A 72089-nucleotide genomic window follows, 5' to 3' on the forward strand; every position below is an offset into this window, starting at 1 on the left:
TACTGATTTAATGACCTAAGAATCTTCTTCGGCTCAATTTTTCCCTTTCTTTTTTTGGGGTGTTGAAGAACTCGACCAACCTTTTGTATCTATATCCGAATGAAATTGCAAATTGGATTGATTCATTAAATTTGAAAGTAAAAGGTAGTATATGAAAAAATAAATTTTTTGTGTATACCAGAACCAGATTTTAAAAACCGATATTATTTTTAATGATCGATAAACTCCATTTTTTTATGAAAGGATAAAGGAGAAACGCTATTTTTATGATAAAAAAATGCATTCACCTCAGTTATTTCGCAAGAAGAAAAAGAATAAAACAAGGGGTCTTTTTCCTTTGAATTTCAAGTATTAAGTTTCACCAGTAAAATGCGGAGACTCACTTTCCATTTTGAATTTCACAAAAAGGACTTTTTATCTCAGAGAGGTATAGGGAAAACTCTGGTAAAACGGCAACGGTTGCTGGCTTATTTGTAAAAAAAAAAAGAATACGTTATAAAGAATTAATTGGTCGGTTGGATATTCGGGAGCCAAAGACTAGTTAAGTTAATTTGAAGCTTTAGTTTGAATTATTTGATTTATTAGATCTTGGATTTTTATGAACTTTGTTTCGTTTTCAGCAATTCATGGAATAATGAATCGGGGAAAAAATATGATTGTATCAGCTACAAGAAAAGACCTCATGATAGTCAATATGGGTCCTCACCACCCATCGATGCATGGCGTTCTTCGACTCATCATTACTCTAGATGGTGAAGACGTTATTGACTGTGAACCTATATTGGGTTATTTACACAGAGGGATGTAAAAAATAGCGGAAAACGAACAATTATACAATATCTGCCTTATGTAACGCGTTGGGATTATTTAGGTACTATGTTTACCGAGGCAATAACGGTAAATGGACCAGAACAGTTAGGAAATATTCAAGTTCCTAAAGGAGCCCGTTATATCAGAGTAATTATGTTGGAACTGAGTCGTATAGCCTCTCATTTATTATGGCTTGGCCCTTTTATGGCGGATACAGGTGCGCAGACTCCTTTCTTCTATATTTTCAGAGAGAGAGAATTGATATATGATCTATTCGAAGCTGCCACAGGTATGCGAATGATGCATAATTATTTTCGTATCGGAGGAGTAGCTGCTGATCTACCTCATGGCTGGATAGATAAATGTTTAGATTTCTGCGATTATTTTTTAACCGGGGTTGCTGAATGTCAAAAGCTTATTACGCGAAATCCTATTTTTTTAGAACGCGTTAAGGGGGTAGGCGTTGTTGGTGGAGAGGAGGCAATAAATTGGGGTTTATCAGGGCCAATGCTACGAGCTTCCGGAATACAATGGGATCTTCGGAAAGTCGATCATTATGAGTGTTACGACGAGTTTGACTGGGAAGTACAATGGAAAAAAGAAGGGGATTCATTAGCCCGTTACTTAGTCTGAATCGGTGAAATGACAGAATCCATAAAAATTGATCAACAAGCTTTGGAAGGAATTCCGGGAGGGCCCTATGAAAATTTAGAAGCCCGACGCTTTGATAAAGCAGGGGATTCTAACTGGAATGATTTTGACTATAGATTTATTAGTAAAAAAACATCTCCCACTTTTGAATTGTCCAAACAAGAACTTTATGTGAGAGTAGAAGCCCCAAAGGGGGAATTGGGGATTTTTCTGATAGGGGATCATAGTGCTTTTCCTCGGAGATGGAAAATTCGTCCTCCGGGTTTTATCAATTTGCAAATTCTTCCTCAGTTAGTTAAAAGAATGAAATTGGCGGATATTATGACGATACTAGGTAGTATAGATATCATTATGGGAGAAGTTGATCGTTAATATGATAATTGATACGACAGAATTACAGGTTATCAATTTTTTTTCCAGATTGGAATCCTTAAAGGGGGTTTATGGTCTTATATGGTTGTTTGTCCCTATTTTTACTCCTGTATTGGGAATCACGATAGGAATACTAGTTATTGTGTGGTTAGAAAAAAAATATCCGCGGGGGTACAACAACGTATTGGACCCGAATACGCGGGTCCTTTGGGAATTCTTCAAGCTCTAGCAGACGGGACAAAATTACTTTTTAAAGAGGATCTTCTCCCATCTAGATGGGATATTCTTTTATTCAGTCTCGGATCCTCTATATCAGTCATATCCATTTTACTAAGTTATTCAGTATAGGTGTTTTTTTATTGATTTCTATTTCAAGTATTGCTCATATTGGACTTCTCATATCAGGATATGGGTCAAATAATAAATATTATTTTTTGGGTGGTATACGAGTTGATGCTCAATCGATTAGTTATGAAATACAATTAAACTCCATGTGTGTTATCAATATCTTTACGTGCGATTCGTTGGGGCATGAACTTTTACCTAATTTTTTCTAGGAAAGAAGTTGAATGGAGTGAATAGAGATCCTCGTTTTTTTATTCGTCATTCGGGGTGATGACCTAAACCAGATAGTTATATGAGTGAAACAAAACAACTTCTAAATTAGCAGTGAAAAGGTTGAGACTCATTCCCTATGTACAAGAGTTAAGAAAAAAAAAGAGAAATTACCCCAAGGTTGGTTGATTAGTCATCACGGTTTGAAGCGAGTAGAAAAGATCAACTGGCTAGAGTTTTGTTTTAACTATTCTATTATATTGTATGTATTACCATACCGGGGATCAAGAAAAAAATGAGTGAACGGTTAGGAACACAAAGGATTAGTAACGGAGGTAATGTAGGTTACCGAAAAAGGTATTTATGCATAAACGGAATCATAATGGGGCTTTAAGATAGTAGAAACGATGAAGTAGTACTTCCCCACGATCCCGATCCCGAGTATGGTTCTATCCACATGTGAAATAAATAATTATCAGGAACGAAGTAATCCCTTTTTTTTAGCCCACTTTTACTTTTCTTAGAAAGAAGAATAGGAACGAAATAAATAGGTTGAAATACCTACTTAGACAACGAGTATTTTATTCAAGGATTAAGTTATTACTGAATAAAGGAAAACTTAAATTATAAAGGATAAGATCAATTCGGAAGCACCCTTTTTTCTATTATAGCAGACGGAATTGCATTGGTTTAATATGTGACTCCTCGGTACATCTTGATTCTATCCAACACATATCGAGATAATACCGAACCCGTCCTTAGATTTAGTTAAGGCCATCGAGGATCCGTATGAGGCTGAAGTCTCATATACGGTTCTGCAATAGCGATGGAAGCAGTGATGTTATCACCTACTATAATTATCTAACAGTTCAAGTACAATTGATATAGTTGAGACGCAGTCAAAATATGGTTTTTGGGGGTGGAATCTGTGGCGTCAACCTATAGGTTCTGCAGTTTTTGTAATTTCTTCCCTAGCAGAATGTGAGAGGTTACCCTTTGATTTACCAGAAGCCGAAGAAGAATTAGTAGCAGGTTATCAAACCGAATATTCAGGTATAAAATTTGGTTTATTTTATGTTGCTTTCTATCTAAATCTACTAGTTTCTTCATTATTTGTAACAGTTCTTTATTTAGGGGTTGGAATCTTTCTCTTCAATACATATTTCTTCCTCATTTCGAAATTTCTGAAGTGGGTGGAGTTTTTGGAATGACAATTGGTATTTTTATTACATTAGCTAAAGCTTATTTGTTCCTGTTCATTCCTATTACAACAAGATGGACTTTGCCTAGGATGAGAATGGATCAACTATTAAATCTTGGGTGGAAGTTTCTTTTACCTATTTCTCTAGGGAATCTATTATTGACAACTTCTTTCCAACTCTTTTCACTCTAAGGGCATACGATATTCTATTCTCGATTTAGAACTTCTCTCAAACAAGAGAAAGAAACTTAAAATTATTCATAAATATTCACGATATGCTCCCTACGGTAACTGGGTTCATTAATTTGGTCAACAAACAGTAAGAGCTGCAAGATATATTGGTCAAAGTTTCATGATTACCTTATCCCACACGAATCGTTTACCCGTAACTATTAAATATCCTTATGAAAAATTGATCACATCAGAGCGTTTCTGCGGTCGAATCCACTTTGAATTTGATAAATGCATTGCTTGTGAAGTATGTGTTCGTGTATGCCCTATAGATCTTCCCGTAGTTGATTGGAAATTGGAAACAGATATTCAAAAAAAGCGATTGCTTAACTATAATATTGATTTTGGAATCTGTATTTTTTGAGGGAACTGCGTCGAGTATTGTCCAACAAACTGTTTATCAATGACTTAAGAATATGAACTTTCTACATATGATCGTCACGAATTGAATTATGCGAAAATGCTATATAAACTGCTGGGTAACAGCTGAATAACAGCAAAATTCGACGTGGCACTGATGTGGTGGAGAGAAAAATTAGTTTTTTTTTTACCACGTCATGATTATCTTAATTAAACAAAAAAAAACAGTAAACCATAGGATCATCGTTCTTTCATGCAGTAGCAGCAAGAAGGGACGGTTTAGTTAAAGAAAACAACTATATAGATCATCATCATCCATTAATCACTTTTTTTTCCCTTGAATCACTTCAAAATGGAAATAATTTAGTTGTTTAATTTAATAAGGGAACGGGGAATAATTTAGATTCAGATGGAAAAAGAAGATAAAATTGAGAATATTTATTGATTTGTTTAGCAGCTTGAAATCTACTTCTCAATCCCAACTCAGTATAACATCTTCTTCAGATGACCTGTTGATTTAAAGTAGATCTGGTCAATAATAACCACCATTCGGTGAAGATGGGAATTAAAACTTACGCCCTCCCTTGTTCTTTGATCTCTTCCTTCAATTCCAGAAGGATTCATAAATTTGAGACCCCCCACCTCGACTAATATCTTCATGAACATATTTCTTTTCTTATTGTTGTTCTTTTGTGAAAATCAGTAGTAAGCAATCTATATTTTTTCAATGGATTTGTTTTCAGTTGTGATTTTCTTCCATCTTGATATAACTTTTATCTTCCATTAGATTTCTCAACTTCACAGGGAAAGAAAGTAGGGACCTTAATTTGATTTTAGGTTTTGTCCCCGATCAAAAAAGAACAGTGTTTTTATTTTGATTTTTAATTAGTTTTATTAATGACTTAGTAAACAAAAGCAATACTTCTCTCCGACATGTCAACGCCACATAATCTTTGTTGTTAATCAGCTGGTACTTAGCGGTTCATGTAGCACGATTGCATAAATATATGATTGTTTGTTATAACGAAACACTCTTAGATCTTGGAATAGTAAATTCATTGTGGCTAAAGAATGTGTACGTCACTCTCTAAATAATTCGGTTAACAAAACTTTGGAGTCTGATTTTGTACACACTCTCTAAAAGAATGTGCACGTCACATTTTAATCTCCACTACTAACTTAGTTTTGGAAGCTATTTAACGAGAGTCCAAATTTTAAACATGATTTTATACCTAATCTCCACTACTAACTTAGTTTTGGAAGTTATTTAACGAGAGTCCAAATTTTAAACATGATTTTATACCTAATTGATATTTTAATATCCACTACTAACTTAGTTTTGGAAGTTATTTAACGAGAGTCCAAATTTTAAACATGATTTTATATCTAATTGGTATTTTAATCTCCACTACTAACTTAGTTTTGGAAGTTATTTAATGAGAGGTCAAATTTTAAACATGATTTTATACCTAATTGGTAACTGGATCATCTATTATAACTGATTATTTATTTATTTTTTGTTGCGTAATCTGTCGACTAATCGAATTAACATGTCAAAATGTAGTTTTTAGAGGAGTGTGAACAAAAATGTACTTGAACTTTGACATCTTGCTAGGCAATAAACATGGAAGTAGAGCAAGTGAAACTTGTCAAAAAAAATTCAAATTGACAAGCAATGTGGATTCACAAATAGGGCTGATCCACTATGTAAAAATGCGCTGAGTGGCAGAGCCTGTGCCAAGCGGAAAAGGTAGTGTCTTAGGCGGCACAATCTATGTTGTTATAAGTGTTTCTATAGCTGTTGCCCTAGATTATATCCCTCAATTTTATATTAACTCATTTTAGAACATCTATTCTCTCGCGCCTCTTTTTCCCAAATCATTATTCACAAGTTTCCATCTCTTTCTGAAATGCATTTCTCAATTCTTTTAGTTTAATTTCTGATCAATATATCTTAATTTTTATTGTTCAGTAGATACACTGATATAGTGAACACAAATTAAAATATATTCATATATTTCAACAATTGGATGATGAGTCAGATGAGGATTGAGAACTAACTATCATTGTGTTGGAATTACATTCAGGATACCAATTCCTAAAAGAACCAAAACAAGTATTATCAGAAAGATAAATGTTTGGAGAGCGAGAATTTTATTTTCAGATGTTAATGAACGTCTATTTTATCCTAGATGTGTGTACTCTGACCAAATTGTCTAGCGTCGATTTTCAATACCCAAACACTAGGTTTAAAATATTATTGTCAAGCTTTGTCGGGTATAACCTAATATAATTATTAGTATGATGCACAACAAATTCGAGGATATGGTCATGAACAAATAATTACCGCAACCTTTAGGATTTTATGTTGTTGGTATCCGATGAATGTCCTTAATTCCTTAATGATTGCATTTCTCTAAAACAACAACATTCATAATCTCTCAATGTTTGGCGAAATAATAATTAATAATATTGGTCCAAATTTTTTATGAAAATTTGATAACCAACATGTTTAAAACATTCCAACGCATTACACAAAAATGAGATATTTCAAGGAATGCTAGGTAGTCTCCATTGCATGCGATAGGAATGGTATGAATATTGCCGCTTAGGCCAGCCAGTTAGTATAAGGGTTATTACCCAAAACCAACTACTTATTTTGGAAGTTGTTGCTGTTTATGATTGCTGGATACGTCGTATTTTTTTATTTTTTACTTTCAGTTTCACAAAATGACGTAATTATTTTTGCAGTAATCACCTTTATTTCAAGAATTAAAATATGTAATTTACCCAAAGTAAGTTTCACAATCAACGACCATTATACTCATGGGTATTTTCTGGTGGATGGAGTCCATCCACAATTGTCAACTTTAGTCAATCTTACAGTCAGCCCTATGAGGTCCGTCAGGTGATATACTTTAATTCACAACAAATGACTTTAAGGGAAGATGTTGAACGGGCATTTGGAATTCTGAAGAAGAAGTTCGCCATTATTTGGGGTCGTCTCGTTCTTTTGATCTTGTTGAAATGAACAAGGTTATGCTCAAGTGCATAATTTTGCTTAACATAATCATTTGAAGCCTAACGATATACCATTATTTAGGGTTAAAAGGTTAAAAGATGATCTAACTGTGCGTATTTAGGCTGATTATGGAGTTATGGGGATGACCACCTGAAAATTTAGTTATGAAATATAAGTATACAAATTTTAGCTTACTTTGAAACAAACTATTAAATTTATGTTAAATTGACTATTATATCTAATTTCCAACTAAAACTACCACATTTAACTTAAATAAATGCTAAATCTAATTCCAAACTAAAAACATTACATTAAACTTAAATTAATTAGAAAATATAATTTTTAAATAACTAAAACTGTAAATATAACTTAAGTTTTTTTTAAAGTATTTGAAACTATCTATTATATTTTTTAATCACATAGACCTTGAAATTCATCAAGTTCATCATCTTCATTGGAGTCAACAATGTTAACAATTGTTGGTTTTATTCTTCGTCCATGGTTTTCTGTAACTTTTTAAAATCCCTTTGTCATAGTGCATATTGTTACTTATTTAATTTTGAAGCGTCCGCTGAAACAATGTTATGTTTGTCCCAATTAAAAAAGGTGCCTCTTGTGAAAGGTGACTTGTTTTGAGTTGTTATTCCACAAAACTACGCCGAATTAACCTTTGATTTTCACTTGCACTTTGGTTCTCCATGAACTCAGACATGTTAAAATCATTTGAAAATCCTTCTTGATCATTTTTTACCTACGAAGGTGATCATGCAACAAAGATTTCACAAACCTGTTAAACCATTGGATGCTAATAATTTTACGGTCTATATTTCACTAGTATGGGGTAGTAGGGTAAAAACTGATTCTTGTGAAAATGGTAAAAATGGGGTAGCTTGATGAGAAATGAGTCTAAACCCTAAACAAATGTATTGCAGAGGAGTACTTTAGATTCGAGAGATCAATCTGTACAATTCTGTACTAAACCAAGAAATGGTCGTTCCAGTCTTGCTACGGTTACAAACGAAGGAGAAGGGTTGATCTTAGAGAGGAAAGCAGAGGAAGTGTTGAGATCATAATAGTGAACTATGTAAGGCGTGGTTGTTTAATAATGACTATTATCAGAAGATAAAACTTTCTTGCTAATGATAAGCTGTTTGTTTTCTATGTTTTCAAGATACTTGTGTTGATTGTTAACTGAATAGATTAAAATCTATTTATATCAAGTCATAGCCGAACACCCTGATCTCATAGGAAGTGGAGGTTGTGGAGTAGTAAAGAAGTGGAGATTGTGTGAAAGTGATGAAAACCGTGTCCCTATCGTCAAGGGAGGACCCGCAGATTTTGCATCCACTACTCCTTTACTTATAAACTGTTTGCTCTTCCTAACACTTTCTCATAATGGGTGTGTTGTACACCACATGATGTAGACCGCCAGACCAATACCCTAATGAACATCCCCCATTTTGTGGCATTGTTGATGTCTCGAGTGTTTGGGTAAAAAATATTACTTAGTTGTAAGTGTGACTTTCACAACTAGGATAACATGCATGACTAGGGCTTACCTGCATGATTAGGGTTTACCTGCATGAACAAGGCTTACCTGCATGACTTCCTCTCACCTGACTAATGAAGTTGATAGGTTGTGAGAGTACATGGTGTTGCAATTTGAATGAATCAATAATGTGGAACGTGGTAGTTGTTGAGTGAGTCCAACACACCATTACATGTGAAAAGTGGTCATAAGGATTGGTGGATAGAATATATGGTCATCTCAGCAACTAAACGTGTGTTGTTGGTCGTGTATGTGATACCTCTATGTAAAGAAATATTTCGGCCAATCATACGCAAGCTAGGTTATAGGTTGGTCATGAGTGGCAAGTCAAGTTTTATGAAAATATGACTTGTCGTGTGAAGAGGCCCAAAACGATGCATGGTGTTATTGATTAAGTAAAATTGAATAAGTCGTATGGAATGATTTGATGGAGTCAGTCACATGATGAATTCGATATTTACACGAACGTTTTATGCATATATAATGGACGACTAAGATGGGTCGCGATCCTTTCATAATGATCGCGACCATTGAAAGGCATAGTTTAGCCCTAAGTTTAAATTTCGCAACAGTTTTGCAATGCTTATAAGCGTGACAGTTGGTATAAACCAACTGCAACACTAATTGCAACGTATAGGTATTACATTGATGGAGCCTTGAGGGTTGCATCATTTTTTCTAACGTTTATAAACTTTACAAATTTAAATTCAGGGCTCGGGCACATGCGACTTATATGGACAGTCGCATGTGCGATCCACACGAATTTGGGAAGTTCGACCGACCTACTTTAGCCGGCCATTGGAGCCCTGTTAAGTCGATTCCAAGCATTCTGATTAGTCAGATTAGTGGAGGGGCGGCAGGTAGTCTTCATGGAACCTGATTGGTCGATCATGGTAGGAGCTAGACTAGATAGATGGACCGACCAAGTTGAGTGGTCAAGATAATTTTGCATTGACCTTGGTAGACATGAACTCACCTAAATAGAATCTTAGGCAGCTTGGGTGGCCTACTTTTTCCGGTTACTAGGGGCGGAGCAGGTATGTTATAAGCGATCTGATTGGGCGACTAAGAAGATGGATTACATGTAGATATTGTGAGACGTGATTGGTCGATCACAAGAGGCATGAATCCTGTCAATTTGGTCGGCCAAGCAGCACGGCCGGACTCATTCCGTGACTGACCTATTTAATATTTATTTCGTCAATTCCAACCCTAATTACCGTTTTCTACTAACATGATATGAGATGGCTTGATTCCTTTCTTGGATGATCTTAGTCTCGACCAATATGAATTTTAATATCATGTTTGTGCCAATTTTAGGGCAAAAAAATAAATTTTGTGTGTTGACACAAAATTAGGTCAAATAAGAAAATTTTGAGTGTTGACACAAAATTGAATGAAATAAGTAAATTTTGTGTGTTAACACAAAACCGTTAAGTTTGCTATTTTTGCAAGTAACACGACAACTATTTGGTCCTGCTGGCATAGCTGTGATGCTCGTGATCAGGTAGTTTTATGCATAACTTAATTAGACACTTCAGTGAATCCATGTAACTCAGATGAGAATGAACATGGATGTCAGTTCAGTATTAAGAGTTCAGTTGAGGAACACAACATTAAATAAATACTCATTAGCCTCTACACTAGTGAGCAACTCATCTAGGATCTTGAGTTACAACGTGGTGAAATTCTAGAACACCTGGAAGTATTTCGACATGCATCAATATTATTATGATAATTTTACATATATGTAGGTACTAAGTTGTACAATAAATACGATTGTATATGTATATATTTTATGAATTCAGCGGGCTAAAGCTCATAATATAGCTATACACATACAGGAAGAGAGGTATAGGCACTCATCAAGTTTTAACATATCGATGAAATTCTTTGCAGAATGAAAGCACATCCAAACTCAGTAATCCTGATTTCGGGTCAGAGGTATGAACTTTTACAACTTTTTCCTTAAGTTTAAAACCACCATCAACACATGGTAACCTTGAGTTATTTTGTAAGAAGGTCGTGTGTTTATTTCCTAACTAGGGTCTGGGTCATAAAAGGTACAGTTGATGTATTAAGGTCGGCGACTAACCAGGGACCGCCATTTAACTGTTACTTGACTTGTTAGATACGATCAAGCTAACTTCTGTCTTGACCAAGTTAACTTGTCAGTTACAACTGATGACCCTTCTGCAAAAGGTTAGCGGAGCATAAGATAATACTGGATTCAACCTTCATGTAACAAACCTATTGGAAATGTTGTTTCCAACATCAAACACTCATCTAGGTTTTGTATTCAGCACCTGTTCGTGATAATCAATTCTTAGAAAAAATATAAATTTTAAGAAACTCTCAACAGTTGAGTACTTCATCAAAAATTCGAATGAGCAAGATAAGTATCTATCTATAAATTCGTCTTTCATAAACTGTAATGAGTAATTTCACTATATTATCATCAAAACTATCTGTAAAATTATTGTACTGTTGATATCCTACATTTCAGTTTTCTTTCTATACATTTATCTGATTTGCAATTAGATTTCACATTTGTAATATTCTAACCATTCTATTTCTCATGTTCTCACTTAAAGATTTGTAGACAAAATCAAGGTTCATTCTTCCCTGCAACTCTCTCACCGTTGATCTAATGTTAAAATTGGTTTGAGATTTATCATCAGTAAATCAAAGTATACATACTCATCCTTGAATTTTAGAAAACTGATTACCTTTGAATCTTTTTCCCTAATTTTGGTTTTTTATCAATTTTATATGAACCCTGATTAGTCTGAAAACAATTGTACTCAACAGTTTTCAATGTTTCAAATCATGAAATAAGTGAATTATTTTGATCAATTTTCTATTCGTTGATTCGTAACCACGAATTCTTTATGTTCCAGTATCATATTCTGAAGCTTACTTCTAAGAAAGTTATGCGAAGCTATTTAGACTAATAGATTCTAAACAAGCATTAAAAACTTCAGATTTACATTGATATATACCTTCTTGATTTTCAGAATCTTGGTGTACTTGATGAATTTATATCCCTAATTTAATCATCGTGATGGATAAGAATATGATTATGATTCACATAGAAAGGTAAATTAGGATCGAGAGATTAATTGGTTAATTTCTTTGTTAAACATCTCATCGTGATAATAAATTTGATAAGGATCGAGAAGATATTCAATTTATATGTTAGTATTTGTAAGCATTAATTTAAATATCAATTAATTTAACAGGCCAGGTGTTAAATTAATATGTCCTTCAGCTATTTCATATAGGCATTTTGGTGAAAAAATTATGGTCAAAGTTAGTCAACGACCCTAATGCATCAACCACATCTTTCACAATCCAGTCCCTAATTAGACACTAAACATACGATTCTTTTACAAAAATATATCTTTTTCTATCAATTCGTCTGAATTATCCAAGCCAAAAGAGATAATCTACTTTTTGCAAATCTGTACCAACAAAAATCAGTTTCTATTATAATTATTTAAGTTCATTGTCACTTTATTTATTGTCTCCTTATTTTACTTACATGTTTAGTCCCTTGAAGTAGCTTCTCCTTAATAACTTTTGAGAAAACATCAGACTACCAATTACATCGTACGAAATAATGTTAATGATTAAACCTAATATTCAAAGGACTAGCCACAGACAACCAATACTCTCGAATCACATCCTTAACATTTGGTTATGTTTTATGCATTATGAGATTTATATATTAGTGCTCCATGACGAATCCCAACAACCACCAATACATAAAAGATTAATCTCCAAAATCTGTGGAGATCCTGGAGAAAGCTTACTAACTATCACAATTATTAAATTGTTACATAAAGGTACAACCAGTATTATCACAAGTGCACAAGTTAATAACGATCGAGAAGTAGATAGTAAGCAAAGAAGAAGATGACATAATTTGGAACATGGTTTTTGGACGGGGGAAAAATATTTATTTATTCATTTTTTCGAAAATGCTTGGTAAATGAGCCATTATTGATGGTGATTTTTTGACAAGGGAATTTGTAGTAAATTATCCTTGCCTTAATTATAAAAATATAATGAAGATCCCTGACCCGACATCAGGACTAGAGAATATGTATTAAAACAATTTGTATTTTGAAAGAATATCAATAAAGAGTATTCAATTAACAGACCCAATAGTCCCGTAGATATTTTAAATGTGTATATGTATGCCAAATTCTAAGGCTTTCCCCAGCAGAAACCTCGTTATTTCATGTGTGTCAGTATATACACCTTTTATGGTATATATATGGCATTATTTATATTCATAATAACATTTGATATCATTAGTGAATTAACATGCTACTGAGAGTATTGTATTTAGTACATAGTCATATCAGCATCGTCTCAAGTCGCAAACTCCCACGTCCGAGTTCCTTGAATATACTATAGCGGCACTATCGTATTCAAATTCGTAATGGAATAGCATTACACTTCAAATCTAAGCCTGGCATATTGCCATAAACTCAAACCATAGATTATAGCCATATGATGATCACATCATAAGGATTGCGGAACATTGTCTAGGCATAGCCAAGCCCATGGCATATACTGCATATCATATAATACCTTAGCTAGCCATGACTAAGGCCGTAATACAACTATTGCATCTCATAGTGCTTCCGCTAAAATAAGAACGGACTAATGGCTTAGTTGAAATCATCCCAAAATAATCAGCTAAGTCCATGGCGCGGCCAAACACAAGTTGGCAAAATATGGCCAGAATTGTGGCATAGCCACTAATGCGCTATAAGCCACTGCCAAAGCAAAAGCGTGTGCCAGTATCGCGCCTTGGAAGCTATGACCAAGGCCACAACATAATCCTCGCGACATTACCGCGCCTTGGCATCTATGTCCAAGGCCATAGCATAATGCGCGCCATTATCATATCTTGGAAGCCGTTGCCAAGGCCACAACATAAGACGCGCGCCATTACCGCGCCTTGGCAGTTGTGGCCAAGGTCATAGCATAACGCCCGTCATTATCAGGTCTTGGCAGCCATGGACAAGGCCATAACATAAGTCGCGCGCCATTATTGATCTTTGGTAGCTACTACCAAGGCCATGGCACAAGCGCGCGTCATTCTTGGACCTTGGCCAGCCACGGCCGAGGCTATAGCATAAACTACGACATTTTATGATCTTGGATAGCTATGGCCAAGTCCGTGGCATAGCCATTATAACTCACAGGGCCACGGCTAATCAACGACCTAAAAAATATATAATCTTAGATCATGCTCCTTTCATGATATCTTAGCTCCATTTTAAATTCAACTTGGCTATCTTAGTTGAAACAGGAATCCCATTTTGATAGTCTTGGCCGAATTAAGGCCAACCCTAATTCTCGGTCATGGCCTATTCACATCATTCATATGCCATAATTGGCTAATATCGATCCATAGCCAAACGTGCATTATCCCAACCTATATTAATGATCATGGAAGTGCTACAATATCGCACGTGCGCTATAAAAGTCTATGGCTAGGATGATATCCAAAAATTCTGGCATAGTAGCCTTGAGAATGTCGCGCCACTTCTAAGGGCACAACTTGTCGGCGCCACCGCAGGCCTAGAACATGCCACATGCCACTTGTAGATCCAAAATATGCTATCACATCTCCCATAGATCATGTCTTAGCTTATTAAGCTCATGAATGTGTTATGGACCCACTTTTCTTCTCCCATCCGTCGTAGCCAAGGCAAAGCACATTAAGCCGCTACAAAACCGCAGTTTTCCTAGACAACGTACAATTAAAGGCAATGGCGGTTAAACCCTAATGTGGCATTAATCCACCATGCCACCTCGCTCCAACATATCCAACTAGATATAATTTTAATTGTGGCAGCTAAGGCCAAGGCCATTGAGCCATCTTTTAGATCTCATCCCATTAGGCCAATCATAACGCCACTGCGGGCCATGGCATCACCATTATAGGCCACTACACCATTTGTTGTTTTATCGCCATCCAAAGGCCACACGATTATTTAGCACTTCAATATCTCACGTAAAGATTATGTTCCGGAATATTTCTCTCCCTCTTAACTGTGGCATAAAGTGCGGACGTGTTATGCCACTTTTATGCCATTAGCATGCTATGATAAATTATACCATCTTAACCAGCCACTAACGCGCCAAGCCAACCCCTAGAGCCTCAATAGGCCACGAACACGCCACGATACCACGGTTGGCCTTGGCCAAGTTGCTTTCGCAACAGCTCCGCTAAAATACGATTCAATATGCCTGTAAGGGGTATGTCATATCAACGACTATGATTTAGCCTAAATAAGATGAGATCCATAGCTCATCTAAAACACCTAAGAAACATCAAAATACTCACATGGGGGGATTCTTCATGGGGTATTGGTCTGGAAGTCTACGATAACATGCGGCGTGACAACACCCGATGTGAAAAGTTAGAATAGTGGTAGCAGCTATAACAGTTGGAGAGATAATGGATACCATAAAAAGGGGTTATCCAAAAATTTCCCTTAATTTATTTCGCCTCATCCCATCATCTCAATGTCTCCATAACTCACGACCTCCACTACTTATGAGAAATGTCGTGTGTATTCCAAACTACTATAAATAGGTCACTTAGCCTGTTCAGAAAACAGAACAAGCTTTCATACTCAAAAGCTCTGTTGTTCTTCATAATTTTCAATTTCTTACAACTTTTCTACTTCCCTCCCCTAAGATCAACCCGTCTTCCTTTCCTCGTGACTGTAGTAGGACGGAACGGCTATTATCGTAGTTTAGGCTTGTCCTGTTCGATTTTGATTTTCGAACCTAAAAAGAAAGTACCACAGCGGTGCATTTTTTTTCACTAGAAGTAATTTTTAGATACTAACAACCATATAGAAATACAAAGGCCGGTTAAGATTTCCATAAAAATGGAAATATAGACCAATAGATTGCTAACATCCAACAGTTAAAATACTTGTTAAACCCTTTTGTGGAAAGATCCCGATCCCTTGATCTATATTTTTAAATTTTATGATTTTTCTAGCATTGACATTCGAATTTGAAGAGAGATTACCAATAAGTGTGCACTTGTTGAGTTCCTTGAGAAACTGGTGAAGAAAGTGGCGAGCCGGCTTGAAACCATTAAGAATTTGGTGAAGCATGAGAGTACGAGGATCTAGCTAGCACATGCTGCATACAATCCCATGGAGATTGAATATACATGTTCAACAACTTTAGAATGTTGGAGCACTCAGTTACACCAGTTTCATCAAGAGATTCAAGTTAGAAAAGCCAGATCTCACGCTTTCATCAAGTGCTTCAGGTTAGCAGGTTCCTAAATTTTCATGTACGAGAATTTTCTCGCGTTTCCTGCGTTAATCCGTTCAATACTTTTGTTCATGCCATCTGCAAAAGCAATTTTATTAAATTAAAGATCACATTAAATTAAGATAATTAAAAGTAATTTTTTTTTTTAAGAATGTTCTTACCACAGCAAGTTCAGTTTCACCGCACTTTCTTACTTGATTGGTTTGCGTGATCTCAACAACATATAAAGCCACTTCTTATTGAATGTACGGATTCGACCTTAAAATCCTATGAGATCACGTCTTCCGAGGTATATTTTGAACTCAAAACTTTATTACTACTTTGAGAAGGTTGAGAAGCAGAACCCATATTACAGGAGTTAGTACGAAAATAATGACATTAAAACAAATTATGTGAGAATTGAGGCATAAAGAAGATGTAGGTTGAAATGAGTTTTGATAAAAGGAGATTCAAGTTGAGTCATTGGACGATATAACCATTGGCGTCCTTATCATTGTCGCTTGGTAGTCTTTGCTGCGATTCATAAATCCTTAAATTCATTGGTTTGCCAATTTTACATGCCACTCTAATTGTCAAAGTAGTACCTCCATAAGATTTGTTATAAATTATGCATAATTAAAAACAGGGTATGATAAAATTGTTTGACATCGATTTTTATTTTTTTTGATCCGCAGGAAATTTGATGTTGACGAGGTTTGAATTCAGACAATGATATTATCACTCAATGACATTACCACTGTACCACAACGACATAGCACCCCAACATTTTTTAATTAGGTAATACTAAACCTATGTAATTAATTTTAAGTTGCATTTTGATTAATTTTGTATTATGTAAAGATTCATCATTTGTTTAATATTTCTTTACGCTTTAGTAAACGATATCGACTCTAAACAGATCTTGGTGATTAGTTTTACTTATTTTCAATATTATCTCTTCTGCTAAGCCTGGTATTAGTTGATTAATCTTCATTAATCGTCATTAACTGTAAATGTAAAAGTCATTTGACACGCATGATACAGGTATATACCACATGGAAGTAATAAAATTTGTTGTTAGTGGTGCAAACGTGAGAGAATATGCCAAGGCAAAAACAAAAACGATTCTCGTTGTTGGAGCATTCAGGAGAAATCACCTGAGTTAAAAACGAGTTTATATTTCTTTCTTGTATAAAAAAGAAAAAGAAAAAAAGATGAGCATATGCTAACCATTTAAGCTGATGGCTATTATAACCTTCTTGATTTTGCGTCTATACCATTTATGTGGGGCCTATCATTTTCTTCATCCACCTAAAGAGAAGGACAAGGGGTGTCTAAATAGGATGAAATATCAGATATTGAGGTAAACTAATAGGAGCAGATGGCAATATATCATGGAGTTTGTGGCTCTATCCTAGGTTGAGAAATGCGGAGAACATGTTTTCAGGAGAATACCATAAACCTAAAAAGATTTAGACTATGAAAAATCAAGGATGGACTAGCTATCCTTATCCCAACTTGGAATAAAATGTAAACAAACACTTTTCAACTGTTTTCTTTGATGATAACCCAACTTGGGATCACCCAGCCTGGGTTGGGATATCCTTCCCAAACACGACCCAAGTTATCCCCATTATTAAAATTTAAAAACTTAAACTGAATCTTAAATTCTACTTTATTAGTTACTTTTCTATCAACCAATTCCTCTTAATTAGGTTTTTGATTGATTCAAACACCCAAAATTGAAAATTTTCAAAACTTTCAAAACCTTGGGTTCTCTGGATTTACCAGGAATCAACTGATATGAATGTCCACATTAGCTGATTTTGCACAATCGGCTATGCACATACACATCGTTCGATTGTTCTTGATGTTCTTTGTGGCCGAGGAACATCAACTCGGAATCGGTTGATGTGGACATTCATATAGACCGATTCTGGTTAACGAAAATGCCCAATTTTTCTGCATGTTTTATAGGCTACAGCCGGCCACTATAAATTTTTATATATGTCGATTGTTGCAGTTGGTATATAGGAACATCCATATCCACCGATTATTACAATATATTCCAACATAAATAAATGTCACAATTGGTTTATAAAAGCATCCATATCCATCGATTGCTGCAATCGGCCTATACATAAATAAATATCTACCGATACTTAGCAATCTTCGTGAAAGAGGTACATCAACCCACAATCTGACCTATGGGGAATGAACATCCACCCATTCTAGGTTGATGTTCTTATAGAATCAATTTTTTTTCCAGGTCTTGATGATCAATCACCAGTTAATTCACATCTAACATCATCTTTTATTACTAAACAATCTAATTAACATTAATTAATCAGGAACAATTAGTCATTAACAAAAATAGGTGGATAAGGGTTTTTTAAATTTACTTCACAATGACCCATTTTTATCTTCTAGAGATAGGCCCCAAATAATAGGCATATGCCCCAAATTAGTCAGGTATTATTATAAGGATGCCAATCTTTCCGAGACAAAGAACCAGAAATGAATGATATACATAACTTGTGAGGTGAAATGAGAGGCATGAGAGGCACCTTTGATTATTAAAGTTAATCAAAATTCCATCCCGGGTGATAATGAATCCATAGAAAAATTAATAGGTATTTTCATCCACAACAAATATAGAATTCTAAATCAATTAACTTTTTCCATAATCGATCTTTTCATTTATTTTTTTTCGAATCACCCTTTGTCGTTCATCCTTTTTTTTTTTGATAAACTAAAAAAAAAATCAACAGAAAATCTTGATAAATCAAACAATTTAATTTAGATTTAAGTATATATTAATTCCGACAAGCATCACTGGATTGTTGTGTAGATCGGAAAAAAATCTTATTCTGCTTTCGGTTTGACATTAAATCTAGTTGTGCCATTTATAACTATCTCTAATCAAATCCTTTGTTTTTGTATTTAGAGCCAGATTTCAAGAACAAGCCTTACTTCAATTTAGAATATCATTGGCTGCGAGTGTGGAGTTGTGGTGGAAATCAGTGCATCATTTAGGTACTCCAAGTTATGTGTTCTCTAAAAAATTGCAAAACTTAAAGTTTTTTCTTAAAGAGTTTGATCAAAGTTATTTTTTGGAGATGTTAAGAAAATGGAGGAGAAGTTGACAAGCAATATCGAAAGATTGAATATGTTAGAACAAGTTGTAGCCGACAACATATAACATCTACCGACAACTGACAACTATGAGGTCCAGGAGGTAAGTGCTGAGGCAAAACCTAGGTTGGGATATAGAAAAAGAGTGTCAGTCATGTGAGAGACCTAAAGGTTAAAAATTCATCACGTGCGATACCTAAAGGCCAATACACGTGCGAGATCTGAGTTCTAGCGAACTAAGTGGAGACGAGAACTGAAGTTGTCATAGCCAAAACTTGTATACCTGGATTTAAGATCGTGATGTAAGAAAGAGAACGAAACCCATGTTGCAGTAGTTACTTGGAGGGAATTTAAAGTTTGAGTTGACCATGACGTCGTCTCCACATGGACATAAGTGGTCCTCGTCACCCATTTCATTAGTGTGTTATCTACGCATGTATATATATCCATATGAGCTAATCTTGTTGCCAAGTACATTGTATTCATAATTTATTGGTAAACCTTAATTGGATCATAACAAGTTAATCAATCAAGAAATACGTAAATGTTGATCAAGTAAAGCGATTCATCTAACTAAATTATCTAATCATAACATTGTGTAGAGATAAGTACATAATTTATAATACCTTTTTTAAATCAATTTCATGCTTGTATTTGCTATATATCATGCATATTATCTTGTACTACTATTGTTTTCTTTTGTTTGTTCCAATTAAGAGGAATCATCCAAAACGAGTGAAAAGAATGTTGAAACGGATTTCAAAGTGAACGTGGACAACAGACCAGGTGGAACTCGACCAAATTCAGAAGTATTCAGTTATATGTTGTAGAGAATGAAGACACAAAGCGAGTGCAAGAATAATGAGGTAACTCCTAGTTCGTATGATAAAGTTATGGGCGAAACATTTTATGAATATTTACTAGGACCAGTCAGAAGGATCTCTACCGGGACCGGTCCTACACTTTAAAAAGTTGCGAAAATACTTTCCAGAGGGAGAAAACTTGGTTCCGAAGTATGCCCAAACCCTAGGATTGTAATGGTATTTAAGGATACTTCTAGGACTTTTCAAGACACATTCAGATACACGTTTTATTAAGATTCCAAAGTGGAGAAAGCAAGACAAGGAACGAAAGCTAGGGTTTTGGAGTATTTCCATTATCGTATATACTTCTCTTTGACTTTATCATAAGTCATATATTTCACTAGATCCATGAGTAGCTAAACTGTTGTTTCATTGAGGATGAATTCTAAGTTTTAAATATCAAATTAAATGAGTATATGATTATATTTTGAGCTTTTCACTTGTCATCGATTGCCTTTATCATATTATTGTTTATGATTGATTGTTCAGGATGCATACTAAATTGATTAGTTGATTGATCTATTGCTAGTAAAATGTTGTGAGATAAGTGTACTAGTCGAAAAACCTATACACAATTAGAAATATGTGGAGCAATCACGAATAAAGACAACACTAATAAGCATTCCTTGATCTAAGAGTTTAACTTCTAGGATTGACCTAAATTCAGAGACCTTAAATCATTTGACTAGGTTACATCTAGAGGGATCTACTTCCAAGGTGGTTAAGACAAATAGAATTTGGTAAGTGAGAATTTCTGTGTCTAGTGATAAAAAAATATTTGAGAATAACACTCATCTAGTTGTTATCCCGAAGTTGGTGATAATTTATGATTAATGAACAATAGTTGAACATACATGTTTATTGATTGTTTGTTAATGGCGAAGGCTTCATCGATCATATTTTTCATTCTTGATTATTTGCTTTTCTTTGTTCACAACCGACAACCCCTCTTGTGACGTTTGATAATTGCAACTGAAACTTTGAGCTTGTCATGTGAACAATCCTTGCTTCCATGATATTAATAGTTAATTGTGTAGAAATAAGTGATTTTATTTGTTTCACTCACGACATGCATCATGTAGGTACGTATTTAATTCTAACCCTAAGAACATATATAATTATGCCTCTACAAAAGCTAATACTCTTACCGACTCTGATTTGATGGATAAAGCTCAAGAAATGATAAAGCTTAATGAGTTGAAGATTACAAAAGGTAGGATGATATTTCAGAGATCTAAAGTTAAATGATTCCATAATGGAGACAAAAACACACAATACTTTCATAAAATAGCTAATGCAATAAAAAGGAGAAGTTGTATTTCAAAGTTAGAAATTGGAGGAGTTGATGTCTTCAACCAGGATGTGATTCAACATGAAACTCAAAACTATTATTCCAATCTCTTCGTAACAACTTCTTCTGCTACTCCCAGTTTTAATAACATGTCTTTTTAGCACATTAACAACCAACAAAATATTTTAATAGATGGAGTTTATGAAGATATTAATAAATAAGGAACCAATAAGGCATCAGTGCCTCATGGTTTTACTATGGAATTCATCAAATGCTGCTTGAATATAGTGACTTAGATCTCATGCTGGATTTAAAGTCTTTTCACTCAAAAGGCAAGGCACGCTCGAGATTGAACATGTCTTTTATTAAGCTAGTTCCTAAAAAAGAAGACTCAACATCAGTTAGGGGTTTAAGGTCTTTCAACTTGATTAACAACTTCTATAAGGTAATCTCCAATCCTTTTAAAGAAAGGTTAAAATTAATAAAGCCTGCTCTAGTTTCCAAAAGGTGTTTTCATAAAGAATAAACCAATCTTGTATGGTATTCAAGTGGCAAATGAATACTTGATATTAGATTTAACCAAAAGATACCGATATTCTATATAAGATAAATACAGAGAAGGCGTTAATGTCAATTGGCGTTATCTAATTGCTATCATGAAGAAATATGGCTTTAGTTATCCTTTATGAAAGCATTAAGAGCAAGTCTTATGGTGGAATCCAACCTATTCCAAGTGTGGAAAGACCATGGATGTCAAGTCTAATGGCTTCTAAGTTGGGTTTTCCACAGAAAATCCAAGCAAGGTTCCACCGTTTCGTGGAAGGGTTCGTGGAATCCATCTGAACGCCAATAAGAATAGCGTTCTAAGAAAAGATATTAAGAATAACGTTTTTTTTTTGTCCGTAGATTTAGGATGAGTTGTTGAAATATAGCGGCTGAGAAAAAAACGCTATTCTTAATAGCGTTTTTTTAGCGCTATTAAGAATATCGTTTTCACTATTTCACCACTACACTTGCACTTCCATCCACGGTTCCAAATGCTGAGGTGGCGTGGAAGATGGAACTCTTCCATCATAAGACTTGCTCTAACTCCCATAAATCAATTATCTATCTAATACCAACGCCAACGCCAACCTACTATTATCACATCGTTGGTTTAGTGCCAGCATTGATTACTTTTGCAACATTAGCATTATCTAGTACATCTCGTTCTTGGTGCAATGCAAATATCTTCATCTTGTTCACGCTCATATTTCAAGGATGAGCTACCTTTTTGATGCTCTTAGCCACAAATATTTTAAAAGTGAGCATCTTAGCTGAAATAACTTAAAATACCAACATTGGTAATTCATATTCTTACTGAGTACTTACTCAAACTCCCATTGGTAAATCGCTAATAGACTTATTATTCCCATTGGGCTTGATACTAGCCAGTTTATCTAATTAAACACAAAGCTGAGCATCTGGCCTCAGCAAGTCATAATTATGACTCAATCAATAATAGTAGTTGTAAATGAACCTTATTATTCTCTACGAGCCAACAAGTATGCCACATGACGATACTCACTGGGGTTTTAGTCTGGCATTCACAACAATATGTGGTGCATCAACACACCCATGATGAGAAAGTAGTAAGTAGTGGGAACGTTAAAGAGTAGTTAAGAAAATGGGGGAGTGGTGGTCTATGTAGCTTACATTTTTTCCCAGCATAAAGGACACGACTTCACCATTATCTCAATAGCCTCGACTTGTCTGCTCCTTCAAAACATCCACACCTTAAAAGATCATTTTGTTCTACTATAACTATAAATAAATGGTTATATCGATTCACAAGAGAGCTCATATTGATGACTACACGGCATGAAAAGGAAATGTTAATGAAGAAGAAATCCATCCTAAATAAAATCTCAAGTTATGACCACAAGACATGAAAAGGAAATGTTAATGAAGAAGAAATCCAGTGTAAGTAAAATCTCAAGTTATGACAACAAGGCATGAAAAGGAAATGTTAATGAAAAAGAATTCCATTATAGGTAAAATCTCAAGTGAGTGATAAAATTAAACAAAAAAATGAATTCTAAAGAAAAAGCAAATATAAATTTTCAACTGTATTTAAAAACAACTCGATATTTCGAATATTTTCAACTGAATTTTATGGTTGTTTTTCATAGCCTTCACAAACCCTTCCATGTCATTGTGAGAAGGGACTGAATCTTACAATTGTAAAGGTGCAAAGGCAAGAGTGTGAAATATTCGACGCCCGCGCTTCCGTTATAGCAATTAAAGGACATGCCAACTACTATTTTCATCAACATATATAAATTCCCGGAACGAATCGCGCTAGTCCTAATTATTTTACCACGAAACCATTTCGTGCTTTAGCTTGATCCACAACTTCCTCCACTATTTAGCGAATCGTCAGCAGAATTTTTAGAGGTGTAGAGAAATGGTGAACCTCCGTAAGAGCCAGTCTTATCATCTCAAAATTATGGTGTGTCATTTACTTTATTCGGCCCTGTAGATAGCAAACATTGGAGCTCCGTATTACCATCCATCTTTACAATTCAATAATCCATATCCGCTTCGGTTCCCTTGGCTAGGTTACCCATGAGGCTCGCTGGTAGGCTAGCACAACAACCTGTTCAATTAATGTAATGGTACGTTGTTGGAGCTTAGCTTGTTAGGATTCCAACTAGTTAATGTAATACTCTTTATCCAATAATAAAAATTAAAAAAATAAATAAAACAATAGAAATCTGGAGGTTTGCTATCTGGCGCCTTAAAACTCTTGTGGACTCCCCCATCTTCCCATTCACAAATCACAACCCCTATTTCCTGGGCCTGTTTAAAAGGCACATGAAAGTCTAGAAAAGTTGAACACTAAGAGCATCTCCAATGGAAGATCCGTTTCCTTCGTATACAGATGAGTAAATTTGCTCCTTTTTATTGAAACTTTCCTTTATTTTAGGAAGTTCAAGGTAATCATCTCCAACCGTGTGTAACTGTGAAGAAACAATATTACAGTTGTCATATGCTCATAGGTAGAGAGATTTCGTTTTGCTAAATATTAGGGAATTTGATTGTCTAAGAGCTTCTCCAATGGAATGTATGTGAGGAAAAAAGTCTTCATCCACATAGGATACATAACCATATTTATAAGAAATCATGTCCAACCCTTTGACGTAGGGATGAGGTCGCAAAAAAAAGTTAGACATCCTCTAGGTGAACCTCTAGTTTTAGACATTCACTTAGAGGATGTCTTCCCACCCTAGTGGACCTAGTCATATTTTTACCAATAAAAATCAATGAAAAAAATAAGGAAAATAATTTCAACCAATTATATACCTACAAACAAGTAAAAAAGCATAAAACAATATAATGGGTCGGAGATAAAATTTATTTTTTCTTAATACTTAGGATTTTATTTTCAAGGTGATGCAGGTACGGAATACCTACACTCAACCGCCTGCCACGTAAGCTTCACATCTTCCTTTGAAGTTCCTGTTGGAGATGATTTTTTGGAAAAAGTATCCTAATCCGTGAAAAGAGGAATACCACATCCTCCCATTGGAGATGCTCTAAAACCCCTCTCTCTATTCTACAGTTCCACTCTGTAACTGCTTAAACCCCGTTATGAAATTTTCTTCCCCACTTCAGCACTTTTTATCTCTTCTCCGCTAAATTTGGCGGCATTGAAACCGGAAACCATCAAATTTTCTTTCGTTAGACCCATCACACATATCTCCAACTCCAAATCTCTATATTTCCTCTCTTTCTCTCCATTGTTCTTCCATGATTGCTGGTGTTAGCTAGTCAACAGGATTTCATTTTAAGTAGATGTAACAGCGCATAAAAAAAAGTACTAACAATGCAGGAGGAATTTGATTCTTCTTCTTTATTGCTATCTAATCTTCTTTGTAACGAAAATGAAGATATTTATTTTGTCGAAGAAGATGATGAAGAAGAAGAAATAAAGGTCGAAGTAGATTTACTTATTCACATAAACAATTACAAGTTTTTAGAATCAGAAGATGAAGAATATATAAAAATGTTGATTAAAAGAGAGAATGATTATAAAAACCATGATTTTTCTACATTAATAACTGAAGATTGGCTCAAATGTGCTCGTTTGGATGCTATCAAATGGATTTTAAAAGTAAGATTTTGATTCTTATGTAATGTACCCATTTTGCTTATTCAAAGTTCTGTAAAAGTATTCAACTCTTTCCTCTGTTTTGATTAACCAGACAAGGGATTTCTTTGGGTTTACCCTTCAAACAGCTTATCTATCTCTTACATACTTAGATCGATTCTTATCAAAGAGACCCATTGACGTAAGTATCTCAGTCCTTCCAATCTCTATTGCCCCATTCACTCACTCTGTTTTACTCAATCTAAGGACTTTGTTAATTTTACAGGGTGAGAAGTTTTGGGCAATCAAATTATTATCAATAGCTTGTTTATCACTTGCTGCAAAAATGGAAGAATGTAAAGTTCCAACATTATTAGAGTTTCAGATTAATGAAAAAGATTATTGCTTCGAAAGTAAAACGATTCAAAGAATGGAACTTTTAGTTCTGAATTCCTTAGAATGGAGAATGGATCCAATAACTCCATTTGTTTATCTACATTACTTCATCTTCAAATTCAGCGGTAATGGCGACGAGTATGGTGAACTACCCAGAGATTTATCATCCCAAGTTTCAAAATTTATCTTTGCATTAGTGAAAGGTAATCAATAATGTAATTTCCTGATTGAATTGGACTATTTTTATTTATCAATTTAGTTTCTTCGATTTAATGACATTGATTATGTTATAGGGATGAACATAATGGATCACCCGCCATCGTCAATAGCTGCTGCAGCAGTTTTAGCAGCATTGAATAAGAATCTATCAAGACCATTGTTAGATCTTAAGCTGAATTCAACTACAATATTTGGGTCTTCTAACAATGTGAGTCTTTTTAATATTCCTCCATTATTAACTCAACCAATAAGAAGATGAGAGCATTGAGTTTTGAGACACTTTTGTAATTTCTTTGGCAGGAACATGTAATGTCTTGCTATAATGTTATGAAGGTAATGGAGATTGAGCAGTCAATTGCACAAAAATTTGAAATGTCTCCGGACTTGACATCGATCTGTTCAACCCCGACTGGTGTTCTTGAGGATTCTTGTTTAGTCTCGTCTGCTTCAAGAACTAAGAAGAGAAAGTACACATTGGGTGATTATGATCAAAATTGTGGTTTCATTAGTGAAAAAAGATTTCATTAAAAAGAAGACCCCTCATTAATCTTTTGAGTGTTTTTCACTTTAGTTGGTTAGAGTTTGTGTGTGTTTCAATCATATTTAAGTGTTCTACCCCAACTTCATAAGCTTGTAATGAAGTTGATTACTTGTTCTTGGTTTAATTTTTCATTGCCAAAACAAGTGCAAATGATTAGGAACAATTTAGGGGGAAAAAAAAGTATTAGAAAATTTTCAAATAAAAACTGCAGAAAAAGTTCCAGTCTATAGTAAAAAAAATTGATTGCAAGTTATGGGGTGTGACTGTGAGTGCAGAAACCCTAGTATTAGGATCATGATATCCTAGGAGATTAAACAGAGCTCTAGGGATGTCAATGTCATACAAGATTTTTGTTTTGGTGTTTCTTTTGTGTAGTTAATATTGATTATGAGGAGTGTTTTACTTACTTAATGCAGGCTACTTGTTTTGGTGTAGTACACTGTGTACATCATATTTCTGTCTTTCATAACCAGAGTCAAGAGATCTCTTAAAAGTTGAGAGGCCCTGACTGAGAGGGACTTGGGATGCTTCTTTATGTCTTTCAAAGAAAGTTGATTAGTGACTATGTGTCAATGTGGAAGTTGAAAAGATGGTGGGGGAACGAAGCTGTTGTTGCCTGGTAGGCCTATGGTACTTGTTGAAACGGATATAATGCTAGTTTTTACCGTATGCTCTTGTTTTACCCTATGCTCTTGTTTGATCAACTCTTTGTTTCATTAAGTTTTACTAAATATCTGGACATCTGAAACTCACTCCTCTATCGGAATAAGAAGTTTAACAAAGTTGGTCATATCCCTGAAGTCTACCTTCTTTCATCAATTCTTTCTTCGACTCATATATCCTGTTTGGAGGTTCTGAACTTCAATAATAAGTTTTGTGACAGATTTGGGACAGCTAAATCACCAAGGACAAATGTGTGCTGTTTCGGCACGAGTATCACAATGACAGGGATGTCACATTGGCACCACACTCGATAGTGACATCAAAAAATGACAACAAAAGGACAAATGTGGTTAGGATGGGCGTCTTATATGCTCATCTAAGCCAGTTTATGGAGACGGAAAGGAAGCAGGCAATGAAAATGGCAACCTAGTGGAGATGTCAGCATGTTATCCGCAACCTGGCTCTGTCAAGATATCTGATGGAGAGACTACAGTTAAGGAGTCGAATTACAGTAGCGCCACAAAACAAATAGGAGTGATGAGTTACTTCTACATCTTGGTTGCCGATCAACCACCAATGCCAGTGCACATGTCCTGTATGATTTATTTTGTCCCTCTCTTTTCTAGATTCTAAGATGGTTGGTGCTGATTCTGGAAACCTTGATGCCGTTCTATATAACAATATTCGGCTTCATTGGAGTTGCATTTATGATTATCATCATTGTTGTCGGTTGTCCCCGGAGGAAGGATGTAAAGGAAGACGGCTATAAGCAGTTAGGGGTATAAGCATTTCTCTAAGATTATCAGTTAACCAATATAAATGAATAAGAGATATAGACTCTCACTAGTGACTACTCATGTATTATGCAAATCAAATCGCAATAACTTCCGCTATTGCGGGCAAGTATGCGTCACAAAACGTGTATCATTGGTGAGAAGCTGCATTAAGCCATGTTCACCAAGACGCTGCATTTCTTTTTCAGTATACTATTTGAGTGGAGCTGCTCAGGTCCTTCTTCATTGGATCACTGCCTACCTAACTCAGTCCCTAATATCTTATGAGAAACAAGGATAGAACTTCTAATTAGACTCGCCAGTTCATACACAATGAAATTGTATATAAAATTTGAGGCCGAAATACTTGCCTCACATTGAAAGTTAGGCCAAAAGCTTGAATTCTAGAGCTCGTGGCTCCCGACCAATAGAAATTGAGGGTTTTGAGATTTTTTCGTGTTTGTTAGTCGTACACAAAATGGGATTTTTTTTTTGTATCAGTGCACAAAATGAGATAGTTTGTTGATATCCAGGAAATTCCAGATATGAAACCTACTCGCAAAACTAAACCCTAATTCTATTTTCTTCGTTTTTCTATTCTCATCTCTTTTCTATTTTGAAACAGTGAGGAACCAAGATCGAGATCATCTAACAAGTAAACAAAAACGTGGTATAGCAACAGCTGTGACGTCGAAATTAAAACCCTAATCTCCGGTTCTGCTGCCGATCTCCCTCTGCCTATTCTCCTTCGTTTTTACAGCATAAACAAACGTCTGCTGCCTCTTTTTTCCCCCTATTCTTCTTTTTCTTCTTTGGGATTTTACAACAACATCCAGACCTGTTTTGTATTCTTTTTAACTTTCTTCATCGTTTTCTTTCCAGGAACATCCGTGGAGAACAAAGGAGCTTCGGGATGCTTAGTATAATTGTTTGATTTGACTGATTTGCTTCTTACGGGGATTAAGTGGAATAGTTAGATAAAGAAAGAAGGAATCTATGAGAATACAGATTGAAAAGGTTTGTATTTTGCAGAGTCCCTTAAGGTTTTGATTTCAGTATTTCTCCTAAACTTACTGTCTTGCTGCAGCTGGTGCCTTTTCTTTGTGTGTTTAAATGTTTCAGAGACTGATTAGGAAACTATTATATTTACGTTAGTTCTTGGATCACGAGTTCAAAATTTATGTCAAGCACAATTTTGGTTTTATATAGCTTATAATTTTAGGACGAGACAAGAGGAAATGTGGTGACTTGGAGTGATCTTTAGTAACTTCTTTGATTGGAATAAAGATTGAGTATTGAGAAGCAATTAAAGATCACTCCACGCTAAAAATACTCAATTTATTTTCATTAAATATTGTTCATGTCATAAGCCTTTTTCGGTACAAAAACAAATGCAACTGAGAAAACAAGAAAGTGTTAGAAAAAACAAGGGGAACTGATGAGAGGGTAATGTTTTTTACAAAGGGGTAAAGTCTAGCATGGCATGTGTAACAATGTGCTCCGAATTGTCCATATTTTCCTTTATTATTCAAATTAACATCACATACGGGCTCCATAGATTGCAGGTTACTATCGAATCTTTATGACACTAATTCTTAAGACCTTCATTGAAGATCAGTGAATACACACTAATTTTTCTTAAGAACTTCATTGAAGATCAGAGAATACGAAAATTCCAATTTTTCTGTGCTGTCAAAAACTGCATTTGTCTACGAGGTTGAAGTATTGCTTATAATTAAGTTGACTCTTAAAACATTTGTTTGGCGCTCCATTTTACAGATATGAAATGAAGTTCATCCTGCCCCATTGAGCATTGATAATGATCCAAGGTTCTCTTTACGAGGACTTCGATGTTGATGTTCTCATGATCCATCTTCATGTAAGTACTATTTTAAGATATACCATCTCGACATTATTATTCGGTATAAATGTTCTTATTACGTGAATTGCTGCAGAAGCATCCGGAAATTATTTACCTCTACCTACAATATAGAAATCTATTGATGTTATGGCGTACACCAAACACCGTGGAGTTACAATGGCTGATGCACATTCTAAGTATGCTCTAATGTTCTCTACTTTCAGAGGGTATACAATGGCTGATACCGTAGAAATCGGGGAGTTAGTGGGTTATATTCTGTTGCAAATTCATTATGGAGATAGAATCTTCTTGATCATATTAGTTTATTATACATGCAAGGCCCGTTATGATCATATTAGGTATTTTTATCTTGATTATTTTTTGGACATATTGGTTTTTGTGGTTAGTTATGTCTTGATCAAATGAGCGAGGAGCGCTTTCCAGTTATATTTAGTCTTTTGATTAACTTCATGATAATATGTGGTATTATTTGAATATCGTTGTTATGTATGTAGTTTGTTGGTCTCATTAACTTTGTCACTGTTGCTAGCTCTAGCGTATCAATATTCGTGGATTTCTAGAGCTGCCAACCACGCGAAACTCTGGTTTTAATAACTGGTATATAAAGACATTTGAGATAGAGTTTTTTAATGAAAGATAAACTTCATTGGGAAGGTATCCATTGAAAGTTGTTTTGTTGGTATTACTGCTTTAACATAGTTAGTTGTTTTGTTGGTATTACTTCATTGTTTTGTTGTTTTTTTGCATGAAAGAACTTGACATAGTTAGTGTCCTTTTCCATGGTTCGTGTGATGTCTCTATGAGCCATAACTGCGTGTATTTCTATGGATGTATTATTGTTGCCTGATTCGGAGACAGTACTGAACAGTCTGAGCCGCTGCAGTTTTCCAAAAGTGGAAATATTTGCAAAGGTGCCACATTTGATACTAAATGATCCCTATGGTAACATGGTGAATATCTTTGAATGGTTTCATTAGAATAACATAGGAAAAATAAATGCGTAACTATCCAAGAAAATAAGAGAACATAATGTAGTCGAGATCGATAAAAATAAAGCTAATCGGGCATGAGTAAGATGTGTTTAATTGTTGTATGTGGATGTAACTAATGGTGCTTGCAAAGAACGATGTGCAATTGTGGTGGTGAAAATTAATCAAATTTTCTGTTTTTTCTTTGTGTTTGATTAAACACGGGGATTAACCATCTTTGCAATTCATAATATATCTTGGTTGGGGTACCTGAAGAGATGAGCTTTGAAGCACAAAACATGATTGATCAGTAAGATTGTATTATTATTATTTTGAAGCACCTGAATTATCAAATGACATAGGAGTAATTTGTTGGTTTTCAGGGATGTAAATTTTGTTGCCAGTCATGAAATCCCGCAAGACCGTGCATGCCATGACAAGATACAGTGGAAACCAAGTGAAGTGAATAGTGGTCATTCCCTGCATCTAATGGTAAGCATAACTCCTACTGTAATGTTTTCCACCTTCTCTTGAAGTTAGTTCTATTTTGTCTATGACCACTAATTGAAGTAGCTAGGCATAATTTCCTATGATCATATACTCATGTTTCCACTTTCCCGACTTTCACCCGAAAATTGTGTGTAGGTGGAAGTTTTGGTGCATTGACTTCTTTGCCTGTTGTGCACAAGAGAGTAATGATTAGCGACTGGCTAAAACTTCAATGTGCAGGATACAATGGGATAACAATGCTCGACTATTACAACAAGCTTTCAATCAAGTGGGATACTAAAATTGACAAGTTTGTTAATTTAGATTTCTGTTGCGTACTTCCCCGTTTGTTCAGAGCTTGCAACTCACACTAATAAAGATGAAAGCTAATTTTTCTGTGTAGAAGACTGTGGGTATGGTTTTTGATCTTATTAATTGAAAGGGAACAGAAGAATCCGCTACTAGGACGGGAGCTAAATTTGGCTTATGTGTACGTATGTGTAGGTGTAAATTGGCTAAAAAGGCCAGATATGTAAAAACTTATATTTGGGTGATCACTGTGCTGTTTAATAAGGTTGTTTTTTGAGCCGTGTCTTTTAACTTTGCCTAGATTTTCATCTCATGGATAAATAGATCTGGTATGTGGATTTAGTTTAGTTCTTTGCATTTTTTGAATAGCTGCATCAGTGGGCGACATAAAGAATTGAGGAGTGCGCCGGTAACCAGATAGATGATTATATGTGCAAGGTCTTTTCATAGGACACCATCCTAAATGTTTGATACGCTTTCCGTCGCTGAATATTAATTTCTTACATCCAGGAAAAAATGGGCTTCATTAATATACAAAAAAAATATGGAAAATGGGTCATTTGTAAATATTTTTAAAACATAGTTCAAACGGACGAGTAAAAATTTGTATGGGTGAAATGGACACCAAAAAAATAGCAAGGATGAAACTGGATTCATCCTGACTTAAACTTAAAAAATAGCAAAGATGAAACTGGATGCATCCTGATGTAAATTAAAAATAAGAAAAAGTATTTGAAAATGGATAGGATGAAACTGTTTACATCCTGGCTATTTTTAAATTTTTGTCTATTTAAACAGTATCAAAATCAAAATGTCCCTTTTCACCCAGAAATTATTAATTTTGGTCTTTTTAACCAATTTTGTGAAAAAAATAAGAAGCCTATGATACGACACATAGAGTCAAATAGACGAAAAAGACTAAAGTTAACTCATTTTGACACTTTCTTTTCCCGTTAAAAAGAAAAACAAACTCTTTTTGACATGAAAACCTTATTTATTAGTACTCTTGATAATCGCTTAAACTTCGGATAATTGCTTATACTTGAGACAACTGCATAATAAAAAAAGAATCCAAAAAACTTGGGACAACCAATCAGAGACCGTGCAGCGCACGGGCCCTACACTAGTCTTTCTAATTTCTATCAAAGAAAATCTGCTCTTACATTACATATTGTCCGGTCAAGCAATGACCGCCAGCTTCATTTCATACTTAAGTCTCACTAAACAATCTACGTAGAACAAGCACAACCCCTATTACATGCCTAATCCTATTGATCAGTTGAGGTAATTAGATGGAGATAGTATTGACGAACTCTGTCTCATTCTCCATAGCCATCAATGTCTTAGGAGAAAGACAAGCTTCAACACATAAACTCCCTTCAACCAATCCAGGAATCACAGAAATCTTTCCGTCAGACTTGTTAGCCATCCCACTTCGCACTGCAATGGGTTTTCCCCAGCCAAAGTCGTTGCCATACATGTCGAACCTTGGAGATCCCCCACTAAGCAATGTAGTACCTTGGAATATTGCTGCTCTGTCTGGAAATGCAGGCTTCTGCACCCATGAATCCCAAGAACGCCGAATTGCTGCATCATCACGGGACATAATTCCTTGGTTCAGTAACAATGCTCCCCAACCATGTCCCTTTTCCAGAAGCTCACCCACCTTAGTAGTCGCAACATAGAAATTAACTGAATTACCAAAATATTCTTGAGGCAGTGGCGGCACCAATCTAGTTCTATTCCCAACTAATATACAGTAACTAGTCTCCGCATTTGGATCCAAATTCCTAGCACGGGTTACTGCCACCCAAAAGTGCGCGAGCAAAGCTTGCAAAGAAGAGATGCAACGGCCGTTTGTTGGTCCAATATCTGCATCGGCTTTTGCTTTAAACATTGCTACAGTTTCTCGTGTGAAATGGTAAAATCTCACTTCATATTCATACCTAATAGTTGGAAATACATGGCTTTCTCGAAAACGTTCATCGTCAATAGAAAAAGGTAAGCGGATGGGGCAATCTGCATTATTAAGGAAACACCTCTCAAGAATAGGCAGACGTGAAATGGTACGGATTGATGATTTACCTCCAACTGCAGATCTAGAGATCTCAGACCATGAATTCATGAAATGCCAAAACGATGTTCCATCACACACGACATGATTCATGCTGCATCCAATAAAAATACCATCATTCAGTTCTGTTACTTGGACTGACAGCAAGGGTTTAACCAAACCATCATAATTCATGACGCCATTTAGGGAGAAGAATGAAGATTCCACCAAACTAGGAACATAGATCGGTTCTAGTATGTCTGCTACAGTAATGTGTTCAGCAACTGCATGAATAAGCTCTGCCCCAGTGGAGTTACAGTTAATGTAGACAGATGTGGTTCCATCATCGTCATGTCTATCGATAGCAAGGCGTCCAGCAAGAGGATAGAAGTGATCCAGTTTTTGTGAAAGAGAGGTCTTAAGGTTAGATATGATGTTGCAAATTGTTTCAGAATCTCCTAATTTGGGTTTAGTAAAGAGAAGACCTCGTTGAATGTAAGCAGGTACGAGAAGTTGGAGATCCCATGTAGTTAAGTCAATCCTTCGATGAGTAGTAGTGGTTGTAGCACTACCGTTATAGCTTGCAGGTGCGACTATACTGGTTGAGATATGGTGAACCTGATCTTGGCATGCCATTGTCGCCGGATATAACTCTTGGACCGAACTCTGATTTGAGATGGAACAGAGTAAAGGCTCGGCTGAAGAATTAAACCAAATCCTTCACTTCAAATAGTATTTACAAAATTAATTCCCGACTGAAAATACCGTTGAAATTGAAAAGAAATGTCTGATGATAAGGTACTTGGAAAATTTAAATGATTGGAAACGGACAGAACAGAATGCTATCAACGGGTATGTTTCCGTCCTTGGACTTTTAAATTTAAGACATTGTACATGATATGGGCCATTCTTGTCCCCCCAACAGTAATTAAGACATTGTACATGATATGGGCTAAAATAGCGTGCTTCCTAGGCTCCTAGCAAAACTTCCCCGGTTCACAGCACACATAAAAAAGCCCTCTTTTTTTTTTTTTTTTTTCTAAAAGAAAAGAATTTTATCGAGCATTTAGCTGATTGAAAGATTCATATGCTTTGGCCAGAAGATTATAAAGGTCAGGATTGAAAGACTCATATGCTTCAAGACTTAAAGTTGTCTCCCTTACTGATTTAGCTATAGAATCAGCTACTTGATTGTCATTTCTACCAACAAAAGTAAAAACTCAACGACTAAAATTTGAGATAAAGTATTTAATCTCTTTTATTATATTCATATTCTCCTATTGAACTAGCAAGGTACTTCCATAGATTGTATGACAAGCTTTGAGTCGGCTTCAATATGAATATTGTCCAACTGCTTTTCCCTTTCCCAAGATAGAGACTCCCGTACTGCCATACACTCTCCAGCCTCTGCACTTAATGCTCCATTTGCGTAACTCCCTTTGATTCCATTGCACGTACCTGCATGGTCTCGCAAAACAAAACCAATACCAAGTTGATTAGTATCAAGATCAAAAGAAGCATCAACATTAATTTTCATAGTTCCACACAAAGGTGTTTTCCAATGTAAATGATTATCAGTATACTGAGTGCCTAAAATATATGCAGTTTCATGCAGATGTGGAGCTAAATAGTATTGAATCTTATGCATTGAAGTTTTAGGGTTCAGTACTCCCTGAAAAACAACATCACATCCGTTTGTCCAAATCATCCAGGCCCCTATCATGAATGTGTACAACCGTTTTTCCCCAATAGTTGTGTTGATAGAGAACCAAATTACAACCCATTCTGAAATTGATTGATAATGCTGTCTGTCTGACTGAATCAATATTAATGTTAATTTCCTTCTAGACTTTCCTTGCGTTCCTATAATCAAATATAGTGTGTTCCATAGTTTCGTTATAGTGACCACAGATGTCACAATGAGTATCCATATCCACATTGTATTTGGATAGATTATGTTTAGTAGAATTAAGTTCTATGATACACTTCCATGCAAACAACTTGATCCTATGTGCTGTTTTGCATCTCCATAATCTTCTCCATATAGTATTACTGACTGCTACTCCATTTACTTGAACTTCTCTATCATACATAGTCAGCATGTGCTTTAACTAAGAACTTGCCGTATTTAGCAGGCATCCAGATTATGACATCCTTCTTAGTCTTATTAATGAAAAGAGATTGTATTCTTCTTGAAGTAACATCATCAAATAACTGATCCGGAAGGGTTATATTCCACTGAATTGTATCTGGCAACATGAGTTCAACAACTTCTCCATAAAATATGAAAGATTCATTTTGAGGGATGGGTGGATGATTCATACCTGAGATCCATTGTCTAACCAATTTTTTGTGCCTTCACCATTGTTGATCTCCATGAAGTAATGTTGTTGCAGAATCTAATCCTTTAGTAATTCCATTCCAAGTGTAAGAACAGTTTTTTGCTTCTATTTTTTGGTGAATAATGTCTCTAGTTTTGAAGTACTTGCTGCTCAATGTTTGAACCATGATATGACTTAATTCATTGCACATCCTCCAATCTAACTTAATGAGAAGAGCTAAGTTGAGCTTTTCTAGATCTCTGAAGGCAAGGCCACCTATGTCTTTAGAGGTGCAAACATTATGCCAAGCAATTGGATTGGATCCTCTATTAGATTTATGTCCCAATTTTTTTTTCCTTTTTATAGTGGTGAGATGACTTATGAGATTGTTTGGTAACTTGAAAGTCCCCATTTGATAAACTGGGATATCATTAAGGACATGCTTGATCATAGTTCCTCTAACATCTTGAGAGAGATTGATGGAAGACCATGTGGAGAATCTTGTGTCAAAGTATTCCTTGATACTTTTGAAGGTCTCTTGTTTAGAATGACCAATAATGAGTGGTGAACCCAAATTTCTCCTTAGAATTCATTGTCTTGGCTCCAAGAATATTTGTGAGAGCTTCTGCAACTTCAGGCTTAGTTCTTTTGCTAAAATGAACTGCAGATTTATCAAAGTTGATAACCTGACCTGATTGTGAACTAAAATTATGAAGTAACTCCAAGAGAATATTGACTGAAGTAAGATTTGCTTGGGTGAAAATCAAGCAGTCATCTGCAAAAGAAAACGATTAATGGTTGGAGCAAGTGCAAACACTTTAATACCTGGAATTTTTTTGTTTTCTTGAGCAACAGTGAGATGCCTACAAAGAAATTCCATTGCTAAGATGAAGAGATAAGGAGAAAGGGGATCTCCTTGTATGATTCCTCTTGTGGGAGTAAATTCTTCATAGGGGCTTCCATTGAGCATTACTGATAATGTTGTAGTGCTGATGCATTGATGAACTAAATTGCAAAAATCCTCACAGAAAGAAAAATACTGAAGAACTTTCAATAAAAAAGACCATTCTAGCATGTCAAAATCTTTTGACATGTCTAGCTTGAGTGCTAACCATTCTAATTGTCCTCTCTTTCTCTTCGAGTGAATAATTTCTTGAGCAATAATTGTGTTATCCTGAATAAGTCTACCTGTCACATAAGCAGCCTGAAAGGGTGACATAATCTTGGACATCAGTGGTTTCATTATATTCACTAAGATCTTTGAAATAATCTTGTAGGAAGTATTGCACAAACCTATAGGTCTGTAATCTGCTGCACACATGGATTTTTCTTTTTTGGAATGAGAAAAATATATGTCTTGTTTATCTGTTTTGAAATATGCTTAGATTCAAAACTCCTAGCAACCATCAAGCAAACATCATTTCCAACTATATTCCATTGGCTTTTATAAAAGTGAGCTTGAAAACCTTATGGACCCGGGGCACTCCAGTTTTCCATGCTTTAAGAGTATTAAAGATTTCATGAGATGAAAGAATACTAGGGAGGCAGTTGTTATCATCTTCAGTGATAATTGTTGGCAATATGTTGTAAAGACATTCTTCAAGAATAAGATTCGAAGTAGAATTGATTTGTTGGAAGTGCTGAGTGAGATGTATTGATATGTGACCTCTTGTTTGAAACCAATTACCATCATGATCTTGAATGGAATCAATATTATTCCTTGTTCTTCTTTTATTTGCTTTGATATGAAACTGTTTGTTGTTATAGTCCATCTCTTTCATGAAATTATTTCTTGATTTTTGTTGGTAGAAGTCACTTTGAACTTTGTGCCACTTGTTAAGTTCACTGTTGATGCTGATGATACTATCTTGAACATATTGGAATCTTGAGGACCTTCTTGCAGTAGCTTTAGTTCCTTTTGAAGATTATCCATAGTTTGGTTTATATCACGTGCTATTGTTACGATGTCTCAACTCACAAGTGGTGCAGTTATTTTCAAGACTGTTACCTGGAAAAGAATTATTTACCATTTTTATTAATAAAAGTGAGAAACAGAAAATGTATTGACCGCCTGAAAATCTTGGTAAACATGTTCGAATAGACGAGTAAAATATGACCCTAATCAAATGCACGGAATCAGAATACTTTAAAATTTTGAATTAAACAACTTCGTGTTTCTAGAACCTAGCTCGACTCCGGCATGATTTGTTTTTGCCCTGAAAAATATGCTCGGCCAATTACAATGAAACGGTAGCGAATAAGTACAATTTTTTCTTAATACTTTTGCAATTAAGCCAAGTACACCAAGACGCTGCATTTCTTTTTCAATATACTATGGAGCTGCTCATTTCCTTCTTCATTGGATCGCTGCCTACTTATAACACGCCCTAATATTTCATTAGAAACTACAAGAACAAGAGAACTACTGTACGATTCAACATTTCAACCACTCTTAAAATTATGGACCAATTTTCGTACAATAATATATATTTTCCTGTACCTTCTGTTGAAAATACAGTACCAAAAACTATTTGCCTCCCATAAAATCTGATGCTTTGTGGCTAAGTCTAGTAAAATTAAAGAAATGGTCAGGTAAATTCTTTCCATTTACATTTACAGTTTCTTAGAAATCAATAGTACGATACTCTAACGTAAGCAAAATGCCTAACTGGAAGTAGTTACTGCTGTCTAAGGTTGAACATCGTTTTCTTTAGATGTAATAATCTTAAAGGAGAAAACGGCTTTGACTTTTATGTAGTTCATCATCACGCAAAGGATGCTGGTCAACAACGAATACAAAACCTACCACTAGAACATCTATGATCAGCTGGATTCCAATGAACTTCGGATAAGGATTTCTTATATCATATTCTTAACGTGTTGGAATTCCTCCTCATTGAAGTCAAGCACATAGAGAAATAGGCATAATCCCACGGGCACGGGCTCTAAATATAATCTTTTCATCATTTTAAGTATGCGGATGTGGTGTTGTGCATATGTCAATTGTCAAAGTAAACAAAGTCAAATTTGGAAGGTCATCTAGACAAATTAATATGCTGCATTTCGATCATTTCCACTCACTTTCACTCCCCAATTCCAACAGCTTTCTTTTTTTATATTGACTTCAATGGTGGCATTATTGTCACTACAAATTTCGTTTGTTTCTGACATACTTCAGTCAATCTATATCCATATTGTCTTTGATTAATTACCCTATAAATAATCACCTTGCAATCCCGCATTTCTCATAACAACTACAATTTCAATACAGCATCCAGCAGGCCAGAGAAGAAGAAAATCATCCAAGAAGAAAACAGCAACCATCTTTTAATACATGGAAGGTCTAATTCCATTTCTGCTTCATGCAATGAAGAACAAGAAAACTGCTCAGAATAACTACCGGTGTCTGTCTGAGGGTTCCAGTCGTAACCGCAGCTACCATCAATTGATTAATACTGAAGATTCAAGTCATCGGAGAACACGGTCGGAATTTCAACCACCATCCACGACTGAATTGTTTGATCAAAGCTATAGTGGTACGCCCAGTTACTTACGGTCTCGGAGTTTACATGATACTACCATTCCCTCTCCGAAAGTCATAGAATCGAAACAAGTAATGGGTGCGACGTCTAAGCTAAACCATCGTCGGAGATAGTGGAGAAATACTGAAATATGCTTGATGAAACTGGAGTAATCAATTTGGTTTAAGTTGTTAAAAAGACCAACACAATCTGTTGGTTTGATTAATCTGTAAACATGTTTGTTTTTCTCTCTTTTTTTTATTTGGTTCTTGTAAGTGTGTGATTATATATGAAATTCTTTGATTGATTGATATTCGTGATTAATTTTACTCATTTTTACAAATATAAATCTAGATGGAGACTTATTTTTCTTTTAACCAAGGAAAGAACTTGTATTAAACATGAGTACCTGATACATCATAATTTATATAGGGAATTAACAAAGGAGGTGGATGATACCACCAATCCCCACATAGATTATGTTTATAAGCTGCCTTCGCTATTGCATCTGCAGCTTTATTACCAGATCTATACACAAAACTATAAGACCAACCAGGATTAATATTACATATGTTTACACATTTTCGCAACAGGGGCATACTCTGCCAGTGACAAAGAGAAGATTGTTGTTGAAGAAAAGAACAAATTCTCAGATTATCAGATTCAAAAATCACTCGAGACCAACCATTTGAATCTGCCAGTTGCATAGCCTCCCACATTTCCCAAGCTTCAGCCTGCTGAGCATTACTAACTCTTCTCAAGGCTGCCCTTCCCATGACATATGCCCCTGCAGAGTTCCGAATTATAATTCCAATACCAGCTAACAAAGAACTAAAATGATAAGAAGCATCGATATTAATTTTAATGTACTGCAAAGGAGGAGGTTCCCATTTATGATGTAAATGCTCATTATGAACATTAGGATGATTGTAGTTAGCAGGAGTGTTTCCTAAATGATGCTGGAGAATGTATGAAGTAACCTGATGGACTACAGAGTTATGGTTGGGAGTGGTATTGTTAAAAACAACACTACATCTAATCTTCCATATGAAATGCATGATGCACATAGCTAAGTGAACAATCTCAGGGGACTTCTGGATGCTGATAATGGAGTCTTTGAGTTGCCAAGTCTGAATCCAGGATAAGAGAGAAGAGTGCTGCAAAATAAAGTGAAACTGATGAGGTAAAAAATACTGCCATATTGCCCTAGAGAAAGGGCAATGAAGAAAAAGATGGTCCAGATCTTCTATTTGATAGTGGTTGCAAAGAACACAGTGTGAATCAGCATTATGCACATGGGTGAAAATTCTTGCTTTGACTGGAACAACATTGTGAATAGCTCTCCACAGGAAAAGCTGAAACTTGTAAGGCACTTTCAACTTCCAAAAAGATAACCAAAAATGTTGAGATAAACCCATGGAGTTATTTGTTAGGATATCCTTATCACACAACATCCTATAAGTTGAGGCAGTAGTAAAAATACCAGTGGTTGTAAAGGGCCAGATTAATTTATCCTCTTGATCTAACTGAATGGGAATGGTTAAAATGGAGTTCACCTGATCAGCTGTAAAAAGGAGACGAAGAAGCGACACATTCCACTGTTCAGTATCAGTATCTATAAGATCAGAAACCAACTGGTAGTTAGACATATTCAAATCACCCCAGTCCTGTAAAGCAGAATTCAGTGAAGGAATCCAGTTAGAAGTCCAGATGTTGATATGAGCTCCATTACCAACTTGACATTTAGCATGTTTTAACACAATCTCAAGCCCAATAGAGATACTTTGCAAAATCCAACTTGAATTTAAGTTAACCGATGGAGGGAAGAAACGCAGGTCATGATGAGGAAAATGTTTACCTTTCAACAGCTTAGCCCATAAGGCATCTTGGTTATGTAACAATTGCCAAGCAAGTTTCGCAAGAAAAGCTAAGTTATAGTTGCATAGATTTTTAAGTCCTAAACCACCTAGCCTTTTAGGTAAACATACCTTTTTCCAAGAAATGTACTTTTGAGAACGTGTGACATAACTGTTCCACCAATAGCTTCTCTGAATTCTTTCCATTTGATGAAGAGATGTTTCAGGGAGTTTGAAAACCTGCATTTGATACAGACCCGTAGAGCTTAGAACAGAATTAACCTGAGTAGTTCTTCCTGCTTGATTTACAATTTTGCTCTGCCAGCCCTGAAATCTGTTATTCATGTTATCAATAATACCCTGACAGTTCTTATGTCTGGATCTATGCACCAGAAGAGGTATACCCAAGTATTTTTCGCCAAGGCCCATAACTTTCATACCAAGAATACCAGTAATATTAGACCTATGAGAATTAGAAGTGTGCTTGCCAAAAAATAAGGTTGATTTCTGCATATTTATCACCTGACCTGAAGCTTGTCCAAATATATGAAGCAAGTGTTGAAGCTGCTGCATTTGAGTAGAATCAGCTTCAAAAAATAACAAACAATCATCCGCGAAGAACAGATGATTAATTACAGGGCAGTGCTGATTAATTCTAATCCCTGAAAGACAACCAGAATCCACATTAAGCTGCAAGAGTCTAGAAAAAGCTTCCATGACAAAAATAAATAAAAAAGGAGACAACGGGTCTCCTTGACGAATACCCCGAGTCAGAGAAAAAGTTGAAGAAGGACTGCCATTGATAAGAATGGAAATATTTGAAGTAGAAATACACTGCTCTATTAAATTAATCCAATCATTATGAAAACCCAATTGCCGAAAGATGGATAGCAGAAAAGACCATTCCACCCTGTCGAAAGCTTTCGACATGTCTAATTTCCCAACCAAAGCCTTCTTAACCTTTTTACGTTTCATACTAAACAAAATCTCATGAGAAATAATAATATTGTCATGGATATGTCTTCCTGCAACAAAGGCAGTTTGAGTAGGGGAGATAATATCAGGAAGAAGGGGTTTAAGACGGTTGGCTAAAATTTTAGAGATAATTTTATAGCTAACATTGCACAGACTTATGGGTCTGAAATCAGCAGGAGTTTTTGGGTTTGAAATTTAGGGATTAAAACCTGATAAGTATGATTGATGGCTTTGAGCATATGTTTATGTGTGAAAAAATATTGCACCATGGAGATTACCTCAGTGCCAACAACATCCCAACAGTGTTGATAAAATCCAGCTTGAAACCCATCGTTACCCGGAGAAGCCCAAGGTTTGATTTGAAAAACCACATCCTTTATTTCTTGAGCATGAGGCACCTGGATAAGACTGTTATTCTGTATTTCTGAAACACAAGGTTGAAAAAGATGCAGAATCTCGTTATTAATCTGAGGCTTAAAAGAAGTACCAATATTCTTAAAATGGTTATTAAATATAGCTTCAATATCACTTCTGCTATCAAACCAAATGCCCAAGGGACCCTGGATAGAATTGATAGTTGATCTTCTCCTATTGTAATTGACTATGGAATGAAAATAAGAAGTGTTTCTATCTGCTTCAAGAAATTTATCACCTGCTTTTTGCATGAAGAACTCCTTTTGAATCGAAAGCCATTGCTGCAAGGAAGAGCTTAGATGCTTAACTTGGGGATGAGAAGAAGGCAAATTGCAGTCATAGCAAAATTGTAGCTGCTTCTGAATATTTTGAAGGTTATTCTCAATGTTTCCAAAGGAAAATCTTTTCCATATCTGCAGCTGAGTTCTGGTTAGTTTTAATTTACTGGAAAACTGAAACGAAGGAGACCCCGAAAAACGATGCTGCCAGCTGCGTGCAATAGTATCAGTACATGAATCCATTTTAAACCAACACTTGTAGAGTTTAAAGGGAGAATGTTTTGTAGCAGAAGGAACTGTATGTAGCAGAATCGGGCAGTGATCCGAAGCAACATGTACTAAATGTTGAAGATGTGCATTTGTGTAGTGGTTGATCCAGCGATTATTCACTAAAGCTCTATCTAGACGAGCAGAGACATGATCATCTCCACTACGATGATTTGACCAAGTTGTGTTAGCTCCTGAGTAACCTAAGTCAATGAGACCTAGTTTCTAAACAAAATTTCTAACATGTCTAGCATGATGAGGATGAGTGACACTAGAGCTATGTGTTTCGGAGTCGTGCATGGTGAAGTTTAAGTCACCAATAAGAACCCAAGGAAGATCAACAAACAAATGCATATTAATAAGATATTTCCACTGGTTAGCATTTTCTGTATCATCATGAGCACCATACATGAAGGTTATCAAGAAATCCGTATTATTATCATGAGTGTGGACAATAGCATGGATAGTTTTTGAGGTTGTATGCATGATTTCAATATCAATTCCATTTTTCCATCCAAGAGAGATACCTCCAGAGAGACCAAAAGCGGGATGAAACCAGTAATGAGGATAATTAGTTCTATAAAGATAAAATCTCATATTATTAGACTGAGCTTTGGTTTCACACAAGAAAAAAATATCAGGGTCATTGTTGGTCAAGCAGAAATGAAGATAATCCCGGGTATGAGGGTTTCCTATACCTTGACAGTTCCAGGAAAGAATTTTCATAACGGCGATAATAGAGAAATTGAAAAAAAGACTGCAAGAAAACAGTAAGAGAAAAAACAAAGCAAAATTGAAGAAAGAAGGATAAGTTTTGACAATCACCTGTTGCCATGCATCAGTGTGATTCTGTGCATTACAAGCAGAGGTTGCAGCAATGTCCCAAACATTATCCATGGCTGAAGCAGTGGGATCATCATCAACAGAGACAGTATCATCCGCTTGAGAAGTAACCACCTTGTCTTCCAAATCAGTATCAGAAAGAATCGGCTCAGAATTTATAACCAAAATAGGTGTACGACGATATCTTTTCTTAACACCACTAGTACTAGCACCATCACTAGTCATAGGATAAGAAGGTCTCAAAGCTGAAGAGGGTCTAGCTTGATTGTGATATGAAGAGGAAGCACCAGAACCTGGATCAGTGGCAGAGAAGATTGAAAGGCGCATACCATCAAAGGGTCTAGGCTGTTGTTCCATAAGTTGTCGTAGTCTATCCCGCCTCTGAGATCCATGTTGTAGGAATAGTTGTGCTTCTTGCTCAGGATTCCTTTGAGGAGGTAAAATGGGCTCTACATAACCAAAACCCCTAACAGTTTCTTCCATCTCCTGCCGGGTATGAGTCATATTTGCACAGTCAATCTCTTCATGATTGGGAACTTTACATTCAGGACAAAGACGATATGGCTGTTTCTCATAAAAAAAACCAATCCACCTAGTTACACCAGCAACATTAGCATTAGTTATACCAGTAATAAGGGGAGTGTTAACATTTATGAGAACAAGATCTCTATACTTAGAGGATGTAGGAGGGTTCACACCATCTGGTTCTATAACTCTAACTTCCCCAACAATATTACCAAACATTCGAAGAATATCAGCATAGGTGAATTCAGGTAAAAGATATTTATATTCTAACCAGAAAGGAGAAACCGTAAAATCCAGTAAATGATAATCCATAGTGGGATTCCAATCCTTTAAAACAATCAAATGACCATCAAAGTTCCAAGATCCACCAAATAAAATTGCATCTTTATCTTCTGAAATTTGAAACTTGATAACAAAAATGTTTGGTTCTAAACCACGCACCTGGACAAACCATTGATTGTGTCTTCGAAGCTGAGGCCAAATAAATTTAGCTGCACGTTCAGCATCCTTCCAAGACATAACCCCCGGAGCATAAAGCTTACCAGCAAGACTAAACTGCCAATCCCTAATTCCAGCTAAGATAGCAGTATTAGAATGCATAATCACTCTTCTCCAAATCGGCTCTTCACTGATAGAAACACTTTCCATTTGGTGAGCAATATTATTCAAGGAAGGACGAGCCATGAAGATAAAGAGAAAGATGAAGATAACAAAACAGAAGAGGGTATGAAGAAAGCAGAAGGTTGTGAGATTGGTTTTATAATCAAAACATGAAGGAGGTGGCAAGAGGTAAAAGGGATAAGCATGGGGTAAAGGTTTAAGAAATTGGAAGAACAAATAAAAAGTTGCAGAAATCAAAGCTTCTAAAATAATTGAGATAACATCAGAAACAGAGATCGAAAAAGGTAGCAGCTCGTTAAATCCAAAACTATGATTCCCAAACAGATAACGATGGAAAGACAAGATAAAGATGAAGAATCTACACACCACTGTTAGATAAGGAAACTTTTGAAGACGCCAACTTTGATACTGCCAACCATTGAGAAACCCAGATAATTGATGGGACAATGCTGCAACACCATGCGTGGCAAAAGATACAGGAGAAGCTTAATCTGCCATTAAAGGAGAAAAACAGCTCAATTAGCACCAGAGATCGGCACAAAGAAAGGGGTAACAAGAAAAACAAAAGCTAGGGTAAGAAAAACATCGAGAATTTTACATTAAATTCTAAATCCAAAACAAGAAATCAAACAGAAGGATTCAGACAAGAAATTAAAGCTGATGATTGAACAAAATAAATACGGATCAGATCAAATTAAATGAACTCAGATTTGGGTTGACTAATTTTGACTTGGTGATTGACTTTTCGCCTCAGAGCGATTCCAATCATTCGATGGTTGGTTTTTTCTCATGAATTATTTTGTTTTGGAAGAAACTTTACTTGGAGACTAATTTTTCTAGCTGTGATATGGAAAATTCATCACGACTTCATAAGATCCTACGGAGTATCAAGCATCACACCTATACTTGTGAAGTCGCTGCAGCAATTGGGCAAGTGAGCCGTCATTGTAGAGCAGGTAGCTGTCTATTACAATGAGCAGTGTCCTATAAAACCACCAGCTGTAAGATAATAAGTGCAATAAAGATCCATGTTTGTTTTACTTCTTTTCTATTCCGTTTACACTTACTTACGTGTGTGTAAAACTCAGGACCCACACTATTGGATGTTTATGAAGCTTTCAGGAGCAGCGTGGTAAAGTCTATCATCAACGTCGGGTTCTGCGTTTTGCTTCAAGAAACGTGTTAGGGATCCCACATTAAAAAAGAACAAAAAAGAAGCTCTGGTGCCATAAATGAGAATTTGGAATGAACACCTCGTAGACATAAATGAGAATGAACACCTCAAAGGCATAAATGTGGGATTTCCAAGATAACACAGAGAGAAGTGAGAGAGAGATTGAAACACTCAAAAATATAAAAATTACATTGATAATTTTTCTTTTTATTTTACAATAGGATACTAATCTTTATATAGGCGGTAACTCAAAACCCTAAAATACTCTCATTATCCCACTACTAACAAAATCCTAATTTGTAGGAATTAAGTCACACATTTAAATGTGTTTAGTATTCTCCTAAAGACTAGGACACTTAACAAACAATTATTCAAATTTGAAAATATTCAAAGATCAAATAAAACTATCCTAAATCTAATATTTGAATTATAATTCCAATTTCCAACACCCTACCGGAATTCAAATATTTTTTTATTCTTCTTATAATTTTATTATCTATCATCATTACAATGAATTAAAAAACATCAAGCATCATCATCATTAACATCAACATCTTTGATCGTTTGCCATTTTCATTGGTATCATCATTGTTAGCAGATCAACCTCAGCATCATTTCAATCAACTCAACATATTATGCAAATCGATAATCAACATCTTCATCATCATCATAGCATAACATTTTTCTTCATCACGACAATGTTTTTTTTTTCTTTCCCACAATCAATCTTTGCACTCACAATAACACAGACAAGAGTGAGAGAGAGATTGAAACACTCGAAAATATAAAAACTGCATTGATAATCTATCTGCTTATTTTACAATAGAAAATCAACTTTTATATAGGCAGTAACTCAAAACCCTAAAATACTCTCATTATCCCACTACTAACAAAATCTTAATTTGTAGGAATTAAGTCACACATTTAAATGTGTTTAGTATTTTCGTAAAGACTAGGACACTTAACAAATAATTATTCAAATTTCAAAATATTCAAAGATCAAACAGAATTATCCAAATATTTGAATTATAATTCCAATAATAAATGCAAGTGTACATACATTGTAAAGAAAACAAAGAAATCGGTTGTAGGGTTGAGCTTTGTGACTTTGACTGCGTCGTCACTCTGCGATCCCTCTATCTGTCGTCTGATAGCCCTGCAACTTGTTACTACAAATTAAATACAGTAGTACAATATAATTTCCAAAATCTATGAAGATAAAATTTACAATTTATGAAGATTCGGAAAATAACAGACAACCTACAAAATAATATCCCTCTATCTGTCGTCTGATAGTCCTGTAACTTTAATTTGCTAAAAGAGTAGTACACCCTTGCATTAGTAAAAATGGTCCGTTTGAATATCAATTTGAATGCGATGGTTCTGGCAAAGGTCGTATTGGTTTGGCTGTTAGTAACATAATTGGAAAAGGAAAGGTATTTCTCACTCTCACAGATGACTCTCGTGCACCTCCAGAAGTTTTCCACGCCATTTATCAGGAAGCAGAGGCATTGAATGCATGCTTACTTATTGCTAAGGAAAAGAGCTATGCTTTCCTTTAGGATTATTGGAGACTGCGGTAATCTTATTAAGATCATCAAAAAAAATTAACAGACTAAATACCTATGACGAATCGTTGTATGGAAAGGTAACCTGTGATTTCATCAGGAAAGTGAAAGATCGTTACAATAGTTTCATCAAACCTGATTATACTATCTCTCTTCTACAAGTCTTCCGCGAAGCTGTCCCTATAGCGGATCATGTGAGCAGGTACCCCAGAAAAGGAAATGAGACAAAAAAAAAAACTCTCAACTATTCATCTTACTGATACAAAAAAGTTTTTCAACGCAAGATACAAATCCAGGATCTTCTTCTTAAGGTACAGTGATGATGAGATCCCCATGAATGAAATCCAGTTTGGCGTTAGAAGTGATTCCACTTGAGTGATGAAGTTTATCCCAAGATTAAGGTTTATTTTCCTTTTTTATTCTGTGTTTTATTTTTTTTAGTTAGGCATTTTTAGCTTAGTATCTTCACATGATGTCTCTGAAGATTAAGGATTTTTTTTTCTCTCTTTATATTTTGTGTTTTAACTTGATGTAATCTGAGGCTTGCTCTTTATCATCTATCTATCTTCACATGATGTCCGCAGATTAAGGGTTTCTTTTTCTTTGTGTTTTAAGTGTCACCTGATGGAATTTGAGGCTTTGTCTCCTTTATTTATGAAAGAAACCTATTATAGGGGCTCCAAGGATTTGGTTCTGAGGGCTCCTATAGATTCAACTACCCTAAATGTGGATGCGGTGGGACCTATTTTATTATCAAAAATACAAAAATATCCTTTAAAAACCTAAATAATTACCAAACCTAAATCTAATTAAATCAAAAACAAAACCTAAACTAAACCCGATCAGGAAAAAAAAAAGAAAAAACTAAACCCAAACCTAAACCCACCCTTCTCTTCTTTTTCCTCTCTTCTTCTCCTTCATCGCCATTTTTTTTTTATTTTAGCGACGATTAATCATCGATTCTCAGCCAGTAATAATTTTAATTTCTTAAGAATCGAAAACCCAGTCATTTTTGGATGCTTTTGATCCAATTAATAGGTTTGATTTGATCAAATTAGAGATTGAAAAATTAGTTTCAAATGGTGGGAAAATATTGATTTTCTCACCGGATAAATTTTCTACGGTTGGAAAAATATGAACTCCCAATCAGAAAAGCTTTACTAACTTTTGGATACGGTGGGAAAACCCAACCGTAAGTTGCGCTGGTTTTGTATATGGTTGGGAAAATATGAGCTCCTAACCGTAAGTGCTTAACTAACTTTTGTATACGTAAGTTGCCCTGATTTTGTATACGGTTGGAAAACCTAACCGTAACTTCAGTTTTCAAAACAAAAAAAAAATCTGTGATTTTGATTTAAAATATAAACTATAAATCAAATGATTAGTCTAATCTTATTACTAATTTTATCACTAATCTTATTGAATTTATTTAACCTAATCATTAATATTAATTAATTATTGGGATAATGGGTTTTGGGTTTGCTATTTCATGACCCGTATTTTTTTTGTCATATTATGAGCCCTCAAAACCAAAATCTTGGAGCCCCTATAATAGGTTTCTTTATAAATCATAAAGAAACAATATTGATGCAGCAGCTAAAGAAAAACTGGCTTGTGAGAAGTTCCGAGCATGGGTATAGTTGTTGAGCCCATGGTTTTTAAAAGCGTACACTTCACGCTTCGTTTCAAATTTCAGCATTTCGCTCTGAATCAGTTATGTGAAGCGCATCTTTCATGAAGCGTACGCTTCACGCTTCGGAGCATACGCTTCGCTTCAAATTTCAACATTTCGTTCCGAAGCGGTTATGCGGAGTGCGCTTTTTGACCTAGTCAACTCCTTTCCCGCCTAATTTTTAAAGCTTTTAAAAGAAAAATATGAATGTTTTAAGGAGGAATCAAACACCCCACCTCCCATTCTCCTGGAGAAGGTTGAATTCATGTGCACACACTTTGTTTTTGATAATAATTAGACTTATATAAAATTTATATAGATATTATCTTCCTAATAAATTTATAATTACTAGTTACGACTAATTTATGTATAACAAAACATCCGCTTCAAACATCAACCATGAAGCGACGCTTCACGATTCGATATACTCATCGCTTCCTAAAAATGAAAAACGCTTCCCGCTCCGCTTCACGCTTTCAATATCTTGGTTGAGCCCCTAGGCTAGAACTCGTTAAACATTATAATCTAAAAATAAAAAATAACACTGAAGAGAGAGAGAGAGAGGAGCCTGGGAAGAGGCAGTGCATGGGAAGAGCAACCAACATGCTATGCTGAATGGTTCATCTCATTCTCAACCTTATCCCTGTCTCCCAAGTCCCATCCATGTATCTTTCTTTTAATTACCTTTCTTTAGCCATTCCACCACTCAAATATATATGCTGATGAAACAACGCCTAGATGCGCCCCTTATGCTCATGGAATGGCCTGAAAAGATTGTAAATGCAACTTGGTTGTGAACACCTTATTTTAGGTTCACAACCAAATAATTAAGATGATATAGCAAATAATTAAGATGATATAGCAGTATGAAAAATAAGATGTAAACATAAAATCATGATCAAAAATGTAAGATGTAGAGAAATAAAGAGACAATAGCATAAGCAAGTTAACGTGGTTCGGCTAAGCCTACATCCACGGGAAGGTAAAGGAAAGTTTATTAAGTCTTTGATCTGTTACATATGATAAAATTGAAGCATCGTTCAAGATGGTATGAAAGAGATATCTTCATATCTCTATAATGCGGGATATCTTCAATTATGAAGCCTTGACAGAGATATCTTCATATCTCAGAGATAATATCTCTTTTGTCAAGGATATTATCATTCATGAAGATATCCAGTTTAGTGAGCAGTAGAGGGAGGAGAGTTGTAGGGGAAAGAGATAAAGAAAATGGGTCTTTAAAGTGTCGATCGGAAGAAGAGAAGAAAAAAAATCCTCCTCTGCCCGAAGCTAATTGCTCCCTATTTATGGGAAAAATTTCTTCTGGCAGATTACGCTTCTATCTTTAGCTTAGGATTGAAGTTGTGTTGAGGTTGATATGGTGCATGCTTCTGTAGTCTTGTATCCAGCTTCAGCTCATAATCGCCGTCCACGTGTCAAGGTATGTTTTGGTGTACACAATTTTCCCCTTTTCTTGAGGGTCGTTGGTGAACGATCCTTGCGAAAAATCATGTCCACCTTATTCGCATTGCATCGGTTGTTTTTTCCTTCCAATGCCCCTTGCCGAGAAGCTTTTGCATCCTTTGTGGCATAATTTTGGTAAAGTATATACTACGACAAAGTATTAATACTTGCCCCTATTCTTTACCAAAATTCAGGAATATCCCTGCAAAACAGAATGTGCCTTGCCCTCTCTTATTGGTTCAAATATTCTTCGTGGATTACTTGCCCCGTGCCAGGTTCGTGTTGGAAGTACTTCTAAACAACATCCATCTGCGGTTTTTCATACATCGTCGTAACATGACCTATTCACAGCGACATAGGTAGCTAGGACTTTGTCTTCATCATCATCGACAAATATGCTTTTACTGGTTATTTGAGATTGCTCTTTACGTACTCCATGTTATAGGCGGGTCTCACGTTGGGTCATCACGAAGTAAGTAGCAACGACGATAAATAGTTCCAAAGAGCATCAACAGCTGCGCTCATTCCTTAGTGGCAGCATTTCGACCGCAAGATCAGTAGCAGGCAACAAGCATCAACAGCTCTCAGCACGATGTCGACTTCTACAAATGGCTTGGCCCCTTCGTAAAAGAGCTTTGGTAAAGAATATGCTGCACTGAAGTATCGTAGGTTTGGGTGCTTGGTTACAGCGGGCAAGTCCATCGTACTGGTTGCATTGGTCCATCGGCAGTATGTAAACTGGAAGCTTTATAAAAATGAAATTATATAGCCCGTTCGAGACTTAACAACAGCATTAGCGGTATTCGGACTCTGCCCCCCGAGTGAGAGAAGATAGGGAACGAAGGCTCTTCCACCTTCGATCCCTTATTCCCTCTTTTTCTTGGTTCTTACACATCAGGTGACTTCAGGTACTTTTAGCATCGTCATTGAACCTTCATCCTTGTGATCGGGCTTTGCGCCTTCGTTGTCGTCGGCTTTGCACCGCTGGATGAACTTCGGGCCTGAGCTGGCCGCTGGATGAACTGTGCTTGAAACTTTCGTCATCAGCTTCGTGTTTTGAAGCTTCGTTGTCGGACTTGTGTCATCGGTCTGGAAAGTATATCTTCGGTTTGGCTGATAAAAGCTATCATTAATGTCAACGGATTTTGCACCAAAGGGCAGTCATCACATAACAAGTCATATAGGAGGGAACTGATGCTTCGTAACTAAATTTTGATAACGAAGTGCGCTTCGTAACTATGTCATTGTCATCATGTCAGCGTCGACATCAGACCTGGCATCTTCATGCCAGCGTCGACATCGGATCTGGCATCTTCATGCCATCGTCGACATCAGGTCTGGTATCTTCATAATTATGTCATTGTAATTATGCCAGCGTCGACATCAGACTTGGCATCTTCGTTAGTCTTTGGTTCATCATTGTCGGACTTGGCAGTTGGAACTATCATCGTTATGAGATTTGATATCACCATCGTTGGGCACTTGAATCATCTACAGATCTTCTAGTTGCTTGTGCATCAGGTGGTACGTCGGGATTTACGTTGGAGAAACTGCACGTCATGCATCTTTATCCTTGGGTTGCATGCACCATCAGAATGGGGGACGTTAGCTTTGCTTTGGTTACTTAGCGGCTTTACAGCAACCTTGTACTGGACCGAAACTATCAACACTGCAGCATCGTTGGGCTTGGCATCGGCTGTACTTCAAGTGCCTTCGGCATCGTTGTTGGAATCTCATCCTTGTGATTGGTCTTTGCCCCATCGTCATCATAATTTGGCTTCGATCCATCGTCGTCCACTTTGGCTCATCGTGTCAGGACTTTGCCTTATAGACTTTGCCTCATAGAAGAAATGGTTCTATGAGGTTCGAATCTTGCCGCATAGAAGATTGTGAATCATAGCAGCAAGGCTTTGTACCACCGTTGTCGTCTGATTTTATATCTTCTGTCTTTGGAAGACTGCAGTTATTAATCAGCTTACTAGCAGCCTTGCACGATTGGCGTGGGGCTTCGGTCTTAAAATGTCAGATCTGAAATTGGGTGTCTTTGTTATTGACACTGAACTTGCTATCGTCATCTTTCTTTGGGTCTTCGTTTACTTTGCCCCTTCACATGCATCTCTGAATTTGAACTGCTGCTGGTACCATTTGATGTTGGTCATTCAACTGTCATCAATCGAGCATTCCAATAACCAAAGTAGTCTTTGAGGCTTATCTTCATAAACACGAGGATATCAGACTTGGCATCTTCATGCCATCGTCGACATCAGACTTGGCATTTTCATGCCATCATCGACATCAAACTAGGCATCGACTTGGCATCTTCATGCCATCGTCGACATCAGACTAGGCATTGACTTGGCATCTCCATGCCATCGTCGACATCAGACTTAGCATCGTCATGCACCTTCGTAGCAAGACTCTGGATCATCGTTTCTCAATGATCGTCATCGCTGGACTATGATATTATCGTTTTACTCTGCACCTCCTTCGTCACTGGAAAGGACATCTGCGCCAAGTGGACCGCGCTTCGGGTGTCTTCGTTATCGACATCGGGCTTGGCATCGTCATTTAACTTCAGTCTTTGGAATGCTCTTTCTGAAGCAACGGCTTTGCAGCATCATCGGGCTGGACAACAACAACATCTTCCATTGCTCCTTAGAAGCTAAACGATCTGTCCATAAGTCTCTCGAATTCCTGTTTCCCTTGGCTCTTCTACGTCGGGTTACTTGGATCATCATCATCAGGACTGGATTGTAGTCGTCTACTTTGAGCCTTCGTTTTAAGGATTTGTATCTTCGAGTGACCGATGAGTGTGAGGGAGCGAAGATGGTAATACTACCCCAGCTATTACTCCTCTCTTCAAAGGTAATGGGTTTCTTACTCCTCCCTCTCTCCCCTTTATTGAAAGGCTTTGTATCTTCGAGTGACCGATGAGTGTGAGGAAACGAAGGTAATAATACTACCCAGCTATTACTCCTCTCTTCAGAGGTAGTGGATTTCTTACTCCTCCATCTCTTCCCTTCGTTGAAAGGCTTTGGCACATCGTCTTCGAACGTCTTCGTCTTCGGACTTTGGACCTTCGTAAAAAGACTTTGGATCGAGTGGAAGATTGGGACTGCATCTTCGAACCAAAACTGAGCTTGCGTTATCAGAACTAGTTCATCGTTACAAGGCTTATCTTCATAAGCAAGAGGACTATCTTCTTAAGCAAGAGCTTTGGATCGAAGCATTATTCTCTTAGCTCCTTTGTTGGGATGCTGGTACAACCTAGAGCCAAGATTCATTGAGGGCCTATTTTTAAATTTATTGGTCCACAAAGACTAGGACATTAGTAGGATAAGGTAATATTTTTTGACACGATAAAGACATAAAGTAGACAAGATAAAGATATAAAGTAAGAAAGATGAAGACAAAAAGTAGACAAGATAAGGTAGTCTAACTAATAATCTGACATCTGACAAGTTTTGAAAGAGAAATAATAAAAAGTTTTGAAATCAAAACTTTTTGTAATCTGTGATCTGAAAAACATTTTCTCTTTTGAATTATTTGGGGTTAAACATTACTAAGTTGAAATGAATCTTTACTAAAATGTGAATTTTACCATTAGGTTTTAGATCTGAAAGAAGGATAAAGAGGAAAATTACTAGGAGAAATAGAAAAGAATGATTCATGGGAATATTTATAAAGAGGTTATAAGCGTTCATCACATCGGATGTTTAAAAGATAATAATTTTCAAGGAAGAGCATTGGGTTACAAACCAACCGATCAGGCTTGAAGTTTACCAATCAAGTTCAAAAATCACGGTTACATTGAATCATTTTTGAAAGGCTGTAATAATTACCCATTTTATAGTGCAATGGCAAAAGTAAAACGAGGGGAAAGATTAAGTAATAATACCCTTAAAAAGAGTCTTTAAGGAGATGAAAAGAATTTAAAATGAAAACGCTATAAGTGGGATTTTAAAACTTAATACAGAAGCTCCATAAAAAACTTAAAGTTTGACTAGATTTAGAATTGGTTTACCGGACCATTTTTGCAATTAAAGTTGTAAACATTTGCAAAGTTTGTGTCAGGCTATAATAAATGTTTTATATATTAAACAAAAAGATGAAGTGATGGCATGAGTAATAAGTATTTGTTGAATAAACTCAAAATGCTTTAATTAAGCTATAACAAACATTAAGTGTATGCATGGTTGCTCTTGCCCTTGCACTGGGCATACTTATGAATTCATCATCACTGAGAACGGTGAGAGTTTGAGATCATACTGTCACGAAGGAATTACCTTGTGCTATGTTTGGGACCTGTCATCCCGTTGACCAATATCGGGCCAGGGATTACCGAACGGGGGTCTAAGAAAGTCCCGAAGACGTGGTGTAAAATTGAATGTTTTGCAAACACCCATTCCGCTGAGCTTTCAAAGGCATGTCACGTTGGGTACCTCTTTTTTTTGGAAGCCTTTCTCCAAGTCGTACACTCATAGACATTTATGGGGGAGTCCAGAAAGGTAGCACGCAAGTGCTTTTCCCATTATGATGTTTGAGACCGGTGGTGCTTGCCCCAGTGTTCCACTATATATATCGATCTCCAAAAAAAGTGGTGGTGCTTGCCCCGGTCTTTAGGATATGCGAAATTACGAGGTGTATGCGTATTTATTATTTATGAAAATGTTTTCATATGTATTTATAAAATAAATGTCCTTTTTTGTAGTTAGAAATATTTTAGAAATGTAAGAGATATGAATATTTGCAAACTCTTTAGCGTATGTATGCCCCCTTTTGGTTTTGGAAGCTGATTGTCGAAGCTTGTGAAAGTAAAAGTGATTGCCCCTTTGCTGTCATTGGTTGACAAAGCTTGTGTTGTGTGTATGTGCTTCGTGTTCAGAACTAGAATAATAGTTGTCTTCACGGTGTTGTAGTGTGTGACCTTTGGGCAGCGGGACAACTAGCTTCGAGTTTGTATCACCGGATTTAACATCGTCGTTATCGATCATTGGTTCATCATCAGCGGGACAACTAGCTTTGCATAGGTATTGCCAAGTCTCCTGGTGCTTTTGTCATCACTGTTATCTCTGCTCCATTTCACAGGATCTAACATCGTCGTCTTCATCTTCTGAGCTTTGCCATCATCGTTTGGCTCTATACCATCGTAATGGCATCGTCGTTTGACGTTGTGCCTGCAGTCAGCTTCGGGTTTTGGCAAGCACCACCAGCATCGGGCTCTAGCTCTTCGTCTTCGGTCTTGGATCATCGGAACACTGGATGAACTGTGCTTTGGTTTATTTTTGTCGGCGTGGCGCTTTCTTGGTCATCAGTTCATCTTCATGAACTGACTTTTTGTAGTGTTAGCTGCATGTACACAATATTACTCCTTTGTAGCGTTAATCGCATCATGACATCAACAACGGTGGTGCGTAGCTGCTTTTCATAGTGTGCTCTATTGCTTTCAGTAGACAATTAATCCAATAATTGTCGATAGAACGAAGGTAGTAAGAAGATCCAGCACTTATTCCTCTCTTCAGACAGTGTGGATTTCTTACTCCTCCTTTAACAGCATCGTTGTATTATGCTCCCCTATCATCGTCGCGCTTGAGCCGGGCTATGCTGCGGTTGCTTAGTGGCTGTACTTCGTGACAACACTTGCATCGTCATCGGCTGTGCATCTGCGTAGCGAGACTTTTGGCTCTTCGTGTCATCAGTTCTTCGTCGTCATTGGCATCTGACTTTCGTCATAGTAGCAGGATTTTGCATCGTTAGAGTGTGAGACGGGGCTATCATCGTGGTAAACACCACAAGTGGGTGCTGCATATCTCCTCAGAGTGGAGGGAGTTGCACCCTCGTTGGATTTCAAATGCTGGCCAAAATTGATACTTGGGAGTCTTCGTGGACCATCGTTACTTGAACTTTAGTTTGAGTTCTGGGACTCAAGATATATCCTCGAGTTGTGTGACCGATGATTGAAACCAATTGGAAGTATGTATATAATCATAACTAATTAGATTATATAGGTGGGAGCCTGCATTGTCATTATTGGATACCATCGTTGCAAGACTATCTTGTCTTCGATGAGTGTGAGGAAACGAAGGTAGTACTACCCGGCTATTACTCCTCTCTTCATAGGTAGTGGGTTTCTTACTCCTTCCTCTCTCTACTCCTCTGAATGAGTGGAACTAACCGCATCATGGCAGCAACGGCGGTGGTATATAGCAGCTTTACGTGGTGTGCCTTGGTGTTTCCGGTAGATCATCAATCCAATCATAAACCCACTCCCTTTGCAGCATCGTTCACTGGGAATGGATTGCATCTTCGGTGTGTTGTCCTTGCACATCAAAAAATGCGTGGGAGACACAATGGTTGTAAAGTAAAAGACAAGAGTATGGATTACAAGTCAAAAATCAAGGAGAAACTTTGCTCGCCAAACCCGAAAGCAATAAAGATCTTAGGAAAACAAACGGCGTTGGTTTGTAACCCAACGAAGATGGCTGAGACAAATCTCAAAGTCGGTCAGAAAACAAAAAACAAAGTTTCACTGAACATTTCAAAAAAGATACAAGCTATAAGCACTTGCAGAAGTTTGTGTAAAAATGAAGACTTGTCTCTACATAGCAATTTTAATCGTTTTGGCGAACAGTTACCAAGCATTTCTAAATCTGACTTTTCACGTAGTCGAAAGAAATATTGGGTAGTACCCAATCAAACCTTCCATGTGATAACAACAGAAAGAAATAGAGAAATTTAAGAACGAATTTCAGGAGACTAAAAAGCTTAGAATAAAATAGATCTGCAATAGGTAGAATAAATTCTTTACACCTGCCCTGTTTCTAGCGCCAAATTGTGAACACCTTATTTTAGGTTCACAATCAAATAATTAAGATGATATAGCAGTATGCAAAATAAGATGTAAATAGAAAATCATGAGCAAAAATGTAAGATGCATAGAAATAAAGAGACAATAGCACAAGCAAGTTAACGTGGTTCAGCTAAGCCTACATCCACGGGAAGGTAAAGGAAAATTTATTAAGTCTTTGATCTGTTACATATGATAAAATTGAAGCATCGTTCAAGATGGTATGAAAGAGATATCTTCATATCTCTGTATTGCGGGATATCTTCAATTATGAAGCCTTGACAGAGATATCTTCATATCTTAGAGATAGTATCTCTTTTGTCAAGGATATTATCATTCATGAAGATATCCAGTTTAGTGAGCAGTAGAGGGAGGAGAGTTGTAGGGGAAAGAGATAAAGAAAATGGGTCTTCAAAGTGTCGATCGGAAGAAGAGAAGAGAAAAAATCCTCTTCTGCCCGAAGCTAATTGCTCCCTAATTATGGGCAAAAAATCTTCTGGCAGATTACACTTATATCCTTAGCTTAGGATTGAAGTTGTGTTGGGGTTGATATGGTGCATGCTGCTGTAGTCTTGTTGTAGGATCAGAATCTCGCAACAACGACATGCTTGCGAAATTACTAGCAATACATCACGAAAACATCGCAGAATGATTTCAGAAATGACATAACAGATGACATCAGCTTAAACGTGAGAAAAGTATGATGATCGTGCGAAATTTAGGATGCTTGCGAAGTTAACATTTGTAAGTTTGCGAAAATACCGCAAGCCAGATCCGAAATTAGGGAAAATGTTACCTGTACCCCACCATATATGAGATGTCATTCATTATGTAAATACCTATATAAAGAGAAAGGCAAGAGAGAGAAAAGAGGATAATCAAAAAAGAAAAAGGAGAGAGACACTTTATAGAGAGACACGTTTTGTAGAGAGAGAAATGGAGGTCAACCTTCTCTTTTGTATTCATCTTCTTCCCCAAAAACTAGATCTAGAGAGCTCCAAATACTCATTAATGGAGTCTCAATTGTAATCCATATGTAATTACAAACAATCATAGTGAAGATCCCTAACCCCGTGGATGTAGATCATATTGATCGAACCACGTAAATCTTGTGTCTTATTTTCTACTTTCATTATTTTTATCTTTATTTTCATATCAAATAAGTTTAGATCTAGAAATTATAGTCATGACAATACAAGGGGTGTGTTGTGGGATCTCCTGCAACTACATTTTGGCGCTAGAAACAGGGAGGAGTAAAGGATTTATCCCTCCTGTAGCTTGTTGGTTCAAAAAATTTCCATGAAGATTAGCTATTGTTCATATTTTTCTAGATCTAAAAAGTTTAGTTTCAAAAATGGAAATTTTATGGAAGAAATCACACTTTCAGGGAGTAAACATCATCAACAATTCAAAAAAATGAAAAGAGTGAGAGAAAAAAATTAGTTGTTGTGGTGAAATTTAAGGAAAAAATGGAAGTTTCAGTGGAAGATTTTTATGTTCAGGAGATGAAGGAAAATGTGAAAGAAGTTACGGAAGGACGAAGAAAAGATAAGAGGCAGATGCTGCAATTTCTATCACAAACAGAAATTCGCACAGATGGTTCAAGGCTGAGCGAACAACAAATAGGTCACGGGTTCGAATTCACAGAGACACATATTTTTCATTTTCTTCTCATTTGCATGGGAGAATAAAAGAATAAGGAAAAAATTTATGTGTTAATTTAGCATAGAGGTTCTTGCACAATTGGTCCAGAGAGCAGTATGTGCGTTCGTGGTCGCAAGTTCGAATTCGCCTGCGACATAGTATTCTTCTTTTGTACAGAGAGCGAAAAAATTAATAATTTCGCAATATTGTTTCATTATTTCGCAAACAAGAGGCATCACAATTGGTCATTTGCGAAGTTAATGAGTTCATGGTCGTGTGATCAAGTCCCAACACCTGTGTATTTTTCGCACATATATTTCTTTGATTATTTCGCACAAAAGAGAGTTGATGATAATTTCGCAGAGATATTTCACAAAGAAGAAGCTTGCACAGTTGGTCAGGAGGCATGAATGCAAGCAGCAGGTCCCGGGATCAATTCTTGCTTCTCGCATGTTTATTTTTGTTACGCGAAATTTATACAGAAGTGCCTCTCACACAGTTGGAATTTGATTACTTCGCAAGAACTTTGATTACTTCGCAAGAGAGGCTTAGCACATTTGGTATGGTGAGAGAAAATCCAAGAAGCAGGCCAAGGGTTCAAGTCTCATTTCTCACACTTCTTTTTGCTGCGCGAAATTCATACATTTCAAGGCATTTATTCACTTCTTTGACAACAACATCGACTCACATGAAAGATAAGTACCACTTCCTTGAACATTTTACTTTATACTAAGAACGAATAAAAATATTTTTGATTTGATTTACAAAAAGCGATTCAATCGCACGATTACAAAGATTTCAAGATCTCAAAGATTATAAAGATTACTAAGATTTCAAGATTACAAAGACTTCAAAATTACAAAGATTGCGAGATTTCAAAATTACAGAAAACTGAGAAAATTCAATTTATATGTTTCTCTAGAATATTTCTTTTGCAGAGAATAAAAAGATTTTTGATTTGATTCACAAAATGCGAAACAATCGCAGAATTACAAAGATTTCACAATTACAAAGATTTCAGAATTATGATGTATTAGAATTTCTCTTGAATATTTACTTTGCTTCAAATGATATGATATTATGAGAATGAAAGAATGGATGAAAGAAATGACAGAAATGAATGAAAGAGTAAAGAAACGCGAAAATTTCGCAAGAGACAATCTAAGATCCATAAAAATCTAAGATTATAATGGGGCGAACCTTTATGGCGTACACCCTAGTTCGCGAATAAAATTTCGCAAGAGGCAAATGTAAGACCTAAAGTACGTCATAGAAGGGGGTACCTGTTGCATGACTCAGCGAAAAGGTTACACCGCCCCTGGAAACTGAGTCATGGAGATTTGGGGTCAATAAAGCCCATCCAGGAGAGGTACCTTGGATTTTCAACCTAAGCTTTTGCTTTAGGTTGGACGACTAGGGGTCTCTTCTAAGGAGTGCAGAATCTGATCAAGGTGCCGAGGTACACGGTTGAGTCAAGAGTGCCAGGGGCGTCTGGAGTACCTTGCCATTCTTGACAAGTCTTGGCTTATACTGCACTCGTCCCGAAGAAAACCCCACTTAGGGTGCAGTCTCGTAACCATAAGCCCTATAGGTAAAAGGTACAGGAGGCTGCGAAAACAATTGGTTGTTGTTAAGACCGGATGGTAGGAGCTAACCTTGTATGGTAGAAGTACGCCTCCTTGAAGGGGAAACCATGGGGGAGATAAGGGCGGCACCCTCCATTAGGGAGCTGATAAGTGTCTTAACACACAAATGTCATGAGGCTTTTTACTCGCAAGGGTATTAAGGCTTGTCATATTTGTGCGACAATCCTGAAGAGGCAATAATACTAGAGAAAAAGATAAGACGAGATCAATGGGTCATTACATGAAAGTGTGAAGACGTCCTGCGATTTCGTCGCAAGACGGCAATGTCATGGGGCTTTATTTTCGCAAGAATATTTAGGACTGTCATGTTGTCGCAACAATCCTGAAGAGGCAATAATACAAAAGAAAAAGTTAAAGCAAGATCAATGGGTTTTTGCATGAAAGTGCAAAAACGTCCTGCGATTTTGTCGCGATGACAAGAGGTGGCAAAATAAGACCTTTAACTAGGAAGGAAAAATAAGACCATATAAGAAAATGAGTAAGCAAGTAAGCTTGCGAGAATGATTATATGTAAGCAAACAAGCTTGCGAATATGTACATGGAAATGAAACTGAGGTAGTGAAAATGCCGCAGACCTGATATTATGATCATACTGTTATGAGATACTAATAGTGCAGGAAAGAGGGAATATGAAACACAAGTAAAAACTTGTGAAGAACAATAACTACACGAAGAAGAATGCATACACTAAAGAAAAAGGCAGAGAAATGAAGAATGGAAGCAATTTAAAGCTACATCAATTTTAGACGGCAAAATGAGCTAAGTAACACAAACCTTAACTATACATTGTAATAGATAAGCATTCTCATCATACAAGCATCATACTCGTATCATAAAAGCATTGCATAAGCATTTCATGGCATAAACATGGCATACACATTTCATAACATAATCATCACATAAGCATTATGTTCGCATAAGTACTTTACAAAACTGTACGGAATAATATTGCAGAATTTCGCAATAATATCACAGAATTTAGCAGAATTATTCAGGATTATTCAGAATTTCACAGGATTATTCAGAATTTCACAGCATTATTCAATAATTTCGCAAGATTATTCAGAACTTCACAGAATGATTCAGAATTTCGCAGAATAATTCAAAATTTCGTAGAATGTGTCAGAATTTTGCTGAATGTGATTCTTCCGAATGGTGTGATTATCTCGCTCAATTATTTCGCACAATTATAAGCAACTTGAAGATATTATACTATCGCATGAGCACAAAACATGAGACAAAGGCAAGATAAGAATGAAGAAACAACTCGTACATTCAACATTTTCTCAAGGATTCTACCCTCATGGATAAAGCACAAAGGAAACTATGGATTACCAAGAAAATATTTTATGTTCTTTATATCCTCGGCAAGAATCATTTCCAAAGTGGACGTTCACTAATGAACAACACGAATCCTCACCAAAAATGGAGTGATAATTTCGCACGAATAGAGGCAATACTTGTTATTCTCATTCAAGGACAAATACTTCTTATATTTCGAGGATTGAGTACTTCTTATACTTCTTCAAGGATACTTCATACTTCGCATACTTCAAGGGTTGATACTTCTTATTTACTTCGCAACGCTTCAGAACTTCACAAAAGAATAGAGCCAAGTACGTACTTTTCAAGTCCAGTATTCTTTCACTCGTTCCTTCATCAGCAAAGATCAAAGACTACTCCAACAACACGTATCTCGCTCCAACAATTACAACAACGGATTTTTTCCTGAAGATCGCTCTTCAAGCAATATTCAAGAGAAAAGAATCAAGATGTAGGATCAGAATCTCACAACAACGACACGCTTGCGAAATTACTAGCAATACATCACGAAGACATCGCAGAATGATTTCAGAAATGGCATAACATATGACATCAGCTTAAACGTGAGAAAAGTATGATGATCATGCGAAATTTAGGATGTATGCGAAGTTAACATTTGTAAGTTTGAGAAAATACCGCAAGCCAAATCCGAAATTAGGAGAAATGTTAGTTGTACCCCACCATATATGAGCTGTCATCCATTATGTAAATACCTATATAAAGAGAAAGGAAAGAGAGATAAAGGAGGATAATCAAAAAAGAAAAGGAGAGAGACACGTTTTGTAGAGAGAGAAAGGGAGGTCAATCTTCTCTTTTGTATTCATCTTCTTCCCCAAAAACTAGATCTAGAGAGCTCCAAATACTCATTAATGGAGTCTCAATTGTAATCCATATGTAATTACAAACAATCATAGTGAAGATCCCTAACCCCGTGGATGTAGATCATATTGATCGAACCACGTAAATCTCGTGTCTTATTTTCTATTTTCATTATTTTTACCTTTATTTTAATATCAAATAAGTTTAAATCTAGAAATTATAATGATAATACAAGGGGTGTGTTGTGGAATTTCCTGCAACTACACTTGTATCCCGCTTCAGCTCATAATCGCCGTCCACGTGTCAAGGTATTTTTGGTGTACACATTGGTGAGAGAAAGTAACAACTGTGTAAAGTGTAGGTACTCTTCAAAGTTCCACCAGCCAAAAAGAAAAAGTCGTTTTGCTAGAAGAACACGTAGTAGTGCAAAGTACTACTTTCCTTAATTTTGCCTGGTACCTTCTGTACTTCTACTATATGTTAGAGTTAGACCACCCTTTATCTTCGCTGTACTACTTTTGTACGTTCTTATTCTCTCTGGTTTACCTAAATGATAATGAAAAGGATGCTTGATTGAGGCATACCCAGATTAATTGAGGCATACCCAGATTTATATGGACATAGTGCCCTTACTAAGGGGATGCCAAATATGGTCGAAGTTACAATACTACTTTTACCCTTTATAATTCTTATTACCCTAAATCAGTTTTCATTTTTTTCATTTCATCTTCTTCTCTACTTCTTCTCCTCCACCTTTACCTTACCGGCTCTTCCTCCCCCACCATTGAAAACTCGTCGATTAATTCGTCGTAATCGTCGATTCGAAAATTACGATTAATCTTCAACCAAGGAACCACCACGGCCTAGTAGTATGAAAGGAGAAAATCGAAAACCCAATGAATATAACCCATGAATTTCAAATTTAGTGCAAAGGAAAGTGAAAAAAAAAACAGTCGAAGAAGAAGAAATCAACGCCGTTGAAACCGAAGAAATGACGCGATTGAGAAAGTAAAGGCCTACTTAAACTCACTCTAGTACTTCAATTTCATGTTTGCATGTCAAATTAGGTCAGAAAAATCGAATCTTTGAATTTGTAGTTATTTAGCCGGCAAGGTGTTTGTTCCACGACCTTGCCGACTTTTCATGTTTTGGGTTAGTCGGCAAACTCTTAGGTTGAAGATATTGTCGGCTGCTTAGTTTCTGTAACTGCTTTTACAGGGTCGGCAAGTTATTCAACCTAGGAGCTTGCCGGCGTTAGTTTTTTTTTTAAGTCGGTGGATTATAATTTTTTACCCCGTCGGTTGTATTTCAATTTTTTTGTGTCTCCTGATGCCTTCAAGTTATTTGAGTAAGACCCTGCCGACCATTGTTTCGCTGGCAAGGTTATATTTGTCGACCCTTCCGACCATTGCTTCGCCGACAAGGTTATATTTGCAGACCCTGACGACTGTTTTTTTTTTAAATTGTTCTTGTTTAGGTCGCAAAAGGGAAAGAAGAAAACTGTTACTCCTCCTTCAACACCTCCTCGTGTTGGTGAAAAACTCTTAACTGCAACACATCGAGGGGCATTTGTTGAGCCGGGAACGCTCAAGATCCGTGTAAGAAATGATTCTCAACCACCACCGGAACCAAATGGTTCGGATAAAACTCCAGATGAAGACCAATCAATTCCATCTGGCAGAAAAGGTGATGATGATGATGTTGTTGAAAGAACTCCGGCTGTTGGAGGAGGTAACAATGATGATGATGATGGTGATCAAGACATGGCACCTGTTGGAGGAGGTAATGATGATGATGATGATGGTAATGGAGATAAATATAAGGATATCGAAGATGAAATTGTTGAAGAGAAAGATGAAGAAGAAGAAGAAGATGGAGAGCAAACTCAAGCTAATCATCAACAAACCCAAGCTTCAACTTCAACTGAAACGGAAAGAAGAAGAGGTTTATCACTAAACCAGCTGATTCCCACATGCCTCTTCCTCACTTGAAGGTTAAACTGAAACCAGGTGAGCCTCTAAAGGGGACCTCAGAAGATGGTGGAGATGTTCTTTTTGGATACAAAGACTCATGGGCATGTGAAATTCAAAATACTGTCGTAAGTAATCTCAATCCGTCTTTGTTTTTTTATTTAAGTGTATCTATCTTAAATTTGCGTCAAGTGTTTGTATTTCTTTTCATTTTGTGTTTTTGATCCCAAGCATGCCATCCGTCTCTTGAAGCGCCAAGCTTCGTGTTCAGTGATGAATAACTGGGAACTTGACAACGAATGTAACGAGGTGCAACCGATTGTCAAGAACTCCGGGTTTTGTCCTGCGGTGGAGTGTTCGAATATTGAGTATGATAGAGTTACCGTATATGCATTCTGTGAGAGGTTCTACGGAGAGACCGATACAATGTTATTCTCATTCGGTGAGATGGCGATAACTCTCGATGATGCTCATCAAATTCTAGGCCTTGAGGTTGAGGGAAAAGCAATCAGTGAGGGCTTCAATAATAACATTTCTTGGGAGGATATCTTCAAATTGACCAACACTTTGTGCGGTTGGGATCATATTAAGACGAACTCTATGCTTGTGATGAAGGATGGTCATCTAAGCAAGAAGTTCAATCTGAAGAAGTTGAGGGATACATTATCTGGGACCAAGAAAATCTATAATAGGGAAGGAAGGGTGAACTTGCTGCGAATCAATGCTACCACGTCAGCTTATTTGCTATACGTCCTGGGAAAATGTATCTTCCCGACAGTTCCGGAAGCTTGGTCGACGCCAGGTATCTTCAACTATTGGATCCCTTAGATAAGATGCATGAGTATTCTTGGGATACTGCGGTGGTCGCCTTCTTGAACAATGAGTTGAAAAAGGCTTCAAGGGCACTCACTACGCAAGTTAACGGAAATATATGTCTCTTCCAGGTGATTTTATTGTCTAAATCATTTATATTTGCAAAATTCTCGTAAGATAAGATTCTTACTAAACTTTGTGTTTGCATAGGTTTGGATATATGAGCACCTCTCTACTTTGGTGAAAGCCAACTCCTACGTCAAAGTGAATGGGAGTGTTGCGATTGATAAGCCAAGAGGACAAAGATACAGTTTTAAGGGTGCTCAGGATAAGGATATGCCACAGCAGCTTATCAACGTGTGAATTGCCTTGGACAAATTGACTGCGGATGAGGTAATATTTGGTCCGTATCGAGATGCTAGAAATCAAGGTTTAATCCAAAGGAGAGATGATGTTGCATTATACTACGGTCCCTTGTTGTTCTCCCATGGATTTTCAATGTATGATCCACATCGGGTAATGTGACAATTGGGTTACGTCCAAGAAGAACCCCATTTCGATATTGAGCCGTTCTTTAAAGTGGTAAGAGGGGAGTGCAGCACGTCCCAAAAAGGTATTGACGTCCGTTACGCTTCAGCGCCAGTTAACGATCATTGGAACGGAAGACGTGGCTGTAAAGTCGATACAAGTCTTTTGGACGAGGTGGCCGAAGGTTATGAAGCTCATGAGAAATATATGACGTGGTACTTGGGTTGGGCTCGTCCTACTGTGATTAGGGAACCGACTGCTGAAGAGTTGGCTCGTAAGAGGAAGATGTCATCGAAAGACCCAACAACAAGTCTTAAGTTCTTTGTAAGTATTTTAGAGTTGCTTTTACTGTTTTAAGATTACACTATCGAATCATTCTATTAATTGTTTTATGTTTAATTGAAAATAGAAGGAGCATTTGAAGACCTTTGTGAAGGTGATGTGTTGCGCGAGAGACAGAGGAGAGCCTTTGTCGATTGAAGAGAAAACCAAACACATTGACTATGCTAGCAATGTTGATAATGAGGATGCCTATGAATGTTCAAGCAAGCTAATGCTGAAGTAAAAAGGGAAGAAAAAGCCAGGAGGGAAGCAAAGCCAAGATGAATGCTGAAAAAAAGAGGGCTTGTTCCTGTGGTGATGGTAGTGGTGGTGGTCGTGATAATGCTAAACGGGGTCGTGGTCGTGGTAGTGGTGATGAATGAGTGCATTCCTAGTTTATTTCTTTAGGTTATGGTAGAAAAATGTTAAGGTTAACGGTTGGACAAATGTTTTTTTTTTAAGGTTTATGGGACATGTTTTCGTATTTTTGACAAAAAATGTTGGATTTCTAGTTGTTGAATGAATGGTATGTTTAGCTATGTAAAGTTTCAACAATTATGCCGGCAGGGTTTTATTAAATTACATTGTCGACTAAAACAGGACCGGTAAGGTTGTGAACTGCCAGACTGCTGGCCCTGACAGCTTCAATGGTGTAGTTACCAGGAGGCAAGGTAAGCAAATTAATACCTAGCCGACTGTTGTACAGCCGGCAAGGTATTAAAATATCGACCCTGCCGACCATGTGTTGCAGAAAATACCTTCTCTTGATGCCTAAAATCATAATAAGGTCGACATGATTATAAATTACCAGCCTGCCGACTATATAAAAGCCGACACGCTAATGACCAAATACCTTCCCGACTGTTATACAAAAGAAAATAAACTCATGATGCCTAAAATTATAAAAAGGTCGGCAGGGTTATAAGTTACAACCTTGTCGACTATATAAAAGCTGGCACACTAATGACCAAATATCGTCCCGACTGATATACAGAAGAAAATGAACTCTTGATGCCTAAAATCATAATAAGGTCGGCACGGTAAGAAAATTACGACCCTGCCGACTAATCTTAGTCGGCATATTTGAGAAACAAAAACCTCGCCGGCGAATTCAAAATTAAAATTTTTGCAAGTACAATTGCATTGATTGACTACCATAACGGCCAAATTTGGGCACCATCCTATAAATACACTACTTCTCTCTACAAAACAACACACAACTATTTGCATATACTCTCCAAATCTCATATCATCATACACTCCATCTAACTCACCCAATAGCTCTATACATACAACAATGACCTCATTTGATTCAAATGAAGATTTTGCAATCACCAAAGCTTGGTACGCGGAAACTCGAGTTAGAAGGAAGTCCTCCGTAAGGGTGGACGCTGGAACCTTTTGGGATAAGGTATACAACAAATATAGGCAAGACTTTGAGAATCCTAATGGAAGAAGTATTCAACAAATTCATGATAGGCACCTAGTCATCGAAAATGCGATACTTGTTTATTTAGCTATCCAAAAACCGATTTCAACGCTACCCACTTCAACTTGTCCATTGAACAATTTGTAAGTATTTTTATGGTTTATTTTACGTAATCCAAGTTGTTTTATCTTCCAACTTAAACCTCACTAACAAAGTAAGTTTGTGTTTGTGTTTTTGTAGCATGAAGTTGTCAACGCGCGCTACTTGGAGGAAAAGGGGGAAGCATTCGTATTCTATGCAAGCTATCAATTCATGATATCCAAAATCCCGGAGTATGCCCCGGAGATGATGGAGGGTGTATCGTCGTCGGATTCCTCGGGCGAAGATTGATATCTTTATAAGTTTTAGTGTAGGTTTTGTGGGTAGATCTCTATGTAAACCCTCACGAGACTATAACTCGTCCACTAGGGTCGCCTAGGGGTTCAAAGGCTTGATCCACATGCTAAGTGCATTCGTCGTTCCGTCGACAAGGATTTAGATTTTATGTTTCAATCAATGTAGTAACCAAAATTGCATGAATAAAGCGAATTACATCTTCCCATATTATGTTTTCTGTTGGGTATAACTACAGGTCGACAAGGTTACTTTGCCGATTTTTCAACAGCCGGCAATGTTAAAAATTATTCGCATGCCGACTATAAGTCAACCATCAATGTTAGAAATTATTTGCATGCCGACCATAAGATAGCTGGCCCAAGATAGTCGGCATATTCTTCATTCAAAGACCCTTCCGGCCTACAAATAATCGTCTTTTCCTTCATCCGCGGACCATGCCGGCTATACTTATTCGGCACCTTATTCAAACGTCAACCATGCTGGCGGAACTTAGTCGGCACGTTATTCAAATGTCAACCTCTTTCGCATTTCCAAAACCAAAATTTTTAATCGAAATCGAATTCATAAGACAGACAAAAGGTTTAATCTATTGAATTCATAATTTCAAAATTTTAATCTAAACTCAATTAATTAACCTAATCAGAATTTTTAGTGTTAATTAAACAAGGGTATATTAGCCATTTGGAAAATATATGGTTAAGGCGTGGCATATTTTACTTCTAAATGTCTTGGGTTTTGTCTCATTAGGTATACCCCAATTAATCTGGGTATACCCCAATCAAGCCAGGTTTTTTTTCCCGACCAAACTAGGGTATACCTAGATTAACTGGGGTATATACAATGAGACAAAACACGAGTCATTTTGAAGTAAAATAGAACACCCCTTAGCCATTTATTTTCTAAATGGCTAAATTGTCCCAGCAATGATTAACGCTAATTTAACTGATATGATTAGATTAGCTAGATTAGTTAATTGATTTATATAAGATAATTAATAGGGGGAAGCCACTTTTATTAGAGGAAAAGCTGACCTTTTAGTCAAATATTGGGTGGACCTGATAATAAGTTTTCCCTTATGATTTTTTTTTAGGTAAATACCATTAGATCCTAGAAATAATATATGAGGATGAGTCTAGTCCAATTGACCTAATCAGTTGTCTGTTTGGTCCTATTTGGTAATATAAATTATATTTTGGTCCTAAAAATTATAGTTTGGTCCTAGGGTGATGTCATGGATGATGTAAATGTCATCTTGTGGTGGCAGAAATACCCTTTTGGGACCACATATATAAAAAGAAACCCTAGAAAATATCTTATTTTCAGATTTACTTTCTTTCTCCTCCTATTTTCAGATCTAGTTTCTCTCCTCCACATTTTTTCTTTTTTCTGTTGCTGCTCATGAAGACGATGAAGAACGACGAGATTTTTTGGTTTATTCACCACTATTTGTTACTGCTGCTGTTGAATATGATGATGAAGACGATGGAGATGATGAAGACGGAGGAGATTTTTGTGTTTCTTCGTCACTATTTGTTGTTGCTGCTGTTGAAGAAGATGAAGATGATGAATACGATGGAGTTTTTGAAGATTTTTCTGCTGCTGTGTCTGACGAAGAAGAAAAAGATGAAGAAAACTAATATAACCTTCAATCTTCATCTTGGATCTTGATTTTTTTGGTGTTGTTAATGAAGATTTGATGTTGGATCTTATTTTCGATGTTGCTGCTGTTGTTGGAGACATCGAAAAAGATGAAGATGATGATGCTGATGTTTTTATATGGACTTCATTCCAGAAATGAAGTCTGTTTTTATATGGACTTCATTTCTGGAATGAAGTCTGTTTTTGTTATTTTTTATGGACTTCATTTCTGGAATGAAGTCTGTTTTTTTGTGTTTTTATATGGACTTCATTTCTGGAATGAAGTCTGTTTTTTTTAGGTTTTTATAGGGAGTTCATTTCTGGAATGAAGTCTGTTTTTCTTAGGTTTCATATGGACTTCATTTCTGGAATGAAGTCTGTTTTTTTATGTTTTTATATGGACTTCATTTCTGGAATGAAGTCTGTTTTTTTTAGGTTTTATATGGACTTCATTCCTGGAATGAAGTCTGTTTTTTTAGGTTTTTATATGGACTTCATTTCTGTTTTTTTAGGTTTTTATATGGACCTCATTTCTGGAATGAATTGTTATAAGAAAATAAGTAAAAATTAACACGGAAGGGTATTTTTGTCAATTTAATATTTTCAAATAATTACGGACCAAATAGTAAAGGCGTTTGGCCAAAGGACCAAATAAAATATGGGCCCACCTAAAAAAGACCGAACGATATTTTCCCCTTTTTTTCGAGTTTAAATTCCCATATCTCCCTTCAAACATGCGGATGGCATGAGAACTTCGTTAAGTGATCTTTGCAAAAGTTGTATACAAACAAGACGTATGGGAGGAAGGCGCTGATTGTATGATATAGGTGTTGCAACTAAACTGGTACCGGACGGACAAATCAGAGAGCTTTATCAAAAATAAAAGCAAACAAACCTATTATGTCAGCTTCAATGGTAATTTACAGGTCGTTTCTATTAGTGCTTCTACTTGTTAACTGAAACTTCTATAGAATGTCAAGGCCGTTCATTTGATCGTATGAACCGACAAGAAGCTTTAGATAGTGGAATTATAACCGGAAGACATAATTATAGGTCAAAGGACGTTTGGGCAGGGCATATATTCAAGTAAGACAATTTAAATGTTATATGAGAGGATCTTGACAAGTTATCAACTGCGCAACCAAGACTAACTTCCAACTATCTAACTTGGAAACATTCGCAGTCAGTATCAATCTAGACAAACTGCCAACGATAAGGAGACTGCACGTATATTGTAATTCTACAGTACTAAACTTATTTCATTTCAACCAAAGAAAGCATTACCATTTCTACGGTACTAAACTTATGATCCTTCCATTAGTATCTATATTTTTTTGCCCTCGATGACTTGCAAACAATGACGCAATTCCGACTTTTTCCTAATTCCATACACCAATCACGAACCGCTTCCTTGAACTCAAATACCTATAATAAAATATACAATAACAT

The 72089-nt window shown here is 36.4% G+C and overlaps 3 protein-coding genes across 3 annotated transcripts; 1 reads left to right on the forward strand and 2 right to left on the reverse strand.

The window, feature by feature from the left end:
* The first annotated feature begins 24946 nt into the window (after positions 1–24946).
* Positions 24947–26617, forward strand: LOC113359679 (cyclin-D5-3-like). Its single transcript, XM_026603272.1, has 5 exons — positions 24947–25498; positions 25590–25676; positions 25761–26073; positions 26164–26297; positions 26390–26617. Exons 1-5 carry the CDS (start codon positions 25211–25213, stop codon positions 26615–26617), a joined length of 1050 nt encoding a protein of 349 aa, XP_026459057.1. The 5' UTR covers positions 24947–25210.
* Positions 26618–32782: 6165 nt separating this feature from the next.
* Positions 32783–34503, reverse strand: LOC113356678 (uncharacterized acetyltransferase At3g50280-like). The gene has a single exon (XM_026599884.1). It carries the CDS (start codon positions 34401–34403, stop codon positions 33003–33005), a length of 1401 nt encoding a protein of 466 aa, XP_026455669.1. The 5' UTR covers positions 34404–34503; the 3' UTR covers positions 32783–33002.
* A 549-nt stretch (positions 34504–35052) lies between these two features.
* Positions 35053–36089, reverse strand: LOC113359680. Its single transcript, XM_026603273.1, has 2 exons — positions 35859–36089; positions 35053–35439 (listed from the first exon to the last, which is right to left on the reverse strand). Exons 1-2 carry the CDS (start codon positions 36087–36089, stop codon positions 35053–35055), a joined length of 618 nt encoding a protein of 205 aa, XP_026459058.1.
* Positions 36090–72089: the final 36000 nt, after the last annotated feature.

Source organism: Papaver somniferum, chromosome 3 (assembly GCF_003573695.1).
Source record: "Papaver somniferum cultivar HN1 chromosome 3, ASM357369v1, whole genome shotgun sequence".
NCBI lineage: Eukaryota > Viridiplantae > Streptophyta > Magnoliopsida > Ranunculales > Papaveraceae > Papaver > Papaver somniferum.

Excerpts from the sequence above, each read along its gene's own strand:
- LOC113359679 (XM_026603272.1), top strand. The coding sequence starts at position 25,211 with ATGCAGGAGGAATTTGATTCTTCTTCTTTATTGCTATCTAATCTTCTT. Across the intron at positions 25,677-25,760 it reads TATCAAAGAGACCCATTGAC|GGTGAGAAGTTTTGGGCAAT; the intron begins GTAAGTATCTCA and ends TTAATTTTACAG. Across the intron at positions 26,074-26,163 it reads TATCTTTGCATTAGTGAAAG|GGATGAACATAATGGATCAC; the intron begins GTAATCAATAAT and ends ATTATGTTATAG.
- LOC113356678 (XM_026599884.1), bottom strand. The coding sequence starts at position 34,403 with ATGGCATGCCAAGATCAGGTTCACCATATCTCAACCAGTATAGTCGCA.
- LOC113359680 (XM_026603273.1), bottom strand. The coding sequence starts at position 36,089 with ATGAATCATCCACCCATCCCTCAAAATGAATCTTTCATATTTTATGGA. Across the intron at positions 35,440-35,858 it reads TTAAAGCACATGCTGACTAT|GGAGTACTGAACCCTAAAAC; the intron begins GTATGATAGAGA and ends GTTGTTTTTCAG.